General features: G+C 50.6%; 1 protein-coding gene and 1 long non-coding RNA gene across 3 annotated transcripts; both read right to left on the reverse strand.

Annotated features, from left to right (window-relative positions):
- Positions 1-33,304: 33,304 nt before the first annotated feature.
- LOC141152749 (uncharacterized) lies at positions 33,305-38,369 on the reverse strand. Of its 2 annotated transcripts, none has more exons than XM_073637391.1 (5): positions 38,064-38,369; positions 35,533-35,691; positions 34,475-34,639; positions 33,710-33,868; positions 33,305-33,539 (listed from the first exon to the last, which is right to left on the reverse strand). In XM_073637391.1, the coding sequence occupies exons 1-5, from the start codon at positions 38,064-38,066 to the stop codon at positions 33,375-33,377; spliced, it is 651 nt and encodes a 216-aa protein (XP_073493492.1). In that variant the 5' UTR covers positions 38,067-38,369; the 3' UTR covers positions 33,305-33,374. The 2 variants fall into 2 exon arrangements, with proteins under 2 accessions (XP_073493492.1, XP_073493491.1); XM_073637390.1 differs by lacking the exon at positions 38,064-38,369 and adding an exon at positions 35,792-35,827.
- Positions 38,370-44,580: 6,211 nt separating this feature from the next.
- LOC141152638 (uncharacterized) lies at positions 44,581-47,694 on the reverse strand. Its single transcript, XR_012247134.1, has 2 exons — positions 47,559-47,694; positions 44,581-44,682 (listed from the first exon to the last, which is right to left on the reverse strand). It is a non-coding gene; the product is annotated as an uncharacterized lncRNA (long non-coding RNA).
- Between the last annotated feature and the right edge of the window lie 24,395 nt (positions 47,695-72,089).

A 72,089-nucleotide genomic window follows, 5' to 3' on the forward strand; every position in this document is an offset into this window, starting at 1 on the left:
TAGAACATCACATCCCCACGGGAGACCATCCTCCCATAAAGGAGAGATACCGACCCGTACACCCTGCACACTATCAACACGCCAAGGGGATGCTAAAAGACATGAAGGAGGCTGGGGTAATCAGGGACAGCTGTAGCCCCTGGGCAGCTCCACTAATTTTAGTGAAAAAGAAAGACAACACCATGAGAATGTGTGTAGACTACAGGAAGGTCAACCGTATCACACACAAAGATGCGTACCCGTTACCAAGGATAGAAGAGTCCTTAGCTGCATTAAAATCTGCTAACTTCTTCTCTACTTTGGATCTCACTAGCGGGTACTGGCAGGTTCCTGTAGCAGAGGCAGACCGGGAGAAGACCGCATTCACCACCTCGATGAGACTCAGCGAATTTAATTGTATGCCGTTCGGGCTCTGCAACGCGCCAGGAACCTTCCAACGGTTGATGGAATGCTGTCTGGGACACTGGAACTTCGAGACGGTCCTATTATTCCTGGACGATGTCATAGTCTATTCCAAGACCTATGAGGACCATCTGGAACACCTGGCAGAAGTGTTTGAAGCCCTGGCAAACTACGGCCTAAAGGTAAAACCCTCAAAGTGTCATCTACTGAAGCCAAAGGTACAGTACCTGGGACACGTGGTGAGTGCTGACGGAGTGGCTCCCGACCCTGACAAGATCACCGTGATTAAGGACTGACCAAGACCATCCAGCATAAAGGAAGTGCGGCAGTTCCTCGTGTTGGTAGGCTACTACCGAAGATTCATTCCCGGTTTTACCAAGAAGGCAGCTCCTATGCAGGACCTCCTGATAGGCCAGTGCAGGAAGGCCAAAAACCAGAAGCCACCATTCAAATGGGAAGAACTGGAAGAGGAGTCCTTCCGCCAGCTGAAGATGACCCTCACGGGGGATGAAATCCTGGCGTACCCTGATTACAGCCAGCCCTTTATCCTCCACACGGACACAAGCAACATCGGGCTAGGAGCCGTACTGTCCCAGATCCAGCAGGGGAGAGAACGGGTAATTGCTTACGCCAGCCGAAAACTGCGACCCACGGAAAGAAACCCTGAGAATTACAGTTCGTTCAAGCTAGAGTTCCTGGCAGTGGTGTGGGCAGTAACCGAGCGTTTCAAACATTACCTTGCCTCTTCCAGGTTCACCGTGTACACGGACAACAACCCGTTGACACACCTGGACACTGCAAGGCTGGGTGCCCTGGAGCAGAGATGGATGGCCTGCCTGTCCAACTATGAGTTCACGATCAAATACCGGGCAGGACGCTCCAATACCAACCCGGGCGCCCTGTCCAGGATGCCAAACTTACCGGACAGAGGGGAAGATCCAGAAGAACTGGAAGAGATCGAACTCCCTGCGTTCCACCGTCATGGGATTACCCAGTATTCCCACCATGTGAGGGGCCAGCGATCCACTACGTTCAACCCCTTACCCCACTACAACTGGGCGGAGACGCAAGACAGTGACCCCGCAGTCCGTCTGGTGAAGGAGATGCTGACCCAGGCTGACGCCAGCCTGGACCCAGACGCTCCGGAAGAGACCAAGCAACTGTGGACGGAAAAAAGCAGACTGTTTCTCTACAAGGAAAAGTTGTGCTGCAGAATGGTCAATTCCCGGACACATGAACTGATCTGGCAGGTTGTGATACAGAGACGGGACGCAGCTATGGTGCTGGAGGCCTACCACAATGGGGCAGGGCACTTCGGATGGAAGAAGCTGGAGTTCCTGCTGCGTGAACGGTTCTACTGGATAGGCATGAGAGGAGCCATTGAGAGATGCTGTAGAGACTGTGGCCCGTGCAATCTAAGAAGAAGGGACCGTGCCAGCCAGAGGACTCCCCTGCAGCCCATCATCACTAGACAGCCGCTGGAACTGGTCGCGCTGGACCATGTTAAACTGGCTCCAAGCAGAAGCGGGTATGTCTACGCCCTAACCATCGTGGATCACTACTCCCGGTTCCTGGTGGTGGTCCCTGTCAAAGACTTAACGGCTCAGACGGCAGCCAGAGCCTTCCAGCTGCACTTCTGCCATCTGCACGGGTACCTGGAACAGGTGTTGACAGACCAAGGACCAGCCTTCGAAGCGGAGGTCTTCCAGGAGTTCTGCAACCTGTATGGCTGCCGGAAGATAAGAACAACGCCCTATCACCCCCAAACCAATGGACTCTGTGAGAAGATGAACCAGGTGGTGATAGATCTGCTAAAAACATTGCCCCTGGAAGAACGCAGTCTGTGGCCTGAGAAACTGCCCGATCTGGTGGACCTGTATAACCACATCCCGGTAGGTTCCACCAACTGTACGCCGGCTTACCTAATGCGAGCAAGACCTGGTAAGCTGCCTGTTGACCTGGATATGGGAGTCCTGACACCCGAGGACACCTCGCCAGAGGCAGACTGGGATACAGAACGGCAGCAGCAGTACCGGAAAGTACAGGAGAGCGTCGAGTGAAGTCTCTGTCAATCAAGAGAAAGGCAGGAGAGGACTTATAACCAACATGCTCCCGCTGTTCCCCTGGTACCTGGAGAGCAGGTCTTGAAAAGAAAAAGGCGGCTCCATAAGTTGGACGACCAATGGGAAAAGGACCCGTACACCGTACTGCCCTCAAGCCACAATAATCCAAAGGTGTACGTCATCAGCAAGGATGGAGGAGAGACCACCTGAAAAAGTGCCCCGAGAAGTTGCAAAGCACGGATGAAGATCAGGAAGACCCTCAACCCGTAGAGGGAAAGGAGGAAATGATCAGCACCGTACTCGGAGACTTTCCCCGGTCCTGGACACAAGTAAACAACGCTATCGTGGTGCCTGCCCTCACCTTTCTCCAGCCAGCCCCTCAAGTGCCTACAGAAGACCAGGTAGAGCTGGAAGAGCAGCCGGCCCAGGAGGCAGAAGAGTCCACACCAGCAGCGCAGGAGGATCAACCCTCTGCTAGTAGTGAGCCTGCCATGCCCCTAGTGAGCCAAAGAGTGCGCAGACAGCTGCCCAGCTTACCTATAACATCCCCTACACCCTGTAGTGCAGAACCAGTTAGAGAGCTCCGTAGGTCCACTAGAGTCACTAGAGGTCAGATGCCCGCTCGCTGGAGAATATAAAGTAATGCACTGTAAATTTACCTGTTTCTTGAAAATGTTTATGGTTTTTGTTGTTGCCTGTTATTAATTATGTTTCTCAGTTACCCTGCAGATTTCTATGGACTAACAGGTTATGGACGCTGGATAACCGGAACAATTCTTGTAGATAGTTTCACCTTGGTGCCTCTTGCGAAGACGGCCGCGGAAGAGAAAACCTGTCTGGCGTGGCCTACTTGCGGCCCAAAGTAGCTAGCCTCAGCCTTGCAGCCACGCCCAAGGCCAACGCAAGGAGTTTGCTTTGGACAGGTCCCCTACCTCGCTTAAGACTTCACCTTGGGTGACATGGACACCCGGTTACGGAAACGCCATGACCACAAAATGTACTTTTTCATGTTGACTTGTTATTGTTATACCCTGCATTTATGTTTCTTTAAAAATATGTTTAGTCCCGGAGTACTAAAATTTACTAGGGGGGAATATGGCACCCCAGGGGTCTGGTTACCACAGTAATAGAAATATTACGTCTGAGAGCAAGTGGGAGGTTTCTCTGGTCAGGAGCCCTAAGCATGCAACACCGCCCGCCCAGACCTGGGAGGGGAGGAATCTGCCCTTATAAACTGGGTTTGGGGCGGGATTAGGTCAGTCAGAGCCTGGAGAGGGAAAGTGACAGCAGGAGCTCTGTAGGAGCAGGAGTGAGTGCCAGGGGCTGGAAGCCAGATAGCTCGCCTTGGCTGAATACACTAAACCCGGACACGGAGTCCGAGGCTGTGGGGACATCCAGGTCCAGCAGCAGAATCCAACCGGCAGGGGATTCCATGTCCTCTGGCCATAGAAGCCCGGAGGCACGGTCACAAGCAAGGGACCAGCACCGCCATCGTGGAGCGGAGGCTAACAGAAGGCCCCAAGTCACCGGCCGTACGGGTGAGCACCACACGGTATACTCAGGGACGTGGGCTACTTTTACCCGCATACCTCAAGGTAGCCAGGAAGAGTACAGATAGACGGGGAGGCCTACAACTCCACCTGGCCAGGGGAGATCCTGCTCGCCCTCAGACTGACCAGGCCTCTACTGCTAGCCAGTACTCCCGGGAGGGTCTGCTTTATAACATCAGTAAAGACCCTGAACTGCACTGCACGGACTCTGAGTTATTCCTGCTGCGCTCGTGCACCATCACTCCCATCATCCACACTAACTGCCCTGAGGCTATACTTCTCCCGTGGGAAGTCATCCCATTCTTAGCTGCACATATAACACCGGCCTCAGCGGTCTGCCTTGCAGCGGCGGTCCCCACTGACCGCAATCCACGGGTGGCGTAGTCGGACTATTATCACACTAATAAGACTGCCACTGAATTGACCACCCTGGGCACGGACTGGGTCAACGCCACGGAGACTACAAGCCCCAGCGATCCGGCTCCAGGTATTCCCTGCACAACACAGGCCCAGGGGGCGCGTCACTTTGAAAAGGCCTGCAGGCAGTATCAGCTGCCAACAGACGAGTGGGCAAAATATTTAACCCCAGGACTCCGAGGAAAAGCTTTGGAGGTGTTTGCTTCTCTCCCTCTAGAGCAAGATGGAGACTATGATGCCGTCAAGCAAGCCCTGATAAAAAAGTATCAGCTGACTCTGGAGGTTTACCGGAAAAAGTTCAGAGCCCTCCAACGTAGACCACATGACACCTACAGCGATGTGGTAGACGGGCTCCGAACCAACTTTGAGCAGTGGATCCAAGGACTGTCAGCAACCACCTTTGAGCAGCTAAAGGACCTGATGGTGAAAGACCAATTCCTGCATCTGTGTCCGACTGAGGTACGGCAGTTCATGATGGATCGGGAGCCACCAGATGCCAATAAAGCAGCGCAGATCGCAGACACCTACGAGGCTAACCGGAGACCGGAGGTGCGGAAACCGGTCGTCACCAGCTGGAAAGGGGGTAAGCCATCAACCACCATCCCTGCTCCTGCCAGCCGACCTTCCGGAGGCCTGTTCCCCATTACCAAGGCCCTACCTGCATCTGATGCCCGCAGGTGTTATTTCTGCAACCAGACTGGTCATCTCAGCGCCACTTGCCCAGAGAAGCAGAGGAAGAACCCCCCATCCAAGGCCCCAGGGCCTAAGGCATCAGTTCTTTTGGTGGGTGGGCCAGTTGGGAGGGCCTGTGAAAACTTGCAGTCTGTCAGGGTGGGGAACACTCTCACTATAGGCCTCAAGGACACTGGGGCCGAACGAACCCTCATCCGACCCGAACTGGTGTCCACTAAAGAATTTATTCCAGGAAAGACCCTGACTGTCACCGGGATTGGGGGCGTCCGATGCCCCTTGCCCATGGCCCAGGTTTTTAATGATTGGGGTGCGGGGAGTGGGGTGAAGGAAGTGGGAGTATCTGACAACCTACCTGAATGTTTTGTTGGGAACTGATTTGGGGAGGATGTTTGCTTATTATGTCCCTGACACCCCTCCCCGATCTGATCCGGTTGGTAAGGTTAATGCTGATAATGGGAATGTCAATGCTTTACCTGATGATGATGATGATGATGATGATGATGTCTTGGAAGGTGCAGGAGAACTCAGCCATGTCACTCTGCGGGGAGATGTTGCTGAGGATCCCCTAGCAGGAGCAAATGTCAGTGCCAAGGGTAATGGGGAGAGGCACGAGTACCATGAAGCAGGTGGTGCTGTGCCAGTGACCAGTGTCACAACAGAAGGTGACCTGGCTGATAGTCGCTGTCCCATACGTAGCGCTGTGCCTGAGGTAATGGAGGATGATGGAGAAGTAGTTCTCATGGCCTCACAGGCTAATGAGACGGTGTTATTCCCCGGGGAGACGGCCTATATAGACGCTGTTACCCGCAGTCAGAGTGCCCAGAATGCAAGTAACGCCCTGCCTTCTGGACCCTCCTCGGACAGAGGAATAACAGGGTCCATGGACCCAGAGCCGGTCCCAGAGGGTCCCAGTGAGGACGTGGCCTTAACCTCACTTCTGGCTTCCTCCAGCCAGGAGTTTCAGGCAGCTCTGCACTCAGATGCTAGCCTGGAGACGTTAAGGAGCCTCGCTGAGAAACCCACCTCCGAGTCGGATAAGGAGAGGGTATTCTGGGACCAAGGGAGGTTGTACCGGGAGACAGTTCCCTATACACCCCAACAGGAGTGGCTGAGGGAAAGACAGCTGGTCGTCCCCTACCAATTCAGGGATGAGTTGTTGCGGATCGCCCATGAAATTCCACTCGCTGGACACTTGGGGGTCAATAAAACCAAGGCCCGGCTGTCTCATCACTTTTATTGACCCAAAATGAGGACAGATGTGGTAAACTACTGTCGCTCCTGTACCACGTGTCAAAGAGTGGGAAAGTCAGGGCCGGCCCCCAAAGCCCCCCTGATCTCTTTGCCAGTGATAGAGGAGCCTTTCCAGAGGATTGCTGTGGACATTGTGGGACCACTGGCCATACCCAGCAGCTCTGGAAAACGTTTCATCCTTACCGTGGTAGACTATGCTACCCGGTATCCGGAGGCAGTAGCCCTGTCCTCAATTAGGACGGATAAGGTGGTGGACGCCCTCTTGGCCATCTTTTCGTGAGTAGGCTTTCCCAGGGAGATGCTTACCAACCAGGGGACCCAGTTCATGTCACGCTTAATGGAGGCTCTATGTAAGAAAATGCAGGTGCAGCATCTGGTATCGAGCACGTATCATCCCCAAACCAATGGTTTGTGTGAGCAATTCAACGGTACCCTCAAACAGATGTTAAAAATGCTGGTTGAGACCCAGGGAAGCGACTGGGAGCGTTACCTCCCACATATGCTATTTGCTTACAGAGAGGTTCCACAGGCCTCGACGGGGTTCTCCCCCTTTGAGCTCCTGTATGGCAGGCGTGTCCGAGGACCCCTTGGGTTGATAAGGGAATTCTGGGAAGAAGAGCCGAGCTCCCCAGGAGTGTCCATCGTGGAGTATGTCATGCGCTTCCGTGACAAGATGCAGACCTTGACGCAGTTGGTGCATGACAACATGGCGCAAGCCCAGGCTGACCAGAAGCATTGGTACGACCAGAACGCCCGAGAACGGACCTACCAGGTGGGTCAAAAGGTGTGGGTGCTGGTCCCCGTACCAAAGGACAAGCTTGAGGCGGCCTGGGAAGGCCCGTACGTCATACACCAACGGCTCAACCCGGTCACCTACGTGATCACACTTGACCACAAGCGGGGTAGGCGGAAGGACGTTAATATGATGAAGGCTCATCAAGAACGTGGAACCTGCGTCCTACCGGTCTGCAACCTGCCCGAGAATGTGGAGGATGACCCCCTCTTGGGCATGCTCGCCCAAGCGAAGGCCAGCGGGTCCCTAGAGGATGTAGAGATAAGCGCCTTGCTATCCGCAGACCAGAGGTCTCAGCTGCGAGCAGTGCTGAAACCCTTCCAAGCACTGTTCACCAACATGCCTGGCAGGACTGAGGCGGCGGTCCATGAAGTGGACACCGGGAATCATGCCCCACTCCGGCGGACAGCCTATCGAATCTCCGACGAGGTGCAGAATGTCATGCGCCAGGAGGTCGAGGAGATGCTGAAGCTGGGGGTGATTAAGCAGTCCAAGAGCGCGTGGGCCTCACCTGTAGTCCTGGTGCCAAAGAAGGACCGGACCACCCGGTTCTATGTGGACTACAGGGGGCTCAACGCTATCACAGCCTCTGATGCACAACCAATGCCACGCATTTAGGAGCTGCTGGAGCAGTTAGCCAGTGCGAGATATCCATTATGGATTTGAGTCGGGGATATTGGCAGATTCCCTTGAGCCCCGGGGCCCAGGAGAAGTCCGCCTTTATCACCCCCTTCGGATTGTATGAATCCACGGTCATGCCTTTTGGCATGAAAAATGCCCCTGCCACGTTCCAGCGAATGGTCAACCACCTGCTCCAGGGACTGGAGAGGTACGCAGTGGCATACCTGGATGATATTGCCGTCTTCAGTCCCACCTGGGAGGATCACCTCGAGCATCTGCAGCAGGTGCTCGGGCGCATTCACCAGGCGGGCTTGACCATTAAGCCAGGAAAGTGCCAGATGGGCATGAACGAGGTCCACTACCTGGGGCACCGGGTAGGTGGGGGTATTCTGAAGCCAGAGCCTGGGAAAGTGGATGCTATCATGTCCTGGCCCACCCCCAGGACCAAGAAGCAGGTGCAATCCTTCTTGGGCACCGCAGGGTATTATAGACGCTTTGTACAAGACTATAGTAGCCTTGCGAAGCCCTTGACAGACCTCACCAGGAGGAGCCTACCCCATTCAGTCAAATGGACAGATGAATGCGAGGTGGCCTTTCGGGCTTTGAAGACTGCCTTGAGCAGATCTCCTATGCTAAAGGCGGTCAACGGCACACGGCCCCTCTTCGTATAGACCGACGCCAGTGAGTTTGGCCTCGGTGCTGTACTCAGCCAGGTCGACTCGGGGAACCAAGAACACCACGTGTTGTATCTAAGTCGGAAACTGCTGCCGAGGGAAGTGGCCTATTCCACCATAGAGAAGGAGTGCTTGGCCATTGTATGGGCCCTCAACCGTTTACAGCCTTACTTGTACGGGCGCCCCTTCACTGTTGTGACTGACTACAACCCCCTGAGTTGGCTGCACACCATGTCCGGTGCCAACGGAAGGTTGTTACGCTGGAGCCTCACCCTCCAGCAGTACGACTTTACAGTTCAACACCGCAAAGGCAGCGAACATGGCAATGCCGATGGGTTGTCCCGGCGAGGGGAGCCTCCAGAGATACGCTTGGAGGAGTACCAGAAGGTCCTACCTCCATAGCGCAGTCTAAAAGGGGGAGGTGTCAGGCAAAATGTATTTTTGTCCAAGTTTTAAAAATGAGAGATGTCCTAAATTTCCACCCCCTGTCCATTTGTAAGACATAGGACTCACTGTAGCTTCCCCCAACCCAGGAATTTTTATGACGCCATAAAACCTCAGCCCAGAGCAAGTATACTGGTATACCCTGGATTTTTCCCTCCAATTCTATTGTTTAGCTTTACAAACGTTTAATGTCGATTTTAATAATGCACATGATGGTCACAAACATAGCGACCACATTTTTGGAATGCTCACCTTTTTCCCATTATAATAGTATATCTTGCATAACTGAGAAACGACCGGGAACTGGGGAAATGGATTCTGAGCTTCTGAGCATCATAGAGATTTCATATTTGATATCCATCTTCATGAATAGTGGTGACGGCAAACATGATGTCTCCTTCTTGGAAGTGGGACCCCCCCACACCAAGATATGAAATCTGAAGGAGTTTTAGGTCTTCTGCAGCTGGGTGGGTTCACAAAACCGAGCCCCCGTGTGAGGTAAACACCATGGGTGTCTCCTAAGGTTTTGGCCCTTTGCAAAAAACCAGAACGGCCAGTTTCCAAGTCATTCTTCTCAGGGACGTCAGACACATGCCCTACACGCTGCGTGGAAGAATCACATCTAATTTCTGGGGAGCCGTCCCCCCCACAGAATCTGAAACCATTACCACCATACATGATATATTTAGCTCATGTTTTTTTTTTTTTTACACTTTTATACCTTTATATTTGTATTGCTGAATGTCTGTTTAGCAGGAGGGGAGGACTGCCCAGGGTGGACGATGTCTCAGAGAACAATGGAATCCAATATCAATGTCTGTTTTTAGAGATGATGTACAAAAAACATATTACAGAAGAGACAGACAGTTGGGTCTTTGTAGCGTCGGTGTCCCTGCCTCCTGCTAGGCAGGGACGCTGTTCCCCTCACCTCTCCGCTCCGTGCCCGGCGTCTTCCTCCCGCTCTGCTGGCAGCGCGCGCGCCTTCCCGGCCCCGGTGCTTAGGGCGCGCGCGCACTCCCCCTCTCTTAAAGGGGCCGCGCGCGCCTTCCTAAGGAGTCCCCGGCCAATGGCCGGAGGACTTCACCATATATAAGGCACCTCCTCCAAAATGGAGGTGCCCGAGCAATGTTGTAGCACAGTTCATCACTCTGCTTCAGCCCTCAGGTCCCGTTTCCAGTTACCTGCCAGTTACCTGCCAGTTACTTGCCAGTTTCCTGTCTGATACCTGCCTGTCTCGTGTCTACCTGCTTCTATTCCTGCGGTCCGACAGTCTGCCTACCAGCCCTGCCAGTCTGTCTATGGATCCGTCTGCCCGCTCACCTGGGAGCGCACATCTGCTACCTGCCTGCTAGCCTACCTGGAGGCTCCGCCGTCACGTGCTGTGACCACCTGCCTGTCCAGAGACTCTTGCCCGCTCACCTGGGAGCGCACATCTGCTACCTGCCTGCTAGCCTACCTGGAGGCCCTGCCGTCACGTGCTGTGACCACCTGCCTGTCCAGAGACTCTTGCCCGCTCACCTGGGAGCGCTCATCTGCTACCTGCCTGTTAGCCTACCTGGAGGCCCTGCCGTCACGTGCTGTGACCACCTGCCTGTCCAGAGACTCTTGCCCGCTCACCTGGGAGCGCTCACCTGCTACCTGCCTGTTAGCCTACCTGGAGGCTCTGCCGTCATGTGCTGTGACCACCTGCCTGTCCAGAGACTCTTGCTCGCTCACCTGGGAGCGTCCACCTGCTACCAGCCTGCTAGCCTACCTGGAGGCTCTGCCGTCACTTGCCGTGACCACCTGCCTGTCAAGAGACTGTCCCGGTCACTTGCTGTGACCCCCTGCCCGTTTACCCAGAGACTGTCCCGGTCACTTGCCGTGACCACCTGCCCGTTTACCCAGAGACTGTCCCGGTCACTTGCCGTGACCACCTGCCCGTTTACCCATAGACTGTCCGAGTCACTTGCCATGACCACCTGCCCGTTTACCCAGAGACTGTCCCTGTCACTTGCTGTGACTACCTGCCCGTCTTCCCTGGGCGCCACCCGCTTCCTTACAAGGGCCTCCCCCTTGTATAGTTGCTCCGAGGTTCCGCCTCCCAGACCCGTTACAGTTTGCTCAGGCCATGGAACCCGGTGGCACCCAAGCTCCCTCGCTCTCGGACCTCGCTCTCGGTCCCGTCAGAGGTCCCAACAGGAGTCCATCCTGGGTCACCTGCGGAACGTCAACTCTCGCCTGGACACTCTGACTGCTCCACCAGCAACCACCGCTAGTGTCATGACTCGCAACCCGGCAGCGCCGCTGCCCACCAATACCATGGTATCCTGTCCTGGACCCCGGCTTTCTGAACCTCCTCGCTTCGGAGGTGGCTCCGCTCAAGCTCGGGGCTTCATAAACCAGTGCACCCTGCACTTTGAACTCTTGTCCCACCAGTTTATCTCCGACCGGTCCAAAGTGGCCTTTATCATGTCCCACCTCACGGGGGAAGCTCTGGTTTGGCTAAATCCTCTATGGGAGAGAGAAGACCCCCTGGTGTCCGACTTGCCAGCCTTTCTCACGGCTTTCCGGAAAGTCTTCGACGAACCCGGACGGAAGACCTCATCCGCATCGTCTCTGCTATGCCTTCGTCAAGGAAATCTCACCGTGGGCCAATATGCCATATGGTTCCGTACCCTTGCTTCGGAGCTGGCCTGGGATAACGACACTCTGGTGTCTGTCTTCTGGGAGGGTCTGTCCGGCCGTATTAAAGATGAACCCGGCCGGTCGGGACATTCCTACCACTCTCGACGACTTAATAACACTTGCCACCCGGATTGACATCCGGTTCCAGGAGTGCGCCAAAGAGGTCACCCGTGAGAGGAGGTTTCCATGTCTAGCCCCCACCTTCCAGAAACCCGTCACTCCCTCCGTTACTCCCCAGGCACACTCACCTGAGCCTATGTAGGTCGACCAGACCAAGATGGTCAAAACCCGTCAAGACTTACGCCGTGCCGAGGGGAGCTGCTTCTACTGTGGCAGTAAGGAGCACCGGATCCGTACCTGCCCGGAGAGGTCGGGAAACGCCTGTGTCTAGGATCGCTCAGAGAGGTCGTCCTAGACAAGAATAAACCCTCTCCATCTCTGCTGCTGTCAGTCTCAATCATCTGCAGGGAGAACCGTTATTTTGAACTAGCCCAACTTGACTCTGGAGCTGCCGGGAATCTCATTTCTCAGTCCCTGGTAGAAAAATACCGCATTCCCACCAAACCTCTGGCTGTACCCTTATCTGTCGCTGCCGTGGATGGGGGCCTCTTACCACGTCCCATCCAACTCATCACCGAATCCATTACTCTGCAGGTGGGAATGCTGCCCTCTGAGAGCATCTTCTTTCATGTTCTGCCTGGACTCTCTCACGCCCTCTTGCTAGGCCTACCTTGGCTCCAGAAACATGCACCCGTGCTTGACTGGCAGACCGGAGAAGTCCTTCGCTGGGGACAGGACTGCCATAAGACTTGTTTGGTTCCCGTCCATCCCGTCCGTCCTTCTCCTACCCCAGCTAATCTACCTGGACTTCCGATTCCTTATTGGTCATACGCTCATGTCTTTAATAAAAAGGAGGCAGAGACATTACCCCCTCATAGACCATACGACTGCCCAATCGACCTGTTACCCGGTACTACTCCTCCCCGTGGGCGTATTTACCCATTGTCCGCTGCTGAGACCCGGTCTATGTCTGAATATATTGAGGAGAATCTGGCCCGGGGATTTATCCGGAAATCTACCTCCCCGGCGGGAGCAGGCTTCTTCTTCGTTAAAAAGAAGGACGGCTCTCTCCGTCCCTGTATAGACTATAGAGGCCTTAACCAGATCACGGTGAAGAATAAATACCCCCTTCCGCTCATTCCGGAATTATTTGACCGTCTGAGGGGGGCTAGAATCTTCACCAAACTGGACCTCCGTGGGGCGTATAACCTGGTCCGTATCCGTCAGGGGGATGAATGGAAGACGGCATTAAACACCCGGGACAGCCACTATGAATATCTGGTAATGCCCTTTGGTCTCTGTAACGCTCCCGCCGTCTTTCAAGAATTGGTCAATGACATCTTCCGGGACCTTCTCTACTCCTGCGTAGTGGTGTACCTGGACGACATCTTGGTCTTCTCTCTGGATCTCCAGACTCACCGGAGGGATGTTCGTCAGGTCCTGCTCAGGCTCAGGCAGAACCACCTCTACGCTAAATATGAGAAGTGCCACTTTGAGCAGACCTCGCTTCCGTTTTTGGGCTACATAATTTCTCAGACCGGCCTACGAATGGATGCTGAGAAACTGTCTGCCATCGAGAAGTGGCCTCGACCAGAGGGGTTGAAGGCTATTCAGCGGTTCCTGGGCTTCGCCAACTACTACCGCCTCTTCATTCCGCACTTCTCTTCCCGGACTGCCCCAATTTCCGCGCTCACCCGTAAGGGCACTAATCCCAGAGAATGGCCGCCCGAAGCAGAGGAAGCCTTTCTTTCCTTAAAACAGGCTTTCTCTTCCACCCCGGTGCTGCATCGCCCGGACGGCAACAAGCAGTTCTTCCTGAAAGTTGACGCCTCCTCCTCTGGAGCCGGAGCGGTACTTACCCAAAAATCGTCTTCCGGGAGAATGGTAACTTGCGGCTTCTTCTCCAAACTCTTCTCCTCTTCTGAGCGCAACTATTCTATAGGAGACCGAGAGTTATTGGCCATTAAGCTGGCATTGGAGGAGTGGCGTTACATGCTCGAGGGGGCTCTTCACCCGGTAATAATTTACACTGACCACAAGAACTTGGCTTACCTCCAGAGTGCCCAGAGACTTAACCCGCGCCAAGCCCAGTGGTCCATGTTTTTTGCTCGCTTTGATTTTGTTCTTCATTTTCGCCCGGCTGACAAAAACATCAAAGCGGACGCCTTGTCCCGATCCTTTCTGGTGTCTGATCTCGAGGAGGAACCTAAACACATCATCGATCCCGCCAGAGTAATGCAGGTGGCCCTCGTGAGTCTAAATCGTCTCCCTCCCGGTAAGACATTCGTAACGGTACCTGATCGGGAGAAGATCCTACACTGGGGTCACTCGTCTAAACTAGCTGGCCACGCCGGTCAGAAAAAGACCCTCCAGCTTATTACCCGGCACTACTGGTGGCCTACCCTGCACAAGGACGTAATAGACTTTGTTTCTGCCTGTGTGTCCTGCACCCGCAACAAGGTTCCGAGACACCTGCCAGCCGGTCGCCTCCTTCCGCTTCCTGTACCTGCTGCCCCCTGGCAGCATATAGCTATGGACTTCATAACAGATCTCCCTGTCTCTGCTGGTTGTACAGTCATTTGGGTGGTCGCTGACCGCTTTTCCAAAATGGCCCATTTCATTCCCCTGCCAGGCCTCCCGTCTGCACCCGAGCTGGCTAAAGACTTTATCCGCCACATCTTCCGTCTTCATGGCCTGCCCCTCCACATCGTGTCGGATCGTGGGGTTCAGTTCACCTCACGCTTCTGGAGGGCCACATGTAAACTGCTAGACGTCACCCTGGACTTCTCCTCCGCTTACCACCCACAGTCCAATGGCCAAGTGGAGCCGATCAATCAGATCCTGACCAGTTACCTCCGGCACTTCGTTAATGCCCACCATTCAGACTGGGTGGATCTCCTGCCATGGGCCGAATTCTCTTACAACAATCATGAGAGCGAATCTTCCTCCAAATCCCCGTTTTTTGTAGTCTTCGGTCAGCATCCTCGGATCCCATTTCCCGTCTCCACCTCGGTGGATAATCCGGCTGCGGAATCTCTCGTTAGCGAATTTTCCTCCATTTGGGAGAGTACCCGATCCGCACTCATTCAGTCGTCTGAGCGGATGAAAAAACACGCTGACAAAAAACGCCTGGATCCTCCACAATTCCGTCCTGGAGATAAAGTCTGGCTCTCGTCCAAGTATGTCCGGCTCAAGGTTCCTTCCTACAAGTTAGGGCCTCGGTTCATCGGCCCACTAGAGGTTATCAAACAAATCAACCCGGTGGCCTATAAATTGAAACTCCCGGCCAACTTGCGGATCCCTAACTCCTTCCATGTATCTCTCCTCAAACCCGTGGTATTTAACTCTTTTTCCAAGTCTACAGGTACGCCTCCGGCTCCGGTTTCCGCTGAAAACGAGTTTGAGGTAGAGAACATTCTGGCCACCAAAAGGGTAAGAGGAAAGACCTTTTTTCTAGTAGATTGGAAGGGGTTTGGTCCTGAGGAGAGAACGTGGGAGCCCCGGGAGAACATCCATGCCCCTCTCATCCTTGCTAAATTTCTGTCTGGCCTAAAAAAGGGGGGCCTAAAGGGGGGGGGGGGTACTGTAGCGTCGGTGTCCCTGCCTCCTGCTAGGCAGGGACGCTGTTCCCCTCACCTCTCCGCTCCGTGCCCGGCGTCTTCCTCCCGCTCTGCTGGCAGCGCGCGCTCCTTCCCGGCCCCGGTGCTTAGGGCGCGCGCGCGCGCGCTCCCCCTCTCTTAAAGGGGCCGCGCGCGCCGTCCTAAGGAGTCCCCGGCCAATGGCCGGAGGACTTCACCATATATAAGGCACCTCCTCCAAAATGGAGGTGCCCGAGCAATGTTGTAGCACAGTTCATCACTCTGCTTCAGCCCTCAGGTCCCGTTTCCAGTTACCTGCCAGTTACCTGCCAGTTACTTGCCAGTTTCCTGTCTGATACCTGCCTGTCTCGTGTCTACCTGCTTCTATTCCTGCGGTCCGACAGTCTGCCTACCAGCCCTGCCAGTCTGTCTATGGATCCGTCTGCCCGCTCACCTGGGAGCGCACATCTGCTACCTACCTGCTAGCCTACCTGGAGGCTCCGCCGTCACGTGCTGTGACCACCTGCCTGTCCAGAGACTCTTGCCCGCTCACCTGGGAGCGCACATCTGCTACCTGCCTGCTAGCCTACCTGGAGGCCCTGCCGTCACGTGCTGTGACCACCTGCCTGTCCAGAGACTCTTGCCCGCTCACCTGGGAGCGCTCATCTGCTACCTGCCTGTTAGCCTACCTGGAGGCCCTGCCGTCACGTGCTGTGACCACCTGCCTGTCCAGAGACTCTTGCCCACTCACCTGGGAGCGCTCACCTGCTACCTGCCTGTTAGCCTACCTGGAGGCTCTGCCGTCACGTGCTGTGACCACCTGCCTGTCCAGAGACTCTTGCTCGCTCACCTGGGAGCGTCCACCTGCTACCAGCCTGATAGCCTACCTGGAGGCTCTGCCGTCACTTGCCGTGACCACCTGCCTGTCAAGAGACTGTCCCGGTCACTTGCTGTGACCCCCTGCCCGTTTACCCAGAGACTGTCCCGGTCACTTGCCGTGACCACCTGCCCGTTTACCCAGAGACTGTCCCGGTCACTTGCCGTGACCACCTGCCCGTTTACCCATAGACTGTCCGAGTCACTTGCCGTGACCACCTGCCCGTTTACCCAGAGACTGTCCCTGTCACTTGCTGTGACTACCTGCCCGTCTTCCCTGGGCGCCACCCGCTTCCTTACAAGGGCCTCCCCCTTGTATAGTTGCTCCGAGGTTCCGCCTCCCAGACCCGTTACAGTTTGCTCAGGCCATGGAACCCGGTGGCACCCAAGCTCCCTCGCTCTCGGACCTCGCTCTCGGTCCCGTCAGAGGTCCCAACAGGAGTCCATCCTGGGTCACCTGCGGAACGTCAACTCTCGCCTGGACACTCTGACTGCTCCACCAGCAACCACCGCTAGTGTCATGACTCGCAACCCGGCAGCGCCGCTGCCCACCAATACCATGGTATCCTGTCCTGGACCCCGGCTTTCTGAACCTCCTCGCTTCGGAGGTGGCTCCGCTCAAGCTCGGGGCTTCATAAACCAGTGCACCCTGCACTTTGAACTCTTGTCCCACCAGTTTATCTCCGACCGGTCCAAAGTGGCCTTTATCATGTCCCACCTCACGGGGGAAGCTCTGGCTTGGCTAAATCCTCTATGGGAGAGAGGAGACCCCCTGGTGTCCGACTTGCCAGCCTTTCTCACGGCTTTCCGGAAAGTCTTCGACGAACCCGGACAGAAGACCTCATCCGCATCGTCTCTGCTATGCCTTCGTCAAGGAAATCTCACCGTGGGCCAATATGCCATATGGTTCCGTACCCTTGCTTCGGAGCTGGCCTGGGATAACGACGCTCTGGTGTCTGTCTTCTGGGAGGGTCTGTCCGGCCGTATTAAAGATGAACTCGCCGGTCGGGACATTCCTACCACTCTCGACGACTTAATAACACTTGCCACCCGGATTGACATCCGGTTCCAGGAGTGCGCCAAAGAGGTCACCCGTGAGAGGAGGTTTCCATGTCTAGCCCCCACCTTCCAGAAACCCGTCACTCCCTCCGTTACTCCCCAGGCACACTCACCTGAGCCTATGTAGGTCGACCAGACCAAGATGGTCAAAACCCGTCAAGACTTACGCCGTGCCGAGGGGAGCTGCTTCTACTGTGGCAGTAAGGAGCACCGGATTCGTACCTGCCCAGAGAGGTCGGGAAACGCCTGTGTCTAGGATCGCTCAGAGAGGTCGTCCTAGACAAGAATAAACCCTCTCCATCTCTGCTGCTGTCAGTCTCAATCATCTGCAGGGAGAACCGTTATTTTGAACTAGCCCAACTTGACTCTGGAGCTGCCGGGAATCTCATTTCTCAGTCCCTGGTAGAAAAATACCGCATTCCCACCAAACCTCTGGCTGTACCCTTATCCGTCGCTGCCGTGGATGGGGGCCTCTTACCACGTCCCATCCAACTCATCACCGAATCCATTACTCTGCAGGTGGGAATGCTGCCCTCTGAGAGCATCTTCTTTCATGTTCTGCCTGGACTCTCTCACGCCCTCTTGCTAGGCCTACCTTGGCTCCAGAAACATGCACCCGTGCTTGACTGGCAGACCGGAGAAGTCCTTCGCTGGGGACAGGACTGCCATAAGACTTGTTTGGTTCCCGTCCATCCCGTCCGTCCTTCTCCTACCCCAGCTAATCTACCTGGACTTCCGATTCCTTATTGGTCATACGCTCATGTCTTTAATAAAAAGGAGGCAGAGACATTACCCCCTCATAGACCATACGACTGCCCAATCGACCTGTTACCCGGTACTACTCCTCCCCGTGGGCGTATTTACCCATTGTCCGCTGCTGAGACCCGGTCTATGTCTGAATATATTGAGGAGAATCTGGCCCGGGGATTTATCCGGAAATCTACCTCCCCGGCGGGAGCAGGCTTCTTCTTCGTTAAAAAGAAGGACGGCTCTCTCCGTCCCTGTATAGACTATAGAGGCCTTAACCAGATCACGGTGAAGAATAAATACCCCCTTCCGCTCATTCTGGAATTATTTGACCGTCTGAGGGGGGCTAGAATCTTCACCAAACTGGACCTCCGTGGGGCGTATAACCTGGTCCGTATCCGTCAGGGGGATGAATGGAAGACGGCATTCAACACCCGGGACAGCCACTATGAATATCTGGTAATGCCCTTTGGTCTCTGTAACGCTCCCGCCGTCTTTCAAGAATTGGTCAATGACATCTTCCGGGACCTTCTCTACTCCTGCGTAGTGGTGTACCTGGACGACATCTTGGTCTTCTCTCTGGATCTCCAGACTCACCGGAGGGATGTTCGTCAGGTCCTGCTCAGGCTCAGGCAGAACCACCTCTACGCTAAATATGAGAAGTGCCACTTTGAGCAGACCTCGCTTCCGTTTTTGGGCTACATAATTTCTCAGACCGGCCTACGAATGGATGCTGAGAAACTGTCTGCCATCGAGAAGTGGCCTCGACCAGAGGGGTTGAAGGCTATTCAGCGGTTCCTGGGCTTCGCCAACTACTACCGCCTCTTCATTCCGCACTTCTCTTCCCGGACTGCCCCAATTTCCGCGCTCACCCGTAAGGGCACTAATCCCAGAGAATGGCCGCCCGAAGCAGAGGAAGCCTTTCTTTCCTTAAAACAGGCTTTCTCTTCCACCCCGGTGCTGCATCGCCCGGACGGCAACAAGCAGTTCTTCCTGAAAGTTGACGCCTCCTCCTCTGGAGCCGGAGCGGTACTTACCCAAAAATCGTCTTCCGGGAGAATGGTAACTTGCGGCTTCTTCTCCAAACTCTTCTCCTCTTCTGAGCGCAACTATTCTATAGGAGACCGAGAGTTATTGGCCATTAAGCTGGCATTGGAGGAGTGGCGTTACATGCTCGAGGGGGCTCTTCACCCGGTAATAATTTACACTGACCACAAGAACTTGGCTTACCTCCAGAGTGCCCAGAGACTTAACCCGCGCCAAGCCCAGTGGTCCATGTTTTTTGCTCGCTTTGATTTTGTTCTTCATTTTCGCCCGGCTGACAAAAACATCAAAGCGGACGCCTTGTCCCGATCCTTTCTGGTGTCTGATCTCGAGGAGGAACCTAAACACATCATCGATCCCGCCAGAGTAATGCAGGTGGCCCCCGTGAGTCTAAATCGTCTCCCTCCCGGTAAGACATTCGTAACGGTACCTGATCGGGAGAAGATCCTACACTGGGGTCACTCGTCTAAACTAGCTGGCCACGCCGGTCAGAAAAAGACCCTCCAGCTTATTACCCGGCACTACTGGTGGCCTACCCTGCACAAGGACGTAATAGACTTTGTTTCTGCCTGTGTGTCCTGCACCCGCAACAAGGTTCCGAGACACCTGCCAGCCGGTCGCCTCCTTCCGCTTCCTGTACCTGCTGCCCCCTGGCAGCATATAGCTATGGACTTCATAACAGATCTCCCTGTCTCTGCTGGTTGTACAGTCATTTGGGTGGTCGCTGACCGCTTTTCCAAAATGGCCCATTTCATTCCCCTGCCAGGCCTCCCGTCTGCACCCGAGCTGGCTAAAGACTTTATCCGCCACATCTTCCGTCTTCATGGCCTGCCCCTCCACATCGTGTCGGATCGTGGGGTTCAGTTCACCTCACGCTTCTGGAGGGCCACATGTAAACTGCTAGACGTCACCCTGGACTTCTCCTCCGCTTACCACCCACAGTCCAATGGCCAAGTGGAGCGGATCAATCAGATCCTGACCAGTTACCTCCGGCACTTCGTTAATGCCCACCATTCAGACTGGGTGGATCTCCTGCCATGGGCCGAATTCTCTTACAACAATCATGAGAGCGAATCTTCCTCCAAATCCCCGTTTTTTGTAGTCTTCGGTCAGCATCCTCGGATCCCATTTCCCGTCTCCACCTCGGTGGATAATCCGGCTGCGGAATCTCTCGTTAGCGAATTTTCCTCCATTTGGGAGAGTACCCGATCCGCACTCATTCAGTCGTCTGAGCGGATGAAAAAACACGCTGACAAAAAACGCCTGGATCCTCCACAATTCCGTCCTGGAGATAAAGTCTGGCTCTCGTCCAAGTATGTCCGGCTCAAGGTTCCTTCCTACAAGTTAGGGCCTCGGTTCATCGGCCCACTGGAGGTTATCAAACAAATCAACCCGGTGGCCTATAAATTGAAACTCCCGGCCAACTTGCGGATCCCTAACTCCTTCCATGTATCTCTCCTCAAACCCGTGGTATTTAACTCTTTTTCCAAGTCTACAGGTACGCCTCCGGCTCCGGTTTCCGCTGAAAACGAGTTTGAGGTAGAGAACATTCTGGCCACCAAAAGGGTAAGAGGAAAGACCTTTTTTCTAGTAGATTGGAAGGGGTTTGGTCCTGAGGAGAGAACGTGGGAGCCCCGGGAGAACATCCATGCCCCTCTCATCCTTGCTAAATTTCTGTCTGGCCTAAAAAAGGGGGGCCTAAAGGGGGGGGGGTACTGTAGCGTCGGTGTCCCTGCCTCCTGCTAGGCAGGGACGCTGTTCCCCTCACCTCTCCGCTCCGTGCCCGGCGTCTTCCTCCCGCTCTGCTGGCAGCGCGCGCTCCTTCCCGGCCCCGGTGCTTAGAGGGGCCGCGCGCGCCGTCCTAAGGAGTCCCCGGCCAATGGCCGGAGGACTTCACCATATATAAGGCACCTCCTCCAAAATGGAGGTGCCCGAGCAATGTTTTAGCACAGTTCATCACTCTGCTTCAGCCCTCAGGTCCCGTTTCCAGTTACCTGCCAGTTACCTGCCAGTTACTTGCCAGTTTCCTGTCTGATACCTGCCTGTCTCGTGTCTACCTGCTTCTATTCCTGCGGTCCGACAGTCTGCCTACCAGCCCTGCCAGTCTGTCTATGGATCCGTCTGCCCGCTCACCTGGGAGCGCACATCTGCTACCTGCCTGCTAGCCTACCTGGAGGCTCCGCCGTCACGTGCTGTGACCACCTGCCTGTCCAGAGACTCTTGCCCGCTCACCTGGGAGCGCTCATCTGCTACCTGCCTGTTAGCCTACCTGGAGGCCCTGCCGTCACGTGCTGTGACCACCTGCCTGTCCAGAGACTCTTGCCCGCTCACCTGGGAGCGCTCACCTGCTACCGGCCTGTTAGCCTACCTGGAGGCTCTGCCGTCACGTGCTGTGACCACCTGCCTGTCCAGAGACTCTTGCTCGCTCATCTGGGAGCGTCCACCTGCTACCAGCCTGCTAGCCTACCTGGAGGCTCTGCCGTCACTTGCCGTGACCACCCGCCTGTCAAGAGACTGTCCCGGTCACTTGCTGTGACCCCCTGCCCGTTTACCCAGAGACTGTCCCGGTCACTTGCCGTGACCACCTGGCCATTTACCCAGAGTCTGTCCCGGTCACTTGCTGTGACCACCTGCCCTTTTACCCAGAGACTGTCCCTGTCACTTGCTGTGACTACCTGCCCGTCTTCCCTGGGCGCCACCTGCTTCCTTACAAGGGCCGCCCCCTTGTATAGTTGCTCAGAGGTTCCGCCTCCCAGACCCGTTACAGTCTTGATGTTCCTTTCAGGGCACACAGGCAAAAAAGGAGAGAAAATAAATAATACAGATAGTGACGAGAAAACCGGAAATGATGAATCCCATCTTCATCTTCATGGAAGTTGGATCTGGCAATGACCATGTAGCGATGGCTCCCAGCATTTTTACCTTGGGGGATGCTGGTACCTTCCAATATTTGGACTATACTAGCCAAAGAAGCCTGGCCAGATTGTTATTTTTCCATCATCGTAAAGGTGTGAGGGGTTGATGTTTGCACACTGAATTGTTGGTTTTATTGGTACCAATTCAAATCCGTTAGTGGTTTGCCCACTCAGTTCTTAAAAACAAATTCAACACGAACACGTGACCAAACAATTTCAACAAGTCCACCCTCTCGCTGCATCAAAAGGGACACAAGCTGATAGATGTCATGAAAAACCTTCTCCATCTTTCAATTCTTTAACATCTAACTAAAGAGAAAATACTTGGTAACCTGTGGGACGCAGCGCTTTAATAGCTCAAGGTCATTCCTAATTACCATTTTTGAACTAACAAAAATGAAAGGCATCACTGATGTGTGACCCCTTGGGAGATGGATCTGCTAAGACCTTGGTCCACATGAGCAGTTATGGAGCACGTACAGATAATGTTGGAGCTGCAGGGTCGTACAGTTGGAACAAGGGTGACAGGATGGACAATTTAGGAGTTCAGTAGTAGTACACTAGGAAGACTGGTGAAGCAGAGTCGAGATAGGTTTACAGCAGAGAAGACTTAGCGATGAGGCAGAGTATGTCACATATGGTCCTGTATAACAAGCAGGATAGCAGAGCCCAGCAATGTAGCAGATTTGAGTAGGTAAGGCTATTCACTGTAGTGATGTAGCAGAGCGCAGCGATGAAGCAGAAAAGAGTAGCTCTAGAGACTCACTGTAACCATGTAGCTGATACAAGCAATTGTAAAGAGTTGAGTGATGTAACAGAGCTGGGTATGTCTGGTGGTCAGTAACAGAGAGCTGAATTAAAAACGAAGTTAAAATGGAGTAGAAAGGATGTCAAATACATCACCGAACCCCTCCACCATGCTTCAATGGAGGCATTAATGAGCCCCCCACCATGCTTCACTGCAGGTATCACCGAGTCTCCACCATGCTTCACTGCAGGCATCACCAAGCCCCCACCATGCTTCACTGAAAGCATCACCGAGCCCCCACCATGCTTCACTGTGGGCATCCACTAGGAATTACTCCTGTGACACCCACTACTGTCGCCAGGCACCTCCAAATTCATTCTGCGGGCAGTGCTGGTAATAGAAGAGATGTTGGAACCATAAGTTCTGGACGTCCCAGGCTCTGTCCTGCCAATAAAGTTAGAGTGGCTGGGACCTGCAGTGCTGTCCAGTCTGACAGTATGTGTGTGTGCTACCCAACTGAAAGTTATCAACTCCCTGCTCAAGCCAATTGGAGAGCACCACATCCTACCAAAGTCTCCAGCTTGCTGCTGGAAGTTGCCAGATATAGCTTTGTGCTTCCCTGGTTTAGGTTTGTGGTTTCTGCTCCTGTGTTGAATTTGTGCTTTCCTGTTTAGACCTCGACAATTCATTGACATTTCTCCTGACAATTTTGTACTTCCCTCTTGGTTTTGACCTGGCTACCTGACTATCCTTGTCTGCGTCACTGAAAAGCAGCTGACTCTGTGGCCCAAGACCAGAGACCCCTATATAAGTCCAGATCCCTACATAAGGTTTAAAGAGTGAAGGTCATGGCAACCCCAGGGCTCTGGAACATGAAGTCAGATTGTGGTAGCCATTTTAAAACGGCCAGGCGAACACTGACAGGACCACCTTCCAACCGAGCCTCCACCATACTTCACTGTAGGCAGAGCGTTCAGTACAGCGATCATTCAGCACCCAAAATTTTCTTTATTTAATATGGGATAAAAAGCAAGATTAAAAATACAAATATATCAATTTGTTAATAATCCTCGCTTACTCATGGTATGGTATAAAGTGAATAGTTTTATTGAATCATTTAAACCAGCCCAGGATTAAGTGATTCCATCATTACCATATGCATTTATCTAATTAAGATCCATATCTAAAAAGGAGTATTTCCACCTATATAAGTTATTACCCATCCAGTGGAGCGCCTGGATGTAGTTCAGGGGTGCAACTTGGGTATTGGATCCAGGTGAAGAGTGAAAAATGGGCGAGACTTGAGCAATGGTAGTCTGGGCCAGAGAGCGTCGTACCGAGAGCGTACTAAGGGTTTCGTGTGGGCGAAGATGTTGGAAATGATAGAAATGACCCATCAGCTCATTCGAGGGATGATCAGCCAGTGGGAAACCCAAGTGGGATGGGCACAACCCCATTGGGCCCTTTGATTACCCAGTAACATAGTAACATAGTTTTTAAGGTTGAAGGAAGACTAAGTCCATCTAGTTCAGCCCATAGCCTAAGATGTTGATCCAGAGGAAGGCAAAAAAAAACATGTGGCAAACACTAAGCTCCACATTGGGGAAAAAAATCCTTCCTGACTCCATACGACAATCAGACTAGATCCCTGGATCAACGCCCTATCAAGGAATCTAGTATATATAACCTGTAATATTATACTTTTCCAGAAAGGCGTCCAGGCCCTTCTTAAATGTTAGTAGTGAATCCCTCATTACAACATCATGCGGCAGAGAGCTCCATAGTCTCACTGCTCTTACAGTAAAGAATCCGCGTCTGTGATCATGATTAAACCTTCTTTCCTCCAGACGTAGAAGATGCCTCCTTGTCCCCGTCTCAGGCCTCAGAGTAAAAAGATCAGTAGAAAGGTCTTTGTACCGTCCCCTCATACACTTGTACATAGTAATAAGATCACCCCTAAGCCTTCGTTTTTCCACAGTAAATAACCCCAAGTGTAATAACCTGTCTTGGTATTGCAGACCCCCAGTCCTCTAATAACCTGTCTTGGTATTGCAGACCCCCCAGTCCTCTAATAACCTGTCTTGGTATTGCAGACCCCCCAGTCCTCTAATAACCTTGGTCGCTCTTCTCTGCACCCGCTCTAGTTCAGCTATGTCTTTCTTATACACCGGAGACCAGAACTGTACACAGTATTCTAAGTGCCCAGTCAGAGGAGGACAGTGAGAGGAGCAGGAGCTCTGCTCAGGAGGAGGGCCTAGAGAGAGGCCCAGGACAGACTGAGGAGGAGAAGAGCAGGAGGAAGGCTCCAGGAGTGAAGAAGGGACCCCAGGGGTACGGGCAGTGCTGGAGGCCACCCGTACGCCCGAATCTGCCAGGCGGTGGAGGGATCAAGCCGCAGAGGGGACCGGCCCCTAACTAGTGAGAATTACAAAGTTCAACTAGAAACCGGAGGCTTCTGTACTTTCAGGGTGCAGTTGCCACATTGGCACTCCAGTCGCCAAAAAGGTAACCACAGAGGATCCAGGGAACTCCAGGTTGCCCAGAAAGATCCGAGGATACCGGCTTGGGACATTGTTTGGCAAGGCGCAGGGCAAGAAGGGTGAGGGCCAGCGCAGGAAGACGGCTGAGAAGGGCATATAGAACGGGGTCCTGTCAGGCACTCTTGAAACACCTGGGAGTTTGCTGAACCCCTGCCTGGTGAAAGCAGTGTGACGTGGGAGGTCGTAATCTGGAAAGTATAACCTGAGGAACTTAACAACTGTGAGTAAACTCTGAAGACTGCACCCCACTGTCTCTGTGAAATTATTGCTGTGCCATCACCCCCTGCACTACACTGCACCACGAGTGCTACTTCCATAACAGCAACATCTCAGCACAGCCCTGGAGCTAAGCTCTACCTGTGGAGAGCTAAACCAACTCTGCTGCATTAACATCAGCTCCAGAGGATCTGCCCCGCAGCGGCAGCTCCATATAGCCGCATACCACAGGTGGCGTCACGAACTGTATATAAGAACTTTAATTCCTCTGTAAATACCCCTTTTTACTGACCGCCCTGGGTCACGGACCGGGTCACCGCCACTGTGACATCTCCCCTAGCAACGACCGGCCTGGCACCGAGTACCCCACGGCCCAGGGGGCGCGTCATTTCCTCCTCAGTAAAAAAGCTGCCATAGAGTGTCCGGGAACCTTTCCACACACTTTTCTTAGCCAGGACTGCTTCTCGGCAGGGTTGGACGGTCCCCCCAGAGAATCCTCTGGTGTGCCTTGGCTTCTACCTCAGGAGAGTTCATGATAGCGCTAACTTTGCAGCTGCTATGGGGCTCTTGAGCGGGTGAGAAAGGTGAGCCCTCAGAATCAAATCCTCTGGTGGGTACAATGTTTTTCAATCTGAAACATCTTCTCAGTGGGAGTTGTATTTCACCACAGCCATATTCTTTAGCTCGGTGAAAGGACTGGCATAGAGGGAAACTGTACCTACCCCGGCTGTCATTTCTCCGTCACCAGGTTCCGCCCATTGTCACACACGACCATGCCTGGCTGTATGTTCAGCGGTGAGAGCCACAGATCAGGCTGCTGTGTTACAGCTTTCAACAACTCTGCAGCGCTGGGCGGTTTGTCAATTAAGCATTAAGCATGTTATCTTCAGCACAGCCTGTTGCCGCTTGGCCAAGGCAGTGCTGCAGTGGTGTTAGCTTGTGACTGATGTGGTCATTTCGGAGATGGAGGAGGAGGTGCAGGAGCTGAACAATGTGATTACATTGAGGTTAAATTGGTGACGCTATTTTTTATACTAAAGAAAGATCCTATTGTTTTGGGTTTTTTTACGTTTTTTTTTAAGACAAATGCATTCACCGGGAAATGTCATTTTAACATTTTACAACCTTATCTGGCAATGTGGTGTGTGACACAGCATCAGACACATCCTGTTTCATTTATGATCGAGGGACTCTGAAAGTCACAAAGCCTATTTTTATAGGGACATCAGACGGCCCTTACTATTCTTAAAAGTCCAGAAGTCGGCCCTAGCTATTGTTAGAGAGCCATCAGCCGGCTATGCTTTGTTGTTCCCATTATTAACAAGTGGGTCCACTATACTGTTATTGCCTATCCAGTGACTGCAAGGGCTGCCAAATATTTGGACACAACCCAATACCCCTTTGAAGAGACATAGAGGAAGGTCTCAGTAAAAAAAATGTTCCCATTATAAAGGAGCAGGTCTCCTATAGTGGTAATGCCCATGCTGTGACTGCAAGGGCTGCCAAAATTTGGGAAAAACCCCACTAAGAATTTAAAGACACATAGAGCAGGGCCACAGTAACAAGTTACGACATGTTCCCATTAGAAAGGAGCGGGTCTGCTATACAGATATAGGGTATGCAGTGAGTCCAACGGCTGCCAATTTTAGGAAAAACCCCACTAAGAATTTAAAGAGACACATAGAGCAGGACCACAGTAATAACAAATTCCATTAGAAAGGAGAGAGTCTCCCATAGTGTTGGCCTATGCAGCGAATGCAAGGGCTGCCAAAAATTTGGAGGCACTTCAATGCCCCTTGGAAGAGACGTGGAGGAGGGCCTCCTGAAAAAAATGTTCCCATTAGAAAGGAGTGGGCCTCCTATACTTGTAATGCCCATGCACTAAGTGTATGGGCTGACAAACATTTACCCCTGGGGGGTATACATGAACATACTGTAGAAAATTTTTTTTTACGGGCATCATAAACACCCTTTAAAAAAATAATGTGGGTATTGCATCACGGACCACGGTCACCCTGGTGATATGGTGGTGGACGATGAGGAGAAGGAGGAGGACAAGAGCAAATAGCCAAAATCAGGAAGCATATACCCATGTGTGGGTGTGAAAAGGTGCATGGGAATACACCTCCCAAGAAATGACACTGGATTTGAGTTTATGTTACGCTGCTATAATTCGGTGGTGTTGAGAAGTTTGGCCCAATCCAGCCCATGTGCATTTTTATAAGAGTCAGCCTGTCAACATTTTCAGTTGACAGGCGGATGCGCTTATCAGTTATAATTCCACCAGCGGCACTAAAAACCCGCTCTGATAAAATGCTAGTGGCAGGGCAGGCCAGGACCTCCAAGGCATAGAGAGACAGTTGTCCAGCTTGGATACCCAATATTTATAAGGCACAGAGGAATCACGGAGGACGTTGGTACGGTCGGCAAAGTACTCCCACATCATCTTCCCAAACTTTGCACTCCTTGTGAGAGTACCCGGCGCCTCAGGGCCTGTGCGATGGGAGGGTCTGAGGAAACTCTCCCAGAACTTTGACAGTGTTCCCCTGCCTCTGCTGGATTGAAGTTGTGTCTCTATCGCCTGTACTCCTTGGTTGTCCAACAAAGTGTGCCCTCTACCGCCAACGTTTTCAGATGGGAGTTTTTTTAATAGTTCCACAACAAGAGCCTTCTGGTACAGCCCCATTTTTGTACACCTGTCCGCCTCAGGAATAAGAGATATAAAGTTCTCCTTGTAGCGTGGGTCTAGAAGTGCCACCAACCAGTAATGACTGTCACCCAAAATTTTGAGAACGCGAGGGTCATGGAAAAGGCAGTGTAACATAAATTCGGCCATGCGTGCCAGACTACTAACAGGCAAGACTTCCGTGTCCTCACCAAGAGGATGACTGACCATGCTCTCCTCCTCCTCATCCTCTCTGTCCTCTGGCCATCCATGCTGAACAGACGGTATGACAGCTGTGCAGGTAGTACCATCTATAGTGCATGAAACTAGCTCCTGTCCTTCTTCCTCCTCCTCCTCTTCCTCATTGTCACCCAATCCACGTTGGGATGAGATGAGGCTTGGCTGTATGTAATCACCCTGTATGGTTCCTTGCTCCATCTCATCGTGCTCCGCCTGCAATGCATCCTCTTTGGCTGTGAGCAGAGAGCATTTCAGAGGACAGAGAAGCGGGATGGTGATGCTAATTATGGCGTCATCACCGCTCACCATCTTGGTGGAGTCCTCAAAGTTTTGGAGGATGGTACATATGTCTGACATCCATGTCCACTCCTGAGGTCTTATGTGTGGAGTCTGAACTGATTACCAACGGCCTTGTTGATGCTGGGACTCAACAACGGCCCTCTTCTGCTCACAAATACTTCCCAACATCTGCAGTGTAGAGCTCCAGCGCGTGAGGACATCACACACCAGTCTGTGAAGCTGAAAACACTGCTGAAACACTGCAAGGGCGGCGGAAGCTGTAGCTGACTTTCTAAAATGGGCACACAGGCGGCATACTTTAACAAGCAGATCCGGCAGCTCCGGGTAGGATTTGAGAAACCGCTGAACCACAAGGTTAAGCACATGGGCCAGGCATGGTACGTGTGTGAGCTCGCCTCGCCTCAGAGCCGCCACCAGGTTCCGGCCATTGTCACACTCGACCATGCCTGGTTGTAGGTTCAGTGGTGTGAGCCACAGATCTGCCTGCTCTTTCAGAGCTGTCCACAACTCTTCAGGATTGTGTGGTTTTTCACCTAAGCATATTAGCTTCAGCACAGCCTGTTGCCGCTTGGCCGAGGCATTGCTGCAGAGCTTCCAGCTTGTGACGCATGTGGTCATTTCGGAGATGGAGGCTGAAGAGGAGGAGGAGGCTGAGGAGGATGAGGTGCAGGAGCTGTAGACCGTGGGGGCAACCCTGATTGACCTAGGGCCCGCAATCCTTGGTGTCGGGAGGACGTGTTCCATCCTATGGTCTGACTCTGTCCCGGCTTCCACTATGTTAACCCAGTGTGCCATCAGCGAGATGTACCATCCCTGCCTACAAGCACTTGTCCACGTGTCCGTGGTTAGGTGGACTTTACCAGTAACTGCGTTGTTGAGAGCACGGCTAATGTTTTGGGACACGTGCTTGTGTAATGTGGGGATGGCACACCGGGAGAAATAGTGGCGGCTGGGGACCGAGTACCGAGGGACGGCCGCCGGCATCAGGTTGCGGAATGCTTCCGTCTCCACGAGCCTAAAAGGCAACATTTCGAGCGCAAGCAGTCGTGAAATGTGAGAATTTAGTAGTGTAGCCTGTGGGGTGTTGGCTGCATATTTGCGCTTGCGTTCCAAGGACTGGGGTATGGACTACTGAACGCTGCCCTGGGACAAGGACGTGGACGTGCTTTTTGATGCTGCTACTTGAGAGTGTGCAACAACAGGTGCAGGGCAGGAGGCATCTTCGCAGGCACCATGGACAGGGGATTGGCTTGCATGCACAACAGCGGAAGAAGCAATGGTGCCACCCGCAGACACTGTTCCTGGACCCTGGGGTTCGGCCCACAAAGTCGGGTGCTTTGCTGCCATGTGCCTGATCATGCTGGTGGTGGTCAGGCTGGTCGTTTTGCTACCCCTGCTGATGCTGGCCTGGCAGGTGTTGCAAATTGCCTTTTTGGGGTTATTGGCAGAGTCTTTAAAAAACAACCAGACTCAGGAAGACCTAACAGTTGTACTGGCAACTTCCTTCGTGTTGGTGTTACGGGGAACGGTCGCCTGCCTTCTGTCTAGGGCCACCACACTGCTTCGTCCTGCCTGTTGGGGTGCTCTGCCTCCCACCACCTGTGTGCTGCTGTCCTCACTTTGCATGTCCTCCTGCCAGGTTGGGTCAGTTACTATATCATCCACCACCTTGTCTTCCACTTCCGCACCCTGGTCCTCCTCCTGACTTTCTAGCAATTTTGTCTCATCATCGTCCACCTCTTGTGACACTTTCCCACCGTCGCCTTCGTGTGACCGTGGCTGCTCAAATATTTGGGCATTGCTACATGCGATCTCCTCTTGCCCCGCTTCAAGTGGACCGGGCGAGAGGCCAGAATCTATAAATGGAAAAGTGAACAGCTCTTCGGAGTGTCCAAGTGTGGGATCAGTTGTCTCTAGGTACTCGGCCTGGTGGGAGGAAGAAGGATCAGGGTGAGGAATATGCGGTCCAGACTCACGGCTACTGAGACTTGACTGTGTGGAAGACAGGGTGGTGGTGGTGGTGGCTAAGTGACTGGAAGCATTATCCGCTATCCAACCGAAAACATTTTGACACTGCTCTGGGTTCAATAGTGGTGTGCTGCGGTCCCCTAGAAATTGGGACAGCAAGGTCAGGCGAGAAGATGTGGGTGTTTGTTGTGGCACAATTTCGGCTTGTCCTTGGCCTCTGCATGCACCATTACCATCACGTCCAGTTTCCCGTCCCTTGCTACGTGCCTTGCCCATTTTAAATGGAGGACAGTATCTTCCACGCTCACTACAAATGACTGAGTTTGGAGTGAACTTATATGTGATCCGTGTGACGGAGAAAACAGAGTTTTAAATACCTGGCCTGTAGGTAAGTAGTTTGAACAGCAAACTGGTGTGAATTGCTTCGCTGACACACTAAAGGAAATTTTTAATGGAGGCCAGAAATGGCAGTATTTTCTGACAACGTATATGTGATCCGTGTGACGGAGAAAACACAGTTTTAAATAGCTGGACTTTTAGCGCTGTAATATGGAAAGGACCTGGCTGTATTCTGCAGTGCCAACAAGCAAATGGCACAGAAAAACGGTGTTCTCTGGATTGCTTTTTAAGCAAATAATGAGGATTAAGATCCAAAGAAAAGTATTCCTGGCCCCTGAGACCTGGGCCTTTGTATATAAATATCTAACAGCAGCAGAAGGCAGAACTGGAATGGAGCCTCTTGTGCTATATGCACTGCAGTCTGCTCTATACACTGCCTGCCTATACACCCTGCCTGCCTGATATCTCTGCAGATAGATTAGTCCTCAAAAGGACTGTTTGTTAAGATGGATATGTGTAATGTACGGTTTTTCTCCCTACACTACCTAATATACGATCATATCTCTCCCTAGCTCAGCAGCACCTCTCCCTACACTGTCTGATCTGGAGTGACTGTGACGAGCATGGCGGCACCAGGTCTGATATAGACCTGATAACGCTGTGCGGCCAGCCAATCACTGTAATGCCCACAACCAACATGGCTACGGCATTACAGTGAGTGGCAGGCAATCCCTGCATGTTCATTGGCTCTCTAAAGAGCGCCAAACGCTCGTCGAGTTCCCGCCCGAGCAACCCGGAAATACTCAGCGAGCACCGAGTAGTGGCGAGCACATTCGCTCATCACTACTAATCATGTTTTCTGTCATGCGATTTTCTTGTGTAAATACTGTTGAAAAAAAAATCATTTATCATATTAGCTTTTTCCTCATCTTCATCCACCCAGACTATTTTTAAGGGGGCCAACACTATCATTTTTTAGTTTCTTACTATTTATGTAGTTAAAGAATATTTTGGGATTATTTTCACTTTCTCTGGCAATGAGTCTCTCTGTCTCAATCTTTGCTGCCTTGATTTGGTTTTTACAGAATTTATGTAATTTTCTATATTTATTTAATGCCTCATCACTACCTACTTGCTTTAGTTCTCTAAATGCTTTCTTTTTGTCACTTATTGCGCCCCTTACAGCTCTATTTAGCCATAGTGGTTTCCTCCTATTTCTAGTATGTTTATTCCCATAGGGTATATATTGTGCACAGGTCCTATTCAGGATGCTAATAAATGTCTCCCATTTGCTTTGTGTAGCTTTATGTCTCAGGATATCGTCCCAGTTTATTGTACTAAGATCATCTCTCAACCATTGGAAATTTGCCTTCCTGAAGTTTAGTGTCCGTGTAACCCCTCTACTATACATCTTATTAAAGGATACATGAAAACTTATTATTTTGTGATCACTATTACCCAAGTGACCCCCAACTCGTATATTTGATATGCGGTCTGGCCTATTGGTTAATATTAGGTCTAGCAGTGCCCCCCTTCTTGTTGGGTCCTGAACCAGTTGTGAAAGGTAATTGTCTCTCATAGTTGTCAGTAACCTATTACCTTTGCTCGAACTACATGTTTCTGTTCCCCAATGTATTTCAGGGTAGTTGAAGTCTCCCATAATAATGACTTCCCCTTGAATCGCTGCTTCATCTATTTGCTTTATGAGGATATTCTCCACTACTTCCATTATTTTTGGAGACTTATAACAAACCCCTATCAGTAATTTATTATTTTTCCCCCTCCCCTTATCTCCACCCAAAGGGACTTATTTCCATTAGATTCACATATATTCTCACATGGGTTTTAAGGATGATTTTACATATAAACACCCCCCCTCCTCGCTTGTTTGTACGGTCATTTCTGAACAGACTATAGCCCTGTAAATTAACTGCCCAGTCATGGCTCTCGTCCAGCCAGGTCTCAGATATCCCCACCATGTCATAATTATTTTCCAACAAAATTAATTCTAATTCCTCCATTTTGTTGGATTCCTCCATTTTGTTGGAGTAGGTCTGATAAGTGGCATGTGGATATAGTTTTGTGTCATGTGACATACACAGTAGTCCCTTATGGAGACACATACTAGTCTGAGGTGGCATAAAGGCGAGTCCTGTACTGGAGTCTGGACGTTTTGTGGTTACAGTGTCTATGAGGTGCATGGCGAGGAAGACGGTAGGAGACCGTACCCATTTCACAAGTAACAGTACCCGATGTTCCAAACCAGGATTTTAATAGGCCGAAATGGGACACCCCAGGAGAGCCAACTTTTGGGCTTGGTTTCCCTAATCCCTGCCCATTTTTTATTTGGTTAGGTAAGACTCTGCTGGGGAAAGAGGTCGTCGATGTAGTGGCATTTGCCCTCAGACGCCTCCGGACCGGACAAGACTCATGGTGAAGATTTTATCATTTTATTACAACAAAAGAGACAAAATAGACAATAAATTGGGGGGCCCCTGAGCCCCTCACACCCGCTTCAGGTGTCTCAACAGAGCTTCATGGCAAGCCACCATCATCCCTCCGATCAGGTTCATGAACTCCTGGAAATTTATCTCTCCATCCTGCTTACAGTCCACTGCTCCATCCACCGACTTCATCAACTTACGGACAATGTCCGGGTCCTTCTGGTTCTGAAGGTGAAAGGGGAAGAAAGACAATGGGGTCATAGAGAAAAGGTGCGCCAAGACTGGGGTCACCCTGACGTCACACTATGACACTGCCCCGATCACACTACCCCTGCAATGTTAGCCCAAGCCAATCCTGACATGCTCTGTGCTGCTGGAACCTCCCTTACACTTACCTGTATGAAGGATTTCAGCTCAGTGTTCATGAAAGCCTCGAACTCTGTGTAATTCATCTGATTCTTGTCTCCTTTTTTGCCGGCGTAGTGTTGGAAGACGCGGATGATTGTTTCCATGGTGGACTCCATCTCTGATGGTTTGGTGGCAGAAACTGGATTCTGGGAAGAAGAAAAAAAAAAACAAAAAAAAAAAAACGTAAATTGGACCAGTCACCAGATTTCACAATACAAGCTGCACACATTATTACATAGATCTTAGACCTGACGAGACTGGTGGACTTACGATAGGACTAGGTGGACAATGATTCAGCAGCAGGGAGGAGCATCAGTCAAACTAGACTAGTAGTATTTCAGCAGGAGAGTAAGGACAAGATTTAGTGGTCAATCAGGTTAGGTGGGACAGAGGGACACTGGGGAGACGAGAAGACCGGAACAGCGAGGAGCCATTGAGCAGGAACGCTTAGGGAATGTCAATCAGGGTACACAGGCGGAGATGCGACAGCTTAGGAGGGACAATAAGAAGCTGTCAGTCACACTAGGTGGGTGAGGATGGACACTGAAGTGCTGTCATCGGGTTGAGTTTTAACTTTCAAAAAGGACTACATCACAATCCGGACATGGTTTTGGATTTTCTCAGAGCGAGTACCAGACTCATCAGGCCAAGATAACCATTTACTAATGAATGCAACTTTGGCCCATATACAAATATACAGATGTTATTGAGCGAAGTCTGGATATGGGTGGCGCCAACATTGTGCTTTGTACCTTCTTTTCTGGAGGGCACTTGGCCAAGGCATCATTACAAGCCACCATCATCCCCCCGATGAGGTTGAGGAACTCCTGGAAATCCAATTCTTGGTCCTTTCTTCCGTCAGCCGAGCCGTCTACTGATTTCATCATCTTCTGCAGGATGTTTGGGTCCTTCTGGCCCTAATGGAACAGAAAGTTACGTGAAGAACAGCTCACTCTCGCTTCCTACTTGATCTTGTGGGCTATTATGTGGACTTTTAGTGAAGTGTCTTGATGTTTAACACTAGAGGTGGTGACTAAATAATTGACCAAGTCGTTCTGATATGGCTGATAATGGCCACTGCTTCCTGTCTCAAGCCCCCGTCTCACATAGCGAGATCGCTAGCGAGATCGCTGCTGTGTCACGGTTTTGGTGACGCACCAGCGACCTCACCATGGTAAACATCGGGTTACTAGGGGCACACACGCACCTAGTAACCCGCTGTTTATCATGGTTACGAGCCTGCTAAAGTGAGCGGTAACCTCCCGCTCACCGTAGCAGAGTGGTTACCATGATAAACAGCGGGTTACTAGGTGCGCGTGTGTGCCCCTAGTGACCTGATGTTTACCATGGTTACCAGCCTGCTCCTGCTTCAGCAGGCTGGTAACCAGGAGCAGGACATCGTGGAAATATTCTTTCCACGATGTCGCTGCTCCCCTGATTGTTGGTGAGCCTGCCTGTCTGACAGCCCACCAGCGACCACATAGCGACGCAGCAACGATCCCTGACAGGTCATATCGTTGTCGGGATCATTGCAGCGTCGCTAAGTGTGATGGGGCCTTCAGTTACACAAACTACAGGAATTAATGGGGACAAGAGGATTCTAGATTACGGGGATGATTGGGACTAGTACTAAGGAATAGCAGCTACACACCTGCCAAGGGCAGCACCAGGCTCAGTATCTGGTGCAGGTATTTCCTGATTCCGCACAGGCATAGAGGTTCTCCCAAGGTATAGGCTCACCCATGACGATCTCAGTTGTAATGTACAATCACTGGTTAAATTAAATGGATGGGACTCAAGGGTAACTTACTTTTATGAAGGAGGACAGCTCGCTGTTCATGAAGTTCTCAAACTCTTTGTAGCTCATGGAGGCTGCGCTCCCCTCCTTACCGGCGTATCTCTGGAAGATGGTGATGATCTTCTCCATGGATCGCTCCATCTCGGTTGGAGGATTCTGCCTGTTTTGTGCCTAAGAGTGGAACAGATTTCAGGAGGTTTTTTTTTGCCCTTTATCATGGAGTTGAATAGCCCAAGGACACATCTACCCAAGACCAATGTTTGACCACTACCTGTGCACCCTCTATATCCATGACCCTGCTCCTAGAATGAAAGTTTGCACGTTGGTTGCAGCAGTGGTTATTTTGCTGCTCGACCTCTTGAAACTGGAAATTTCACTTTCAGGTGGAGCTGGTCTTTAGAGGAAACTATTTCCGTTTGATCTTGTACATGTTCCATGGGGCGGTGGCTACACCCCGCTGTCTCCCATAGTGATGGTCCATAAATCACTGGAATGTCGAGACTACCTGGGACATGCAGACACATGCCCAGCCACACACATGGACTGGCAAAGTCTCTTTCTAAAAAAACGGTGTGCTCTGACCCTCTCTTAGCCAGGCTCACTAGATCAGGCCTGCACAAGCTGAAAAATGTTCACTACAGCTTTAAAGAATCCTAAAAATGTGACCCTAGACGTTTCCTAATCATTCAACTAGAAGGTCCTAGCAAGGCCAGTGACCAATATTTCACTCCAGGAAGTTCCCCCAAGATCAAGCCTTCAGCTCAGATAACTCTAAATGTCGATTAGTCTTGGGGTTGCAGTGGTGTGATAGGGTTAGGGTGATGAACCTGATGACCATTACCCTCACTAGATCTTAAGAGGAGTCCCATCAAAGTATTGTACCCAACAGGGGATCTTCTGCACATGAGGCTTTCACCCAGGTGAAGAGAGCAGACTCATGGAGGGTCAAAGCCAGGGGGTCGGAGCACTCTGTTTTTTAACAGGAGACTTTGCCTTGGCTCGACGTAGAAGCTCCCCTAAACTGCACAAGCCTGAATATGTGGCCTCAGACGTTCCCCATCCCAATGACAGCTATCTAACTCCAGGAGGCCTGCGAGACTTCCACCGAGGTTCCAACCAAGATAACTCACAGTAATGGGTAAAGATTGGAGGGATGAACATGATAACCACAATCTCACTAGGTCTCTAAAAGAGTCCCATAAGAGTATTGTGCCCTACCCAAGGCTCGTCTACTCCTCAGGATTTCACCCAGTTTGGTGAGCAGACTCATGGATGGGCAAAGTCTCCTTCTAAAAAAACAGCGTTCTCCAATGTCGCCATAAAAAGAAATCACAAACTGGACAAACCCACTCCACTCCTGCCTTTTAACCTGAAGATACAACCCCAGGTGTCCCCCCCCCCCATCAGAAGGTCCTCCCAGGGAAAAGACTAATATTGTGTCCTGGTTTTAGCTGAGGCTTCAGCCCAGATAACCCTACAGGTGGAGAAGCCTGGGGACTGCGGTGGTGTGATAGTACTTGGGTGATGAACCTGATGACTAAACCCTTACTAGATCTCAAGAAGAGTCCCATATGATTATTGAGATGGTCCCGGCTTAGGATCATCTCCATCGCCAGAAATGAACCACCACCATTATTATTATGGCACTTAGCCCACTGTTGGAACAGTTCACAGATCAGTAACTTTACTGTGACACAGAAATGACTTGATCTCTGCTGATCGGTTTTGAGCGATCACAAAGGATTAGTCACAGGAAGTGTCGTTATGACGACCAGTAAATATTTATTTGAAAATAAAATAAAAGGAAATAGTTCTAAACAGTCCCAGGTGTTAAAGGACCAGTAACCCAGAGATTAGAATATTGCAACAAACGGATTCTCCTTCTTCTTCATAGTGGGCACTACCGACATCAAACATGGCTGATAACAGGGGACAATAAATTTCATTCCCTTGTACGATCCCCAGCAATAGTCCATTATTGTAAGTAAACTGTTTATAACTTGACCCAAATAAATGTTATCTTCAGTAATAAAGACGTGACCCAGAGGTTATCAGCGGCCCCACCCCACAGCGCTACTGGCGTTATTAATCCATAGTGACCGTTATAAGTCACACCCCTGCCCCCATTACAAAAGACAGATAAGAGCAGAGATTATAAAGCCATGACAGATAACAGCAGCTGAGATCAGAGGGGACGGAAGGACCCCTGAACGAGACAGTGTGATGACATCACAGGATTCATATGACATCACACTGCACATAATCCATTTACAACGTCATAAATGAGATCACTAAAAACAAAAGATGATATTTTGAGGCTGTCGGGACTTGCTGGGAGTTGTAGTTTTGCAACAGCGCAGGTTGTAAACCACAGAACAACACCATACTTTCGCAGAGATCCCATTTGGTCCTCAAATACCCCGAATGTTTGCTGCAGAGTATTAAAGGTACAGCTCCACAACACAAAACCAGCCAGGACTACCCAAGAAGAGGTTAACTCGATATTCCTAAAACATTTCCCCGCTGTGAAGCCGTACACTCACCATGGTGAACAGAGACCCCTGTGATGCTGCTGTGGAGGAACACGTCACACAGCAGAGACCCCTGTGATGCTGCTGTGGAGGAACACGTCACACAGCAGAGACCCCTGTGATGCTGCTGTGGAGGAACACGTCACACAGCAGAGACCCCTGTGATGCTGCTGTGGAGGAACACGTCACACAGCAGAGACCCCTGTGATGCTGCTGTGGAGGAACACGTCACACAGCAGAGACCCCTGTGCTGCTGCTGTGGAGGAGATCGTCTCACAGAACTCAGGGAAACACAGACTCTGTGAGCTGAAAGCCGCACCCATAGGCCACTGGCCAACACCCTGCCCAATTTCTACATTCCTCTCTCCCCCTGGAGGAAAAATGCCTGAACTGATGAGTAATCAGACTGCAACTTTGTGATTCACTTCCTCACCATTCATAAGACCACTGCTTGCAGGACTTTATTGTAATATTTCTCACAGCTGAGGGTTTGCTACAGTTGACAGCAAGCAAAAAAAAAATCACAAAACCAAGAAAACACAAGCCGCATTTATAGAATCAATGGTTTTGGTTCACTTTATTAAGTGACAATTGGGCGTGGCTGCAATTCGACTACATTCAGTATGTGAGGAAGGGAGTGTAAAACATGAAGTCCTAACAGAAGGCTTATCTTCTGGGACACAAGATCCTGCCCGTCTACGAGGAATCTCATCACCTTAGGCCATACAAATCCTGACAGTTCAGCTCCCAGATCGCGCTCTGCCCAATTTTCACTGTATTCTCTCTTTTTTTTTTTTTCTTCACAGTTTTGCATCATTAGTTTTCTATGCTATTCTTTACATTCATTTGGCCTCTAGGTGGCAGTGTTCCTTCACACAGATGAGTTCAAGGTTTTTCAGACAATTTTCTGGCATCAAAAACTTGGAAAATTTTGTTGAAATTTTTTTTCTCAAAAATGTGTGACTTTTTTTTTGCCACTTTTTTGCTACTTTTGCAAGGGATCAGCCATGTGCACAGGTCTAAGATAGATATATATATATACATAGATAGATAGATGGCATCAGCTCCTGAACCTCAGACTGTCCAATATGTCAGAAATGTGGCTGTTCATACAGGCTGCACCTTCATCAATGACCCGAGGATCAGAGGAGCGGGAGGACCGGTTCTGTAACTTCTCAGAGAGAGAACACCAACTTGTAAAATACCGCCTAGAGAGCCGTATATAATACAGTAATGTCTGCTCACATGTGCACAGTACCGCTGCTGTCATGTATATGTGCGTGGTGTATATACCCTCCCATTAACCAGCAGGTGATGTATGAACAGCGCTGCTGGCCCTTTAAATGGAGGTGTTTTTAGCCCCAGAAGAAGACATGTTTGTCCATTTAGTTGTAGGCTTGTAACCCAAAAGTGGCATGTTAGGCAGAGCAGTTACCCATCAGGGGGAGGTTACCTTGCCGTGGTTGATGGGCACACATGAATTGGCCAATTTATGCAGTAAAAACTTTCATTTTTTTGTAAGTACTTGTTGCTGAGCAAAACGGTTTAGATATAACATTTTCATTGTTAAGACGTATCTTGGCCATATGGAGGAGCGCTGCTGCACAGTACCACTCCTCCTGTCCTGTATATATACACTGCACAGTACCACTCCTCCTGTCCTGTATATATACACTGCACAGTACCACTCCTCCTGTATATATACACTGCACAGTACCACTCCTCCTGTCCTGTATATATACACCGCACAGTACCACTCCTCCTGTCCTGTATATATACACTGCACAGTACCACTCCTCCTGTCCTGTATATATACACTGCACAGTACCACTCCTCCTGTCCTGTATATATACACTGCACAGTACCACTCCTCCTGCCCTGTATATATACACTGCACAGTACCACTCCTCCTGTATATATACACTGCACAGTACCACTCCTCCTGCCCTGTATATATACACTGCACAGTACCACTCCTCCTGTCCTGTATATATACACTGCACAGTACCACTCCTCCTGTCCTGTATATATACACTGCACAGTACCACTCCTCCTGTATATATACACTGCACAGTACCACTCCTCCTGTCCTGTATATATACACTGCACAGTACCACTCCTCCTGTCCTGTATATATACACTGCACAGTACCACTCCTCCTGTCCTGTATATATACACTGCACAGTACCACTCCTCCTGTCCTGTATATATACACTGTACAGTACCACTCCTCCTGTCCTGTATATATACACTGCACAGTACCACTCCTCCTGTCCTGTATATATACACTGTACAGTACCACTCCTCCTGTCCTGTATATATACACTGCACAGTACGACTCCTCCTGTCCTGTATATATACACTGCACAGTACCACTCCTCCTGTCCTGTATATATACACTGCACAGTACCACTCCTCCTGTCCTGTATATATACACTGCACAGTACCACTCCTCCTGTCCTGCATATATACACTGTACAGTACCACTCCTCCTGTCCTGTATATATACACTGCACAGCACCACTCCTCCCGTATATATACACTGCACAGTACCACTCCTCCTGTATATATACACTGCACAGTACCACTCCTCCTGTCCTGTATATATACACTGCACAGTACCACTCCTCCTGTCCTGTATATATACACTGCACAGTACCACTCCTCCTGTCCTGTATATATACACTGCACAGTACCACTCCTCCTGTCCTGTATATATACACTGCACAGTACCACTCCTCCTGTCCTGTATATATACACTGCACAGTACCACTCCTCCTGTCCTGTATATATACACTGCACAGTACCACTCCTCCTGTCCTGTATAAATACACTGCACAGTACCACTCCTCCTGTCGTGTATAAATACACTGCACAGTACCGCTCCTCCTGTCCTGTATATATATACACTGCACAGTACCACTCCTCCTGTCCTGTATATATACACTGCACAGTACCACTCCTCCTGTATATATACACTGCACAGTACCACTCCTCCTGTCCTGTATATATACACTGCACAGTACCACTCCTCCTTTCCTGTATATATACACTGCACAGTACCACTCCTCCTGTCCTGAATATATACACTGCACAGTACCACTCCTCCTGTCCTGTATAAATACACTGCACAGTACCACTTCTCCTGCCCTGTATACACTGCACAGTACCACTCCTCCTGTCCTGTATATATACACTGCACAGTACCACTCCTCCTGTCCTGTGTATATACACTGCACAGTACCACTCCTCCTGTCCTGTATATATACACTGCACAGTACCACTCCTCCTGTCCTGTATATATACACTGTACAGTACCACTCCTCCTGTATATATACACTGCACAGTACCACTCCTCCTGTCCTGTATATATACACTGCACAGTACCACTCCTCCTGTCCTGTATATATACACTGCACAGTACCACTCCTCCTGTATATATACACTGCACAGTACCACTCCTCCTGTCCTGTATAAATACACTGCACAGTACCACTCCTCCTGTCGTGTATAAATACACTGCACAGTACCGCTCCTCCTGTCCTGTATATATATATACACTGCACAGCACCACTCCTCCTGTCCTGTATAAATACACTGCACAGTACCACTCCTCCTGTCCTGTATATATACACTGCACAGTACCACTCCTCCTGTCCTGTATATATACACTGCACAGCACCACTCCTCCTGTCCTGTATATATACACTGCACAGTACCACTCCTCCTGTCCTGTATATATACACTGCACAGTACCACTTCTCCTGTCCTGTATATATACACTGCACAGTACCACTCCTCCTGTATATATACACCGCACAGTACCACTCCTCCTGTATATATACACTGCACAGTACCACTCCTCCTGTATATACACTGCACAGTACCACTCCTCCTGTCCTGTATATATACACTGCACAGTACCACTCCTCCTGTATATATACACCGCACAGTACCACTCCTCCTGCCCTGTATATATACACTGCACAGTACCACTCCTCCTGTATATATACACTGCACAGTACCACTCCTCCTGTCCTGTATATATACACTGCACAGTACCACTCCTCCTGTATATACAGTACATGACAGAACAATAATACATTACAGGACACCGAACATAAGAACAAAACAAGACGACAAATCACAGAAAATAGAAACAAAATAAATCACCGCAGGAATATATATATATATACAGGAAATAAATATTATAAAACCTATAAAACCCCCGGCCCAGCTTCATTCATACTACTATATACAATCCCACACAACGCTCACACCGTCCTATATACACATAAAACACCGTCCTATATACAAGATTATATACAATAAAACACTAAACCTAATATAACGTATATACAACCGGGAACTAACACTAACCTACTGGTCCCATTGCCTGACCTTAGTCACCCCCTTACCGCACCTCATTCACACAACAGAAAAACAAAAATAACAATATATACAATAGTGACATGGACAATTTTTTTTTTTTTTTTTTTTTAATATTTTATATTTTTTTTGTAATTTTTAATATATATATATAAAACACAGCCCTACACTAACTATCCCACCACCCCTGATCTAGCTCTGGCCACAAAGTTCAGGATTACTCCGAGCTAGGATCAGGCCCCAAAGTTTTTCCCCAGGCGGGGCCTGGACCAGGCTAGATCAGTCCTCTTATCACCGCTGATGAAGAAATCCCCCAAATCCCCCACCCAACCTAACTAAAACCCCTATTATACATTATATACAATATATACAGAACACAACCTACACACTCACCATCCAAGGCTCAAGTTCGATGCCGGCAAACCTTCTATTCAGGAGACAGAAATACAAAACAAAAATCTAGGGTGGAAAGATATCAGCCCACCACCAGGATATAGGAGTACTACCGGACTAAGGTACCCTGAAGGAAAAGCCCCTCCAGAGACGGGCCGCCCTCCGGGCACCCAGTCCTTCATACTCCAGAGAACGTACCTTCACCAGGTCACCTAGGATGTTCCTACAGACTTCATCTACATGGAGGATTTTACTCTGCGTCGAGACTAAAACTCGTGCGTTCCACGTGAAATACCTCACCACTGCACTGACTATGAATAAAGTGTCTCGGTCCCTTCTCCCAAGGTCTCCGAACGCTCCATAGGCCCACCCGGCATAGGACAGAGTAGCCAGCCGCGGCCAACCAACGGAAGCCCCCACCCTGTTGTACACCTCTGTATTAAAGGGACAATGAAGCAGGAAGTGCTCCATGCTTTCCAGCACGTTAGCACAAGCCTCACGGGGGCAATTCCTGTCCTCGGAGCTCCTGAACTTCAAATTGTCCCTCACATACAGCTTACCATGGAAGCAGCGCCAAGTCAAGTCCCAGTACTTCTCGGGGATCCTGCTAGAATTTAACAAACTCAACCCAACCTCCAGATCCCGACTTGGGCAGTCTTTGAGGGCCAATGGACTCTGAAAATGAGAAAGCAAGACCCTCATATCGAGGAGTTTCCTCGGGAGGGACCTCACCTCCCATATTCCCAGACCCCACCGGCAGATCATTTTCAGAACCGGGGTAACATAAGCCGGGAGATGCCCGTGTGGTGTGCGAAGATCCTTCAATCTTCCCCCTGTCTCCCATTCCTGGAAGAAAGGCTGAAACCATCCCTTGCAGGAGAATACCCACGGAGGAGCCCTCTCTTTCCAGAGGTTTGCCACGTTCACTTTCAAGAAGGTGTTCACTAGGAACACCACGGGGTTCACCATATTCAAACCCCCTAGTCTCCTCGTGCGGTAAGTGACCTCCCGCTTGACTAGGTCCAGTCTGTTCCCCCATAACATCTGGAAGAACAGACTGTAGACCCGTGTCCAGAGAGGCTCTGGCAAGACACAGACGCTGCCCAGGTAGATTAGCAAGGGGAGCAGGAAAGCTTTGCACAGGCCAACCCTTTCCCTCAGGGTCAAAGACCAACCCCTCCATTGGTCCACTCTTTGGGTGACACCTTTGATTCTGCCTTCCCAGTTTTTCGTGGGGTAATCACCCTGGCCGAATTCGATGCCCAGGACTTTGGCATGTTCTTGGGGTTCGGGGAGGGTGTCCGGAAGATCAAACCCGGGATCTCCGCCTCCCAGCCAGAGACTCTCACACTTATCCTGGTTGACCTTGGACCCGGATGCCTCCGAGTAGCGTTCCACTTCTGACATCACCACCACTGCCTCCTCTTGCGAAGAAACAAAGACGGTGACATCGTCGGCGTAGGCCACCACCCTCAGGATAGCCTCCGGCGCCGCCCCGCCCATCCGCACCCCCGCCAACGGTCCACAATCGATCCTTCTGAGGAAAGGATCGATCGCAAACGCGTAAAGCAAAGGGCTAAGAGGACAGCCCTGACAGACACCGGATCCTACCCCGAAAGGTCGTCCAATCCACCCATTCACCAGAGGGAAAATCTCAGCCCCTGCATACAAGGTCTTAACCCAGTCCAAATCCGATGTTTGAACATCTCCCACCACTCTGACTTAGTGTTACTTAGGCCCAGCAATGGTACCTGGCTCTGAAAGAATTCCTCAAAAGACCGTCTCACAGCTTCTTCCTCAAGGAGTGACGAATTCAGCTTCCAATAGCCTCTTCCCATCCGAGGAGTCTCTGTAACGTTCAGAGAAAACATAATCAAACAGTGATCGGAGAACTCCACCTCCACAACCGACAACGGTGAAGAGACGGCCTCCTCCTTCAAATAAAACCTGTCTAGCCTAGACCTGCACTGACTACCTCTAAAAAAGGTGAATCCCGTGTCGCCCGGGTTGTGCCGGATGTGGACATCCACCAGGCGAGCCTCACTCACTATCCTGTTTAACGCGACGCAGTCATAAGCCAGCCGGTCTCCGGAACCTCCTCTATCACAGGATCTCGTGACATTGTTGAAATCCCCTCCGAAGACCACCTGCCGACTCGAAAATAAAAAAGGTTTGATCTTCAGGAAGAGACATTTGCGGTCCCCCTTGGACTGGGAACCATAGATGTTAATGAGCCGAAGCTCTTGTCCCCCCATGGAGACATCTAGGATCAAGCATCTCCCCATTTCTAATTCGATCACTCATCTGCATTCAACCGCTGCGGTCTTAAAAAGGACCGCCACCCCGCTATACGGCTCGGCCGCAAGAGACCAGTAGGAGGGCCCATGCCTCCACTCCCGCCTTGCTTTATGCAAGGTTGATATATCGGTCAACCTGGTCTCCTGCAAAAACAAAATGTCGGCGTCAAGTTGGCCGAGAAAATGAAAGGCCGTGTACCTTGCCGCATCTGACTTTATGCTGCAAACATTAATAGTTGCCAGCGTCAACGGGGTGGGTGCCGCCATCATGATTGATTGAATTAGATAGCCTTTTTCTTCCCACCACTGACAGTCCCAACCTCTTCCTCCGATAATGACGGGTTTTTAGTGCGCTTAAGACAAACAGAGTCGTCCATTCTCTCCTTACATACATTCTTGCCCTCTTCTGGTGGTCCTGGGTTAGTCGTCCCCCCAGAGGGCTTTGTATTTGCCCCCCGAGAGGAAGACTCAGCCATCTCCTGAGCCCCAACCACCTTGTCCGCAACCTCCGGCCCCGGGTCCCCACTTCCTCCCTCCAGAGGGAGGTCCTGGAGAGCCCCGAACCGGTTGGAGAGATCCACCAGAAGGGGGGCGGCTGAACCCTCCAATGGCGCTTGGATCACGGCCAGAGAGTCAGAGGGGTCGCACTCCAAAGAGGCAGCTCGAGACCTGGTCCCCCTCCTACCTCTTGCCGTTTTTCTGTTACCCTTTTTCTTTTTCTGTGACCACTCCCCCTCTCCCTCATCTAGACTGTCACCAGAAGAGGGTTCCTGGGAAGACGTGGCGTCCTCTCGCTCTTCCCTTTCAAGTCTCTTGACTTCCTTGCTCAATTCACTGTCTTTAGGATCCTCAGCTGCAAGTGAAGTACCTGGGTCAGAGTTTAGGGACATTACTCCCTGCCCCCTGTCCCCACGGCGCTTCTCCTGCCGCCTGATGGTGGATGGCGGCAGCTTGCTCCTCACCGGTTCCCTGCCTCCCCCGCCCCTACTGGTCCCTTCACCGGCAAGATTAGTTCCAGCTTTCGCCTGTCCCGCACTCGCCGCTTTCAGGACCGCATTGGCGAAGGAACGCGGACAGCGACTGAACGGGTGACCGAGGTCACCACACAAGTTACACCTAATCCTGCGACAGGCAGCAGCAAGATGACCGAGGTCCCCACACAGTGCGCATTTCTGGGTGGTACACTGCGCACTGAAGTGTGTGGGACTACCGCACCTGTGACAGACCTTAGGCTGCCCCCGGTAGAAAATCAAGATCCTATCCCTCCCCAAAAAGGTTGAGGAGGGGATATGGGTAACAGTGTTTCCCGAAACCTTCAATCTCACCATGAAGGTCCAGGCCCCTGACCAGATACCATGGTCATCCAGATTCTTTTCGGGAATATTGGTGACCTCTCCATATCGACTCACCCAGGTGGTAATGTCCATACAGGAAAGCGACTCGTTACTAGTCAAAACGGTCACTTTCCTGACTGAATCTTGGCGGGTTATTGCCAGGGGAAAGAGACCATGCCATTCGGGGCGACTCCGAGCCAGCTCATGGCGAGACCAGAAAAGCTCAAGGCCCTCCGGTCTCACGAAGCTGACATCGAAGTAGGAGGTCCCGTAGGGATGGATCAAGGCAAAGATGTCATATGCCGCAAAGCCCATCCCCAGCAGGAGCTCAACCACCTTCGACCTATCAGGACAGGCATCCTTGCTTACCCACTGGAGACGGACCACGTTCCTACGGTTATTCCTCTGCCCCGTTGTCGGCAGAGACCAGACAGTCTCTGCCCCTCTATCTCGGAAGGCTGAAAGACCATGTCTCTCTATCCAGAAAGACAGATCAACCTCCCTCCCCTCTACAGTGATGGAGCTCTCCCCTCTGCTCAGGGCGTCCAGGAGCTGCTGTTGCAAGTCACCATCCCCAGGGCCACCAGACGAGGGCGCACTACTACCCCCAGCACTAACAGCTCCTGAATAGCTTTGGGCTGAAGCCCCCGCCAATGCTGGGGGGGCAGCGGGACCAGCGCCTACTTCCCCCCCACCAACACCAGTGCTGCTCCCACCATTCACTCCAGTACTATTCACACCATTCGCAGGACCAATACTCCCATCGTTCACTCCACTACTACTCGCACCATTCGCAGGACCATTACTCCCACCATTCATTACACCACTACCCCCAACATTTGCTACACCACAACTCCCACCATTCCCACAACTCCCAGCATTCATTCCACCACTACCCCCACCATTTGCTACATCATCATTCACTGCACCACTACCCCCACCATTTGCTGCATCATCATTCACTGTACCACTAATTCCACCATTCCTACTACTCTCATCATCTGCTCCACCATTACTCTCACCATCTGCTCCACCATTACTCCCATCATTCATTGCACCACTACTTCCATTCCCTTTACTTGTCACCCCATTACCTCTGCTGTTCTCTGCACCTTCCACAGTCACCTCCATTCCTTCCTCCCTTGTTTCTGGTGTCTCTGCACTCACACCTGCTGGGCCGGGGGAGGGGAGCACTCCCAGAGACTCCTTTCCCTGCAGCACCACACCCGTTTTCCTTTGGTTGCTGCTGGCTTTCTGCAGGTCGTCTGCTGGAGCGCCCCGCCCCCCTACTGCAGCATTTTGGTCCTTGTTCTGGCCAGACTGTTTTCTCGGCACCTCTGCCCGCCCTGCACCCACAGACTTTGGGGTCTTAGTGTCCTTTTTGGGCGCTGGGGCACACTGCCCCCCTGTCACAACAGTGCGCCCAGTGTTCTTTGCAGATGTGTTCTTCACATCCTTCCCTGCCCCCCCAGCCCCGGTGATAACCGGCTTAGCCGCAGAGGGCAGGGTGGGAAACTCCACAGAACTTCCTATGTCCAGCGCTGTGAGTACCTCCACAGCCTCGCCCCCTGCACTGTTCCCCGCACAGATGGCAGCATCGCCGGACGTCCTCCTCCTCTCCCCACCTTGCCTCTGCCTCGAGCCCACTGCAGAGCCCGTGCCTTTAGGTTTGGAGGGGTTTAAACAGAAGGTGGCAGGCGCAACATCAGACATTGTTACATACTTGTAACTCACCACCTCCTGTGCAGCTCCTCCGGTCTTCCTCTTCCTCCTCTTGGTCTCCTCCACTGGTTTGTCCACACCGAAGGAAAACCGCGTCAGGTCCACTGGAGACTCCAGCAGTCGGATCTCCCTCAGCAGTCCTCCTTCCTCCTCCTCCCCCGACACTCCAGCCTCTGCTGTGGGAGTCCTCTGCCCTGCAGGGAGACCGCTTGAGCTCCGGCTCTGCCCCTCACTGGCTCCAGCAACTGAGACTCCAGTCACCTCTTCATCCTCCTCCTCCTCTTCACTAAGGACGCCGGCTGGCGGTTCTCCTGAGGTGTTTAACCCCTTCATTTCTGAGAACCGCCGCTGGTTCTTAAACCTCTCCAGGAAGGGACCTGCGCTTTTCTCAATCCCCTCCCGGAGGAGCACTAACCTGACCACCTCATCTCTGAGGGCTTTAAACCTCTGGGAGGTCGCGGGTCTCTCCTTGTTGGACGCCCGGGTGTTCAGGATCCGGGCTTCCCTCAGCTCCTCCTTCAGCTGGGTTAGTGCTTTGCCGGCATCCTCGTACTCTCGCAACGTGGCGACCACTCGGGAGGAGAAGGAACTTGTGGACTCGCTGGAGCTCATCTCCCCCCAGGATCTTGCTGGGCTCTTGTTCCTGGGGCCTGGGGTGCCCCGGTCTCCCTCTCTGGCTGGCGGTGAACAGTCTCGGGGTTGGAGCAGGTGGATGTACTCTTCCTCACCCTTCCCGATCTCCTCACTCCCTCCTGGGCCGGTTGTTGAGGCTCCTTCTCCCCCGCCGGCATAGACCGGGGGATAGGAGGCTGGGAAGCCATGCCGGCCTTCCAGTAGGCCTGCCTCTCCCTGGGGAGAAAAGAGGCAGACGACGACCCTCCTCCTGGAAGTGCTTGAGCTCAGGAGGCAGGTGCTACTTTCAGCACCACTCCTCCTGTCCTGTATATATACACACTGCACAGTACCACTCCTCCTATTCTGTATCTATACACTGCACAGTACCACTCCTCCTGTCCTGTATATATACACTGCACAGTACCACTCCTCCTGTCCTGTATATATACACTGCACAGTACCACTCCTCCTGTCCTGTATATATACACTGCACAGTACCACTCCTCCTGTCCTGTATATATACACTGTACAGTACCACTTCTCCTGTCCTGTATATATACACTGCACAGTACCACTCCTCCTGTCCTGTATATATATGATGCGCCCCCTGGGCCTAGCATGGACGTGTGTGGGATACCCGGGGCCGGGTCTCTGGGGGTTGTAGTCTCCGTGGCGGCGACCCGGTCCCATGGCTCAGGGTGGTCAAACCAGTGGCAGTCTTTTTAGGGGTTTTAGGTTAATTGTCCGACTGCGCCACCCATGGAGTGCGGTCAGTGCGGACCGCCGCTGCAAGGCAGACCGTTGGGGCTGATGGTGTGTGCAGCTTAGGTAGTGTGACTCCCCACGGGAAGAGTGCAGCCCCAGGGCAGAGAATGTGGATAATGGGAGTGATGGTGCACGGGCGTCCCAGCCCTAGTAGTGCTGGTGCGGCGATGAAGCAGGAAAGACTCAGAGTCTTTGCAGTGCAGTTGAGGGTCTTTACTGGTGATATTAAGGCAGACCCTCCCGGGAGTACTGGCTAGCATAAGGGGCTTGGTCAGTCTGCGAGCAAACAGGAGTTCCCCTGGCCAGGTGGAGTTGTAGGCCTCCCCGTCTATCTGCACTCTTTCTGGCTACCTTGCTGTAAGCGGGTAGAAGTTGCCCTCGTCCCTGAGTATACCGTGTGGTGCTCACCCGTATGGCTGGTCACTTGGGGCCTTCTGTTAGCCTCCACTCCTGGATGGCGGTGCTGGTCCCTTCCTTGTGACTGTGCCTCTGGGCTTCTATGGCCAAAGGACCTGAAATCCCCTGCCGGCTGGTTTCTGCTGTTGGACTTGAAGATCCTTGCAGCCTCGGACTCCGTTGTCCGGTAGTAGTCTCTTCAGCCAGGACGACCAATATATCTGCTTCCAGTCCCTGGCACTCGGCTCCTGCTCCTACAGAGCTCCTGCTGTAACTCTCCCTGTGTCTGCTTGTTCTGCAGGCGCTCACTGTCTGAACTAACCCCGCCCCAGACCCATTATATAAGGGTAGATTCCTCTCCTCCCAGGACTGGGCAGGAGATGTTGCATGTCTCAGGGCTCCTGAACAGGAAACATTCCACTTGCTCTCAGATGTAATATTTCTATTACTGTGGCAACCAGACCCCTGGGGTTCCACATTCGCCCCTAGTGAATTCTAGTACTCCGGGACTAAACACATTTTTAAGAAAACACAAATGCAGGGTATAAACAATAATACAACAACATATATACAAGAAGCTTTAGTCTTTAGAGGTCACGGCGTGTCCGTAACCGGGTGTCCATGTCACCCAACAAGGTGAAGTTTTGGCACAGAGTAGGGGACCTGTCCAAAGCAAACTCCAAGCGTTGGCCCTGGGCGTGGCTGCAAGGCTGAGGCTAGCTACTTTGGGCCGCAAGGAGGCCACGCCAGACAGGTTTTCTCTTCCGTGGCCATCTTCGCAAGAGGCACCAAGGTGCAACTATCTACAATGTAGTTCCGGTTACTCAGCGTCCAAAACCTGTCAGTCCAAATAAACCTGAAGGGTAACTAGAGAAACATAATTAGTAACCAGGTAACAAAAACATAAACTATTTTCAACATTTGCAATTTACAGATTACATTTAGATTCTCCAACGTGCGGGCATCTGTCCTCTAGTACTCCTTGTGGACCTACGTAACCCACTATCTGGCTCTGCACTACAGGGTGTAGAAGGTATTGCGGGTAGGGCTGCCAGCTTTCTGCGTACTCTTTGGCTTACTAGGGGCACGGCAGGCTCACTACTAGCAGAGGGTTGATTCTCCTGGGCTGCTGGTATGGACTCTTCTGCCTCCTGCGCTGGCTGCTCTTCTGACACTCCCTGTTCTTCTGTAGGCCCTTGAGGGGCTGGCTGGAGAAAGGTGAGGACGGGTACCACGACTGCATTGTTGATCTGAGTCCAGGACAGAGAAAGTCTCCGAGTACGGTACTGATCATTTCTTCCCTTTTCTCTGCGGGTTGAGGGTTTTCTTGATCTTCTTCAGGGCTTTGCAGCTGCTCGGGACACTTCTTCAGGTGGTCTCTGGAGACAATGGCTGTGGTCTCTCCTCCATCCTTACTGATGACACATACTTTTGGGTTCTCATGGCTTGAGGGCAGCATGGTGTACGGGTCTTTCTCCCACTGGTCGTCCAACTTGTGGAGCCGCCTCTTTCTCTTCAGGACCTGCTCTCCAGGTACCAGGGGAACAGCGGGAGCATACTGGTTATAAGCCTTCTCTTGCCTTTCCCTTGCTTGAGACAGACTTCGCTCGACGCTCTCCTGTACTTTCTGATACTGCTGCTGCCGTTCTGTATCCCAGTCTGCCTCTGGCGAGGTGTCCTCAGGTGTCAGGACTCCCATATCCAGGTCAATAGTAGTGTTGAGCCACCCCCGTAGTGTTCGAGTTCGGTTCGTCGAACACCCGTGTGTTCGCCGAACTGTTCGTCGAACTGTTCGTCGAACACCTTCGAACACCGTTAAAACCAATGGCAGGCAAACAAAAACACATAGAAACACATAGAAAACACCTTCAAAGGTGTCCAAAAGCTGACAAACTGCTCAGAAGACACAACTAACACATGGAAAAGTGACAAGTACATATAGTCATGCGAAAATAAAAGAGGTGGAGGAGTAAAAGGAGGGGGAGACACAGATATAGGCATGTCATGCCCTTCTAAAATCCAAAAAGTGAGAAGCCGACACGGCCAGTCCGCTCCTGCCCGTGCCACCTCCGTGTCGCCGGGTTTGTGCCAGAGCCGCGGTGAACCCTGACGGCCAGCCCCCCTCTCCCAATACTGGTGCCTGTCCGCTGGTGGGTCGAGCGAGCCCCCCTGTGGTGGAGGCAGCTCTAAGCTTTTTAATTTAAATTGTCTCTCTAATTTGAATGAATACACTTTAAATCCATTTACAAGGATCTATTGGAGGGCAAGTCTCATGCCAGCAGCCGCGGTAATTCCAGCTCCAGTAGCGTCCACTAAAGCTGCTGCAGTTAAAAAGCTTTTATAAGGATCGAGCTCGGCTGTCCACCGCAAGGCATCCTACTGCCAGTCCCAGCCCCTATGCCTTGGGGTGCCTCCTGATGCTCTTCACTAAGTATCCCATGGCATTTGCTTTGAAAAAATTAAGTGTCTAAACTACAGGTGGTGCAGCTTGCTTAACAGTCGGGATAATCCGCTCACTAGCAGACACTGCTACTAGGCACAAAGTATTTCCTGGGCTAGATGCAGTTAAAAATTTGTAATTAGATACTCTCGTTGGATGCTGAGAAAGCATTCCATAGAGTCTCCTGGCACGCCATATATGATTCTCTTAAAAAGCTTGGGGTAGGGGTCTAGGGGACCCTTTTATAGCCAAAATCACGGCCCTGTATCGCAATACGTCACCTAGGCTGAAGATAAATGGAACTGTAGCACCCTGAGGGCTCGGTTGCTACAGACGTATTGCACCTCACCCAGAGGTGTGATATCTCACTCTCAGGTAAGGATGGAGTGTGGATCAGGACCCGACACCTGCATGCATTACACCACATTGCCGTGGGGCAGGGCGACCAATATGCCCCTGAGATGGGCACGACAGTCCCTGTCCCTGGCTGGAGTGGGGGGAGGGAACACTGAGGAAGGGGAACCCTGTAGTGCAGGAGCAGGGAGGAAGCAGTTCCTGGGTGCATTGAGAAGGGAGTATAAAAGGTGGGCACCATCTTAGTTCAGTGCAGAGAAGTCTGAGCAGAAGTGGCAGGGAGCAGGGGCTCTGCATGAGCTCTGCTCCGGAGGCGGGCCTAGTAACAGAGGCCCAGGCCTGGAAGAGGGAGAAGGAAGGAAGAGGAGCGGAGAAGGCTCCAGGAACGAGGAATGAAGGGATCCCAGGGGTGCGGACGGGCGAGTCGCCACCGCACGCCCGAATCCACCTGCGTGGAGGGGTCAGGCCAAAGGGGGAGACCGGTCCCCGAACTAGTGGAGGCAGGAAACGACCCTCAGCTAGAAACCGGAGGCTCTGACATTTTATGTGGCGCAGCCCCTCGCTACACCCGCTAGGAAGGTACCACATAGGGTCAGGGAAACTGGCGCCAAGTTTACCAAGAGGAGGCCCGAGGCAGCCGGACAGAAGTGTTGGTAAGAAAGGCCAGACAAAGGACACACAAAGGGGGTCCTGTGAAGTGCTCCAAAGTTATCTGGGAGTTGTCTGAGCCCCTCACCTGGTGAGCACAGTACGACGTGGGCAGCCGTTACCTGCAGACGTGGTCTGGATAATAAGAACTGTGAGTAAAGGCCCTGAACTGCATCACTGACTCCGTGTCGTTACTGCTGCTGCCCTGCACCATCACCCCCATCCTCCGCATACACTGCCCTGAGGCTATACTCCTCCCGTGCGGAGTTATGCTACGCTCTGCTGCACCCACAACACCAGCCTCAGCGGTCTGCCCTGTAGCGGCGGTTCACTCTGACCGCAATCCACGGGTGGCGTAGTCGGACATTTAAACATGAAAACCACATAAATAGTTCCGCCACTGGTTTGACCGCCCTGAGCCACGGAACCGGATCGCCGCCACGAAGACTACAACCACCAGCATCCACCAAAAACGGTCCGGCTCCGGGTGTCCCAAGGCCCAGGGGGTGCGTCAGAACATTTTCATCACCTTTCACAATCACCAATGGGACAAGGCAGTGATGTCCTCTGTCCCCTCTCTTATACATCCTAGTGACGGAGCACCTGCTCTCATCAATTCGCCATAACCCCAATATTAGGTGGATTGAGGTGGGAGGCACCGAGTACAAGTGCTCTCTATTTGCTGATGATGTCCTAGTATATATCACTCAATCACATATATCCATCCCTGCTGTTATGGCTGAAATAGATCACTTTGTTACATGGTAAAATTTTAAAATCAATGCAGCGAAGTCTGAGGCCCTCGATGTCTCCCTCCCTAAATCCATATAGGATTCCATCCAGTCCAACTTTCCCTTTGCCTGGCCCTCACAGGGTATCAAATACTTAGGAATTCCTATTCATAGAGACCTCTCCCATCTATGTTATCTTAATTTTGGGCCCTTTATTGAACAATTCCATACAGACCACGGTTGGCAAGTTAGAACTGTAAGATTCACTACGTGAACCACTGGTGTTTTGTGGAAAAGCACATGTTCCAAATTATTATGCAAAAAGTGTTTAGGAGTGATAAGGGAAGAATTTGTTTGTTTGTCAGTTAAACTCATTGATGGTGATGTGTGTCAGGGCTCTTTATATCACTGTAAGCAATTGCAGACACCTGTGCTAATTAGTTTGGCAGGTGTGTCCAATGAAAGGCAAGACTACTTAAGAAGGCTCTCTCACATTATTAAGCAGCCTACATTTTCTGCCAAAATGGGAAAGAAAAAGGATGTGTCGGCTGCTGAGAAGCAACAAATTGTGGAGTGTTTAGGTCAAGGCATGACTACAATCAACATTGTGCGATGATCAGGATGAAGTGTCTTGGCAATCAAGAAGTATGTAGCTGATTCACAGTACACACGTGTGCGTGCTGATAAGGGCAAATTGAGGACTCTTTCCTACAGGCAATTACGTCAGGTTGAAAGAGCAGCGGCAAAAAAGCCTTGTCATAGCAGCAGACAAGTTTTTGAAGCTGCTTGTGCCTCCAACGTCCCCCGAACAACAAGATGCAGGGTCCTTCAGAGGTTTGCAGCTGTGCATGCGCCATCCTGTCGACCTCCTCTATCCACTTCACACAAGCAGAAACGGCTCCAGTGGGCCAAACATTACATGAAGACTGATTTCAAAACTGTTTTGTTCACGGATGAGTGCCGTGCAGCGCTCGATGGTCCAGATGGATGGAGTGGAGGATGGCTGGTTGATGGACACCCCACGCAAACACGGCTACAGCGCCAACAAGGAGGAGGTGGAGTAATGTTTTGGGCTGGAATCATGGGGAGAGAGATTGTCGGCCCCTTTAGGATCCCTGAAGGCGCTAAAGATGAACTCCATAATGTATGTGGATTTTCTCAAACAGCACTTCCTGCCATGGTTCAAGAAGAAGAACCGTGTATTTCACAGCAAGATCATTTTTCTGCATGATAATGCACCATCTCATGCTGCACATAAAACATCTGCATCTCTGGCTGATATGGGCATAAAAGGGGACAAACTTATGGTGTGACCCCCATGCTCCCCTGACCTCTACCCCATTCAGAACCTTTGGAGCATCATTAAAAGGAGTGTCTATGATGGCGGGAAGCAGTTCACATCTAAGCAACAGCTCTGGGAGGGTATTCTGTCCTCATGCAAAACAATTGAAGCAGAAACCATCCAAAACCTGACAAATTCAATGGACGAGAGAGTTCAGAAGCTCCTTTCGAACAAGGGGTCCTATGTGAAAATGTAACATCACCTAGAATAAAGTTTTGAGTTGAAAACTGTTTGATTTCAGTTTCTAACAACCTACTAATGCTTATAATTTCAAAAATGACCATTTTTTTGGTCTTTATTAAAATGAAAAGGTTGATCGAAAAGTTTGGGGGATCTAAGAGTGTGGCAACCCAGTAGTCATGATTACTTCGAATTCTGACAATATGAGGGTCATGCTGCAGGTAGTGCAGCAAGAAGGCACTTATGTGCCTTGCGCATCTCGGAGCCCCAAAATTATTTTCCGGGCTAGATGCAGCTAAAAATTAGTTTTAATTTTAAATCTGGTGAAGCTTTAGTATAGATGGCCTAATAGGATCAGTGCTGCACACTGCTACAAAGCCCAAATTATTTTCCAGTCAAGATACAGATAAACATGATTAGTAATTTGAAAGCTTAAAACGGTTGGTAGTGTGATTTTAACCAATCATCAAGCTTTTACTCTCCCCAGGATGACACAGGGGTAGAAAAGTCGTTTCGGATCCATGATTTGTTCATCTTTATGAACGTGAGTCTGTCTACATTATCAGTGGAGAGCCGCGTGCGCTTATCTGTCAGCACACCACCAGCAGCGCTGAACACACGTTCAGACAGAACGCTGGCTGCGGGGCATGACAAGATCTCCAAGGCGTAAGTGGCTAGCTCCGGCCATTTATCCAGATTGGAAGCCCAAAAAGAGCAAGGGTCCAGTGACACAGTCGTGGCTTCAATGTTTACTTGGAGATACTCCTGTACCATCGTCTCTAGGCGTTGACTATGTGTCAGACTTCTTGTCTCCTGTGGCCTTGCAAAGGATGGGCTAAAAAAGTGGTGAAATGATTCCGCAAAATTGATGTTACCAGCAGATACTGTGGTTCTGTTACGGTTTGAGTGCTGAACACTTGACGGTCCCACGGTTGGCAAGTTGGAACTGTGAGATTCACTACGTGCACCACTGGTATTTTGTGGAAAAGCACATGTAAGATTCTGCAACAGTCTCTGCTGATACTCCTGCATGCGTGCATCCCTTTCTATGGCAGGAATAATTTCTGCAAATTTACTTTTGTACCGGGGATCTAACAGTGTGGCAACCCAGTAGTCAGGATTATTTCTAATTCTCACAATTCGAGGGTCATGTTGCAGGTAGTGCAGCAAGAAGGCACTCATGTGTGTTGCGCATCCAGGAGCACCAAGTCCCTGTTGTGTTGGTGGCGAGGTAACAATCATGCTTCCTTCCTCTGTCCTCTCCCCCCAACCTCGCACAACAGAAATGTGATCAAGGTCTCCCTCATCTGATGAGTCTTCCATCAGTTCGTCCTCCACTTCTTCCTGGGCTCCTGCACCTTCCTCACCAGTTTGGCTGCTACCATGCGCCCTGGTAAAACCATCTCCCCCACCCTCACATGCCTGCCGCCTTGGTGCTGCCGACCGTCTGGACCTTGCAGATGTTAGCCCTTCCGCATACAACTCCTCCTCCTCTACTTCCTCCACCTCCTCTTGTGCCACCACCTGACTCCGAATTCTGTTTAACATGTGCTCCAGCATGTAAATCACCGGAATAGTCATGCTGATAATGGCATCGTCAGCACTAAACATCTTCGTCGCCATTTCAAAACTGTGCAGAAGGGTGCATAGGTCCCTGATCTGAGACCACTCCTCCAGCGTGATTTGCCCCACCTCTGAATCTCGTTGGCCCAGGCTATACGTCAGAACGTATTGCACCAGGGCTTGTCGGTGCTGCCACAGTCGCTGCAACATGTGCAGAGTTGAATTCCACTGGGTAGGCACATCGCATTTTAGCCGGTGAAGTGGCAGGCCCAACGACTTCTGTAGAGATGTAAGTCGCTGAGCTGCGGGATGCGAACGGCGGAAGTGAGCACACAGCGACCGTGCCCTCTGCAGAAGGCCATCTAGTCTGGGATAGTGGGCTAAAAATTGCTGGACAACCAGGTTCAACACGTGAGCCATACAAGGCACGTGTGTGACATTGCCCCGGCGAAGGGCCGCACCCAGGTTTGCAGCATTGTCGCACACGGCCTTCCCTGGTTTCAGGTCCAGTGGAGACAACCATTCATGAAATTGGTTCTCCAGAGCTGACCACAACTCCTCAGCTGTGTGACTCACATTTCCCAGACATTTCAATGTAAAAACCGCCTGATGACGTTGAGCCCTACTGCCAGCATAGTAAGGAGGTGTGCAGGATCCCTTCTGCGCAGTTAGAAAGCTTGTGGCATGACCAGACAGGCTTTGGGTGCAGGTGGAAGACCGAGAGGAGGTTGAGGAGGCAGAAGCAGTGGAGGAACTTTGACATAAAGAGGATTGACGCACAACTCGTGGGGACGGCAAGACTTGGACAGCAGCCCCTTGTCCTGCTGTCACCATAGTTACCCAGTGCCCAGTCAGCGACATGTAACGCCCCTGTCCATGCCTACTCGTCCAAGTGTCTGTGGTGAAATGCACCCAGTCACACACAGAGTTTCTCAAAGAAGCAGTGATGTTGTGTGCGACATGCTGGTGGAGCGCAGGCACACCTTTCTTTGAGAAGTAGTGCCGACTGGGCATCTGGTACTGGGGCACTGCGACGGACATAAGGTCTCGAAAATCCTCTGTGTCCACCAGGCGGACAGGCAGCATTTCTGTAGCCAAGAGCTTGCAGATGGTGAAATTCAACCTCTTAGCTTTCTCATGGCTAGGAGGAAATGGTCTTTTACTTGTCCACATCTGAGGGACCGAGGGCTGGCTATTGTGCTTAGACGGGGTTGATAAGGGTGTCCCCGGCAAACTGCCGGTCTGTGAGGAAGATGCAGGCGGACATGTTAGGTTGCCTTGATCCAAAGGTGGTGCTTTCGATGTCGGACAGCGCTCAACACCAGCTGGTGTTACCACCTCCAAAGAAAATGATGACCTGCCAATCACGCTGGCTGTTGCGGGTAAAGAGGTGGCAGGTCTGCGCCCCAAAACAGGTGTGACTGCTGTCCCCCCAGTCACAGAGGATGAAGAGGCCGCGGATGCACAAGATATGGCAGACGGTGATTGGCCCGGCCGGCTAGGCCGCATTGTAGCACACTGAGCTTCCCACTGCAACTTATGCTTCATGTCCATGTGCCGGTTCATGCATGAAGTACTCAAACTATGTATTTTTTGGCCTCTACTTAGCTTTTGCTGACAAATGTTACAGATAACACGAGTTGGGTCATCTTTATCGATCTGAAAAAATGCCCAGGCTATGCAAGGCTTAGCACCCATGCGACCTGAAGAGCCACCACGACTTGTGGTGAGAGGCAGAGTTGTGTTTGAGGATGCAGTTGTTGACGTGCTTCCAGTACTACGTCTCTGTCCAGGAAGGCGCAACCTGACCTCGTCGTCACTAGCATCTTCCTCCACCTCCTCTGCTGACCTCATCTCTTGGCTGACTGTGGGTTGACAGTAAGTGGGATCTCCGACCTCATCATCATCACCCTGTGCGTTATCACCCCCGTCGTCCTCAGAGCCAACCTGTTCCTGCCCTGACAAAAAACTAAAGTTGTCGCTCCAATCAGGTATTTGAGTCTTATCATCGTCTTCCTCATTGTCTCCACCAACAGGAGTTACAGTTTGGGAATGAGGGTCTACATTATGGTCAGAAAGTTCTGCGTCTGGTCCTGGATCCGACTCATAAAGATTCTGGGCATCAGTGCAGATCATTTCCTCGTCTGGATTCACAGAAGTGCTGGAGTCGACCTCTGATTCCCAGGCTATAGTATGAGTAAACAGCTCTGCAGACTCAACCATCTGTTCTACCTCATACTCAGACGGGCAGCTGGAGATTTGGGAGCTGTGAGGAAGCAAGTGCGATTTGGGTGACACCTTTGAGGACTGGAGTATTTGTGATGTTGAAGTTGATGTGGAGGAGAGCCCACTTAAAGGAGCACTTGATATCCGTTGAAGCACCTGCTGTTTTTGTGCCTCATCTGGAATTTGTAGCGATTGGCGTGGCCGTAAGAAAGGGATCTTATCACATTGTCCGCTAAAAGAAGTAGACATTTTAGTTTGGCTGGAAGATGGTCTTTCTTCTGCAGATGTTACTGTTGCTTTAACACCTACCCCACGGACACAACCTTTTTTCCCCTTCCCAACACGCCTATTCCCCTTTCCACCAGCAGCAGGCCTTTTTCCACTCATTTTGGTGGTTAACTAATTCACAACTCTGGAGTTGTTTGCACAAAAAAACAATGGATGGTAACCGAGCAGAGCTGAGTGGCCAAACTGTGGTATTAGGCCAAAACTATTGGCTGGGTTAGATGCAGAAAAAAATTATATTCAATTTGCAACCTGATGGAGGTCAGTATAGATGGACTAATACAAATAGTCCCACACACAGCTAGAAGCCCAAATATTTTTTCAGAGGTACTGTAGATGCAGATAAAAATTATTTTTAATTTGCAACCTGATGGAGGTCAGTATAGATGGACTAATAGACCAAGTCCCACACACCGCTAGAAGCCCAACTATTTGTTCAGAGCTAGATGCAGAAAAAAATTATATTCAATTTGATACCTGCTGGAGGTCAGTATAGAAGGACTAATAGAACAAGTCCCACACACTGCTAGAAGCCCAAATATTTTTTCAGAGCTAAATGAAGAAAAAAATTATTTTTAATTTGCAACCTGATGGAGGTCAGTATAGATGGACTTATAGACCAAGTCCCACACACTGCTAGAAGCCCAAATATTTTTTCAGAGCTAGATGCAGAAAAAAATTATTTTTAATTTGCAACCTGATGGAGGTCAGTATAGATGGACTAATAGACCAAGTCCCACACACCGCTAGAAGCCCAAATATTTTTTCAGAGCTAGATGCAGAAAAAAATTATTTTTAATTTGCAACCTGATGGAGGTCAGTATAGATGGACTAATAGACCAAGTCCCACACACCGCTAGAAGCCCAAATATTTTTTCAGAGCTAGATGCAGAAAAAAATTATTTTTAATTTGCAACCTGATGGAGGTCAGTATAGATGGACTAATAGACCAAGTCCCACACACTGCTAGAAGCCCAAATATTTTTTCAGAGCTAAATGAAGAAAAAAATTATATTTAATTTGCAACCTGATGGAGGTCAGTATAGATGGACTAATAGACCAAGCCCCACACACCGCTAGAAGCCCAACTATTTTTTCAGAGCTAGATGCAGAAAAAAATTATATTTAATTTGCAACCTGATGGAGGTCAGTATAGATGGACTAATAGACCAAGTCCCACACACTGCTAGAAGCCCAAATATTTTTTCAGAGCTAGATGCAGAAAAAAATTATTTTTAATTTGCAACCTGATGGAGGTCAGTATAGATGGACTAATAGAACAAGTCCCACACACTGCTAGAAGCCCAAATATTTTTTCAGAGCTAAATGAAGAAAAAAATTATTTTTAATTTGCAACCTGATGGAGGTCAGTATAGATGGACTAATAGACCAAGTCCCACACACTGCTAGAAGCACAAATATTTTTTCAGAGCTAGATGCAGAAAAAAATTATATTCAATTTGCAACCTGATGGAGGTCAGTATAGATGGACTAATAGAATGATGCTATGCCCAAAAGATTTTACTTCACTAGGTGCAGTAAAAAAATTGGTATTCTATACACAGGTGGTATATCTTGCAACACAGATAGGCTACTCCACTGACTAACACACTCTGCAATAGGCCAAAAAGGATTAGCTTTGCTAGATTCAGCCAAATGCTGTGAAAAAAACTTTCACAGCACTGGCACAGACCTGCCTGGCAAAAACTGATAGGAACTGATGTAACCTAGTCCTGAAAAGGACTCCAATTACAATTAGTCTTTACTCCCACAATCTATCTATTTAAGAGCACAGACCTGCCTGATAAAAGTCGTAGGAAATGCTGTAACCTAGTCCTTAAAAGGACTGCAATCACAACTATTCCCTACTCCCAAGCTATCTGTATATTTGTGCGAAAATTGGCTTGAAATTAACAAGGTATAGCGCACACAGCAACAGCGGTGCCGTCTAACACGCAGCTGCAGCAGTGAGAAAATGGTGGCGACGGGGAAAATGGCTTGGTCTTATAGGGCAAGGACATGTGACATACACTGCCAATGACACATGCCCTTGCTTGTGTGAAAAAAAGCACTTCGCTCCGTGTGTGCGCTGCTGATAGGCTGACAGATTGCACCTCCCCACTGCAAATGCGGGAAAGAGAAAAAAAAATGGAGATCTTCACTGTTCCTGCAGAGATCCATCCCCTGCCCCTCCCCCCACCCCGCTGTACACTCAAACTGCGTATTAACATTAATTTTCATCATTACTGAGAAAAAATCCAGTTATGATTTTGGTGCACGAACAGTTATCGAACATAACCTCGAACAGCCGAATTTTTCTCAAATTGTTCGTGTTCGCCGAACGGCTCGAACACCGCCCAAAACAGCTCGAATTTGAGATTGGCGAACAGTTCGAGTAGAACAACGCTCATCTCTAGTCAATAGGCAGCTTACCAGGTCTTGCCTTCATTAGGCAAGCCAGGGTACAGTTGGTGGAACCTACGGGGATGTGATTATATAAGTCCACCAGATCAGGCAGTTTTTCAGGCCACATACTGCGTTCTTCCAGGGGCAACGTTTTTAGCAAGTCTATCACCACCTGGTTCATTTTCTCACATAGTCCATTGGTCTGAGGGTGATAGGGCGTTGTTCTTATCTTCCTGCAGCCATACAGGTCACAGAACTCCTGGAAGACCTCCGCTTCGAAGGCTGGTCCTTGGTCCGTCAACACTTGCTCCAGATACCCGTGTAGACGACAGAAGTGCAGCTGGAAGGCTCTGGCTGCTGTTTGAGCCATTAAGTCCTTGACAGGGACCACCACCAGGAACCGGGAGTAGTGGTCTACGATGGTAAGGGCGTAGACGTACCCAGATTTGCTTGGAGCCAGTTTCACATGGTCCAGAGCTACCAGTTCCAGTGGCTGCCTGGTGATGATGGGCTGCAGGGGACTCTTCTGGCTGGCACGGTCCTTTCTTCTTAGGTTGCACGGGCCACAGTCTCGGCACCACCTCTCGATGGCTCCTCTCATGCCTACCCAGTAGAACCGTTCACGCAACAAGAACTCCAGCTTTTTCCATCCGAAGTGTCCTGCTCCGTCATGGTACGCCTCCAGAACCATAGCCGCGTCGCGTCTTGGGACCACTACCTGCCAGATCAGCTCATATGTTCTTGAGTTGACCATTCTCCGGCACAGCTTCTCCTTGTAAAGAAACAGCCTGCTCTTCTCCTTCCACAGTTGCTTGGTCTCTTCCGGAGCGTCTGTGTCAAGACGGGCATCAGCCTGTGTCAGCATTTCTTTCACCAGCCGGACTGCGGGATTACTGTCTTGTATCTCTGCCCAGCTGTAGTGGGGTAAGGGATTGAACGTAGCAGAGCGCCTTTCCCTCACATGGTGGGAATACAGGGTAATCCCATGGCGGTGGAACGCAGGGAGTTCGATTTCTTCCAGTTCTTCTGGATCTTCCCCTACGTCCGGCAAGTTTGGCATTCTGGACAGGGAATCCGCGTTGGCATTTGAGCGTCCCGCCCGTACTTGATGGTGAATTCATAGTTGGACAGGCGGGCCATCCATCTCTGCTCCAGGGCACCAAGTTTTGCAGTGTCCAGGTGTGTCAACGGGTTGTTATCCGTGTACACGGTGAACTTGGAAGAGGCAAGGTAATGCTTGAAACGCTCGGTCACTGCCCACACCACTGCCAGGAACTCTAGCTTGAATGAGCTGTAATTCTCAGGGTTTCTCTCTGTGGGCCGTAGTTTTCGGCTGGCGTAAGCGATTACCCGTTCTTTCCCCTGCTGGATCTGGGACAGTACGACTCCTAGCCCGATGTTGCTCGCGTCCGTGTGGAGGATAAAGGGCTGGCTGTAGTCAGGGTACGCCAGGATTCCATCCCCCGTGAGGGCCATCTTCAGCTGGCGGAAGGACTCCTCTTCCAGCTTTTCCCACCTGAAGGGCGGCTTCTGGTTTTTGGCCTTCCTGGATTGACCTATCAGGAGGACCTGCATAGGGGCTGCCATTTTGGTGAAACCGGGAATGAATCTTCGGTAGTAGCCTACCAACCCGAGGAACTGCCGCACTTCCTTTATGCTGGAGGGTCTTGGCCAGTCTTTAATCATGGTGATCTTATCAGGGTCGGGAGCCACTCCATCAGCACTCACCACGTGTCCCAGGTACTGCACCTTTGGTTTCAGGAGGTGACACTTGGAGGGTTTCACCTTTAGGCCGTAGCTTGCCAGGGTGTCAAACACTTCCGCCAGGTGTTTCAGATGGTCCTCGTAGGTTTTGGAATATACGATGACATCGTCCAGGTATAACAGGACCGTCTCGAAATTCCGGTGTCCCAGACAGCATTCCATCAACCGCTGGAAGGTTCCTGGTGCGTTGCAGAGCCCGAACGGCATACAGTTGAATTCGCTGAGACCCATCGGGGTGGTGAATGCAGTCTTCTCTTTGTCTGCCTCTGCTAAAGGAGCCTGCCAGTACCCGCTAGTAAGATCCAAAGTGGAGAAGAAGTTAGCAGATTTTATTGCAGCTAAAGATTCTTCTATTCTAGGTAACGGGTACGCATCTTTGTGTGTGATACGGTTAACCTTTCTGTAGTTTACACACATTCTCATTGTGGTGTCCTTTTTCACTAGAACTAGTGGAGCTGCCCAGGGGCTACAGCTGTCCCTGATTACCCCAGCCTCCTTCATGTCCCGCAACATCCCCTTTGCATGCTGATAGTGTGCAGGGGGTACAGGTCAGTATCTCTCCTTTATGGGTGGATGGTCTCCTGTGGGGATGTGATGTTCTACCCCCTTTACTCGCCCGAAGTATAGCGGGTGTTTACTAAAGACTAGAGATGAGCGTTGTTCTACTCGAACTGTTCGCCAATCTCAAATTCGAGCTGTTTTGGGCGGTGTTCGAGCCGTTCGGTGAACACGAACGATTTGAGAAAAATTCGGCTGTTCGAGGTTATGTTCGATAACTGTTCGTGCACCAAAATCATAACTGGATTTTTTCTCAGTAATGATGAAAATTAATGTTAATACGCAGTTTGAGTGTACAGCGGGGTGGGAGGAGGGGCAGGGGATGGATCTCTGCAGGAATAATGAAGATCTCCATTTTTTTTTCTCTTTCCCGCATTTGCAGTGGGGAGGTGCAGTCTGTCAGCCTATCAGCAGCGCACACACGGAGCGAAGTGCTTTTTTTCACACAAGCAAGGGCATGTGTGATTGGCAGTGTATGTCACATGTCCTTGCCCTATAAGACCAAGCCATTTTCCCAGTCGCCACCTTTTTCTCACTGCTGCAGCTGCGTGTTAGACGGCACCGCTGTTGCTGTGTGCGCTATACCTTGTTAATTTCAAGCCAATTTTCGCACAAATATACAGATAGCTTGGGAGTAGGAAATAGTTGTGATTGCAGTCCTTTTAAGGACTAGGTTACAGCATTTTCTACGACTTTTATCAGGCAGGTCTGTGCTCTTAAATAGATAGATTGTGGGAGTAAAGACTAATTGTAATTGCAGTCCTTTTCAGGACTAGGTTACATCAGTTCCTATCAGTTTTTGCCAGGCAGGTCTGTGCCAGTGCTGTGCAAGTTTTTTTCACAGCATTTGGCTGAATCTAGCAAAGCTAATCCTTTTTGGCCTATTGCAGAGTGTGTTAGTCAAGTGGAGTAGCCTATCTGTGTTGCAAGCTACACCACCTGTGTATAGAATACCAATTTTTTTACTGCACCTAGTGAAGTAAAATCTTTTGGGCATAGCATCATTCTATTAGTCCATCTATACTGACCTCCATCAGGTTGCAAATTGAATATAATTTTTTTCTGCATCTAGCTCTGAAAAAATATTTGGGCTTCTAGCAGTGTGTGGGACTTGTTCTATTAGTCCATCTATACTGACCTCCATCAGGTTGCAAACTGAATACAATTTTTTTCTGCATCTAGCTCTGAAAAAATATTTGGCCTTCTAGCAGTGTGTGGGACTTTCTCTATTACTCCATCTATACTGGCCTCCATCAGGTTGCAAACTGAATATATTTTTTTTCTGCATCTACCTCTGAAAAAATATTGGGCTTCTAGCTGTGTGTGGGACTTGTTCTATTAGTCCATCTATACTGACCTCCATCAGGTTGCAAACTGAATATAATTTTTTTCTGCATCTAGCTCTGAAAAAATATTTGGCCTTCTAGTAGTGTGTGGGACTTTCTCTATTAGTCCATCTATACTGACCTCCATCAGGTTGCAAATTAAAAATAATTTTTATCTGCATCTACCTCTGAAAAAATATTTGGGCTTCTAGCTGTGTGTGGGACTTGTTCTATTAGTCCATCTATACTGACCTCCATCAGGTTGCAAACTGAATATAATTTTTTTCTGCATCTAGCTCTGAAAAAATATTTGGCCTTCTAGCAGTGTGTGGGACTTTCTCTATTAGTCCATCTATACTGACCTCCATCAGGTTGCAAACTGAATATATTTTTTTTCTGCATCTACCTCTGAAAAAATATTGGGCTTCTAGCTGTGTGTGGGACTTGTTCTATTAATCCATCTATACAGACCTCCATCAGGTTGCAAACTAAATATAATTTTTTTCTGCATCTAGCTCTGAAAAAATAGTTGGCCTTCTAGCAGTGTGTGGGACTTTCTCTATTAGTCCATCTATACTGACCTCCATCAGGTTGCAAATTAAAAATAATTTTTATCTGCATCTAGCTCTGAAAAAATATTTGGCCTTCTAGCAGTGTGTGGGACTTTCTCTATTAGTCCATCTATACTGACCTCCATCAGGTTGCAAATTAAAAATAATTTTTATCTGCATCTAGCTCTGAAAAAATATTTGGGCTTCTAGCTGTGTGTGGGACTTGTTCTATTAGTCCATCTATACTGACCCCCATCAGGTTGCAAACTGAATATAATTTTTATCTGCATCTAGCTCTGAAAAAATATTTGGCCTTCTAGCAGTGTGTGGGACTTTCTCTATTAGTCCATCTATACTGACCTCCATCAGGTTGCAAACTGAATATAATTTTTTTCTGCATCTACCTCTGAAAAAATATTTGGGCTTCTAGCTGTGTGTGGGACTTGTTCTATTAGTCCATCTATACTGACCTCCATCAGGTTGCAAACTGAATATAATTTTTTTCTGCATCTACCTCTGAAAAAATATTTGGGCTTCTAGCTGTGTGTGGGACTTGTTCTATTAGTCCATCTATACTGACCTCCATCAGGTTGCAAACTGAATATAATTTTTTTCTGCATCTACCTCTGAAAAAATATTTGGGCTTCTAGCTGTGTGTGGAACTTGCTCTATTAGTCCATCTATACTGACCTCCATCAGGTTGCAAATCGAATATAATTTTTTTCTCCATCTAACCCAGCCAATAGTTTTGGTCTAATACCACAGTGTGGCCACTCAGCTCTGCTCGGTTCCCATCCATTGTTTTTTTGTGCAAACAACTCCAGAGTTGTGAATTAGTTAACCACCAAAATGAGTGGAAAAAGGCCTGCTGCTGGTGGAAAGGGGAATAGGCGTGTTGGGAAGGGGAAAAAAGGTTGTGTCCGTGGGGTAGGTGTTAAAGCAACAGTAACATCTGCAGAAGAAAGACCATCTTCCAGCCAAACTAAAATGTCTACTTCTTTTAGCGGACAATGTGATAAGATCCCTTTCTTACGGCCACGCCAATCGCTACAAATTCCAGATGAGGCACAAAAACAGCAGGTGCTTCAACGGATATCAAGTGCTCCTTTAAGTGGGCTCTCCTCCACATCAACTTCAACATCACAAATACTCCAGTCCTCAAAGGTGTCACCCCAATCGCACTTGCTTCCTCACAGCTCCCAAATCTCCAGCTGCCCGTCTGAGTATGAGGTAGAACAGATGGTTGAGTCTGCAGAGCTGTTTACTCATACTATAGCCTGGGAATCAGAGGTCGACTCCAGCGCTTCTGTGAATCCAGACGAGGAAATGATCTGCACTGATGCCCAGAATCTTTATGAGTCGGATCCAGGACCAGACGCAGAAGGTTCTGACCATAATGTAGACCCTCATTCCCAAACTGTAACTCCTGTTGGTGGAGACAATGAGGAAGACGATGATGAGACTCAAATACCTGATTGGAGCGACAACTTTAGTTTTTTGTCAGGGCAGGAACAGGTTGGCTCTGAGGACGACGGGTGTGATAACGCACAGGGTGATGATGATGAGGTTGGAGATCCCACTTACTGTCAACCCACAGTCAGCCAAGAGATGAGGTCAGCAGAGGAGGTGGAGGAAGATGCTAGTGACGACGAGGTCAGGTTGCGCCTTCCTGGACAGAGACGTAGTACTGGAAGCACGTCAACAACTGCATCCTCAAACACAACTCTGCCTCTCACCACAAGTCGTGGTGGCTCTTCAGGTCGCATGGGTGCTAAGCCTTGCATAGCCTGGGCATTTTTTCAGATCGATAAAGATGACCCAACTCGTGTTATCTGTAACATTTGTCAGCAAAAGCTAAGTAGAGGCCAAAAAATACATAGTTTGAGTACTTCATGCATGAACCGGCACATGGACATGAAGCATAAGTTGCAGTGGGAAGCTCAGTGTGCTACAATGCGGCCTAGCCGGCTGGGCCAACCACCGTCTGCCATATCTTGTGCATCCGCGGCCTCTTCATCCTCTGTAACTGGGGGGACAGCAGTCACACCTGTTTTGGGGCGCAGACCTGCCACCTCTTTACCCGCAACAGCCAGCGTGATTGGCAGGTCATCATTTTCTTTGGAGGTGGTAACACCAGCTGGTGTTGAGCGCTGTCCGACATCGATAGCACCACCTTTGGATCAAGGCAACCTAACATGTCCGCCTGCATCTTCCTCACAGACCGGCAGTTTGCCGGGGACACCCTTATCAACCCCGTCTAAGCACAATAGCCAGCCCTCGGTCCCTCAGATGTGGACAAGTAAAAGACCATTTCCTCCTAGCCATGAGAAAGCTAAGAGGTTGAATTTCACCATCTGCAAGCTCTTGGCTACAGAAATGCTGCCTTTCCGCCTGGTGGACACAGAGGATTTTCGAGACCTTATGTCCGTCGCAGTGCCCCAGTACCAGATGCCCAGTCGGCACTACTTCTCAAAGAAAGGTGTGCCTGCGCTCCACCAGCATGTTGCACACAACATCACCGCTTCTTTGAGAAACTCTGTGTGTGACAGGGTGCATTTCACCACAGACACTTGGACGAGTAGGCATGGACAGGGGCGTTACATGTCGCTGACTGGGCACTGGGTAACTATGGTGACAGCAGGACAAGGGGCTGCTGTCCAAGTCTTGCCGTCCCCGCGAGTTGTGCGTCAATCCTCTTTATGTCAAAGTTCCTCCACTGCTTCTGCCTCCTCAACCTCCTCTCGGTCTTCCACCTGCACCCAAAGCCTGTCTGGTCATGCCACAAGCTTTCTAACTGCGCAGAAGGGATCCTGCACACCTCCTTACTATGCTGGCAGTAGGGCTCAACGTCATCAGGCGGTTTTTACTTTGAAATGTCTGGGAAATGTGAGTCACACAGCTGAGGAGTTGTGGTCAGCTCTGGAGAACCAATTTCATGAATGGTTGTCTCCACTGGACCTGAAACCAGGGAAGGCCGTGTGCGACAATGCTGCAAACCTGGGTGCGGCCCTTCGCCGGGGCAATGTCACACACGTGCCTTGTATGGCTCACGTGTTGAACCTGGTTGTCCAGCAATTTTTAGCCCACTATCCCAGACTAGATGGCCTTCTGCAGAGGGCACGGTCGCTGTGTGCTCACTTCCGCCGTTCGCATCCCGCAGCTCAGCGACTTACATCTCTACAGAAGTCGTTGGGCCTGCCACTTCACCGGCTAAAATGCGATGTGCCTACCCGGTGGAATTCAACTCTGCACATGTTGCAGCGACTGTGGCAGCACCGACAAGCCCTGGTGCAATACGTTCTGACGTATAGCCTGGGCCAACGAGATCCAGAGGTGGGGCAAATCACGCTGGAGGGGTGGTCTCAGATCAGGGACCTATGCACCCTTCTGCACAGTTTTGAAATGGTGACGAAGATGTTTATTGCTGACGATGCCATTATCAGCATGACTATTCCGGTGATTTACATGCTGGAGCACATGTTAAACAGAATTCGGAGTCAGGTGGTGGCACAAGAGGAGGAGGAGTTGTATGCGGAAGGGCTAACATCTGCAAGGTCCAGACGGTCGGCAGCACCAAGGCGGCAGGCATGTGAGGGTGGGGGAGATGGTTTTACCAGGGCGCATGGTAGCAGCCAAACTAGTGAGGAAGGTGCAGGAGCCCAGGAAGAAGTGGAGGACGAACTGATGGAAGACTCATCAGATGAGGGAGACCTTGATCACATTTCTGTTGTGCGAGGTTGGGGGGAGAGGACAGAGGAAGGAAGCATGATTGTTACCTCGCCACCAACACAACAGGGACTTGGTGCTCCTGGATGCGCAACACACATGAGTGCCTTCTTGCTGCACTACCTGCAACATGACCCTCGAATTGTGAGAATTAGAAATAATCCTGACTACTGGGTTGCCACACTGTTAGATCCCCGATACAAAAGTAAATTTGCAGAAATTATTCCTGCCATAGAAAGGGATGCACGCATGCAGGAGTATCAGCAGAGACTGTTGCAGAATCTTACATGTGCTTTTCCACAAAATACCAGTGGTGCACGTAGTGAATCTCACAGTTCCAACTTGCCAACCGTGGGACCGTCAAGTGTTCAGCACTCAAACCGTAACAGAACCACAGTATCTGCTGGTAACATCAATTTTGCGGAATCATTTCACCACTTTTTTAGCCCATCCTTTGCAAGGCCACAGGAGACAAGAAGTCTGACACATAGTCAACGCCTAGAGACGATGGTACAGGAGTATCTCCAAGAAAACATTGAAGCCATGACTGTGTCACTGGACCCTTGCTCTTTTTGGGCTTCCAATCTGGATAAATGGCCGGAGCTAGCCACTTACGCCTTGGAGATCTTGTCATGCCCCGCAGCCAGCGTTCTGTCTGAACGTGTGTTCAGCGCTGCTGGTGGTGTGCTGACAGATAAGCGCACGCGGCTCTCCACTGATAATGTAGACAGACTCACGTTCATAAAGATGAACAAATCATGGATCCGAAACGACTTTTCTACCCCTGTGTCATCCTGGGGAGAGTAAAAGCTTGAAGATTGGTTAAAATCACCCTACCAACCGTTTTAAGCTTTCAAATTACTAATCATGTTTATCTGTATCTTGGCTGGAAAATAATTTGGGCTTTGTAGCAGTGTGCAGCACTGATTCTATTAGGCCATCTATAATAAGTTCCACCAGATTTAAAATTACTAATCATGTTTATCTGTATCTTGGCTGGAAAATAATTTGGGCTTTGTAGTGACGCGCCCCTGGGCCTGAGTCGCGCAGCGTTGCGCACGCGGGAGCCTACCCGGAGCCGGATCAGATGGGGGTAGTAGTCTCGTGGCGGTGACCCGGTCCGTGCCCAGGGAGTCAGACTAAGTGGCAGTCTATTAGCAGTAGATGGTGGATGACTACGCCACCCGTTGAATGCAGCTATGGAGCTGCCGCTGCAGGGCAGACCGCTGAAGCCGGTGGAAGGATGGTGCAGCGTGGATGGTATAACCCCCAACGGGAGGGGTATGGCCTCAGGGCAGCCGACGTGGATGATGGGGGTAGCAGGAACCACTCAGAGACGATGCGGTGTAGTTCAGGGTCTTTACTGGTGACAAAGATAGACCCTCCCGGAGTACTTGCTAGCAATCGGGGCCTGGTCAGTCCTTGAGCAGATGGGATCTCCCCTGGCCAGGCGGAGTTGTAGGCCTTCCCAACTAACTGTACTCTTCTGGCTACCTTGCTAGAGGCGGGTATAAGTAGCCCACGTCCCTGAGTGTACCGTGTGGTGCTCACCCGTATGGCCGGTGACTCGGGGCCTTCTAATGGCTTCCGCTCCACGATGGCGGTGCTGGTCCCACGCGTGTGACCGTGCCTTCGGGTTTCTGGGCCAGAGGACCTGCAATCCCCTGCCGGTCGGTTTCTGCTGCTGGGTAGAGATTAGTCCCCACAGCCTCGGACTCCGGGTCCGGTGATACTTCTCAGTCAGGGCGAGCTCTGCAGCTGCCAGCCCCTGACTCCTTGTAGCACTGTTCCCACAGAGCTCCTGATGTTCTTTTCCTATATCTGCTTCTCTGTCTCTACTTCTTCTCTACTCCGGGCATGGCCCAGGAGCTGGGCCCAGCCGGAGCCACAGCTCCCTGTCAGCCCTCCTGGCTGAACTCTCCCTCTTAACCCTCTAACCCTGCCTCAGCCCCAGGTTTATATAGGGGAAGTTCTTCCCCTCCCAGGACTGGGCAGGAGGTGTGGCATGCATAGGATTCCTGACCAAGA

Source organism: Phyllobates terribilis, unplaced genomic scaffold (assembly GCF_046119375.1).
Source record: "Phyllobates terribilis strain yellow unplaced genomic scaffold, ASM4611937v1 Scaffold_6__1_contigs__length_29720123, whole genome shotgun sequence".
NCBI lineage: Eukaryota > Metazoa > Chordata > Amphibia > Anura > Dendrobatidae > Phyllobates > Phyllobates terribilis.

Excerpts from the sequence above, each read along its gene's own strand:
- LOC141152749 (XM_073637390.1), bottom strand. The coding sequence starts at position 35,812 with ATGGATATAGAGGGTGCACAG. Across the intron at positions 34,640-35,532 it reads AGCTGTCCTCCTTCATAAAA|GGCCAGAAGGACCCAAACAT; the intron begins GTAAGTTACCCT and ends CTGTTCCATTAG. Across the intron at positions 33,869-34,474 it reads AGTGCCCTCCAGAAAAGAAG|AATCCAGTTTCTGCCACCAA; the intron begins GTACAAAGCACA and ends TCTTCTTCCCAG.